Genomic DNA, 72089 nt, shown 5'->3' with positions numbered 1-72089 from the left:
GCTGTATATTCCCAGGCCTCTTTGGTGACTATTTTAACATTTTTCTGTCAGAGCTCTCAGCCCCCCCCCCCTTACTTTACCCTCCCATGACTTTTTTTTCCTGGCAATCTCTCTATCTCTCTCTTTTGCTTTCTTCCATCAAGCAGCAATGAGTGAGGATCAGCACACAATGCCCCTCTGCACAAAATCAGCTGTATCCAAGAAACAAGAGAGCTTGGGAAAAGAATGTAATGTATCCCATGGCATCATTCATGCAAGCATCTCTTCTGGCTGACTTTATTCCTGGCATCTGCCTTTCATTGTGATTGAAGTATTTACTGTTTGAATTCATGATGCAAATTAAGAAAATTAGTTTTGGAGTGCATCTACCCTATACAATTACAGTACTTTCATACTACATGAACTCAAGTATAAATCTATATGACTGAATTCCAGAGTCACAATTGTCCATGCCATCATATTTCCAATTTCTGTGTGGTTCCAAAAGCTGGATAGTGAAGAAAACTGATAGGAAGAAAATCCATTCATCTGAAAAGTAGTGCTGGAGAAGAGTTCAGGAAAATCCAGTTGACCTTCAAGTTACTCCAATCCTCAGCAACCATAGCTTGCCTGAACAGACTAGGGTAAATTTGGGAGAACTGTCTATACAATTCTCCCTTTCAAATATACTATGGTCCAATAAATTGCAGTATGCATGGCCACAAAGCTGTGGCCACTCCAGGGTTGCTGTTTTTCTCCGCCACCCATACATGTGAATGTCCCCATTTCTGAAGTCTTCTCCCCAGCCTCACACCAGTATTGCTATGAAGTGCATTCCACAGACGAGTGTACTCAAATATCCAGCTTTTCCACTCAAAACCAGGATTTCATCTTCTTAAGTCTGTATTGTGAAAGTGGGCTCATTCACAATTCACAATTATAGCAGTATTATTCCAATTTAACTACCATGGTTCCATCCCCTGGACTCCTAGGATTTGTAGCATGGGCATGGGGATTCATCATGCAATGATGTGTCTCATTGGAAAAGATGATAATGCTGGGAAGTAGAAGGCAGCAGGATAGGAAAAAGACCACACTACAGAGGGATTGATTCAATAAAGAAAGCTACAGCCCTGAGCTTGCAAGACCTGAACAGACCTGTTGGTGGCCAGGGCTCTAGGAGGTATATCATTCATAGCCTCCATGGATCTAAGGTGACTTGATGGCAAATAGTAACAATAATTTCTATATATATAAATGAGCATAAGCAAGCCGCATCTTCTTTGGTGCTCTTTTTTGATGATGCATAGCCACCTTATGTAAAGAACTGCAGTTTTGCTTATAAACAGTGGGATAGGATGAAAGGTTTAAGCTTGCACATCTTTCCACCACACCTCTGATCAACTGTGCAGCCTCTATTTCCAGCTGCCAGACTTTGCAGCTTCTCGTTCTCTCTCTCTCTCTCCCCAGAGCTGATGTGTACAAATGCAACACAGGATTTCCAGGTCACCATGCATAATTTATATTATTAACAATCACTTGTTGTATTTTATTTTAAACCAAAGGCATGTCTGCTAGGAGAACAGCAGTTAGAGATTGATTGAGGAAGAGGAAACAGGAAAATGTTATTTTCCAAACACCTGCTCAAATGTCAGAGATAAACCTATCCCTGTCCAGCGAAAACATCAGATGTGCCCTGTTAGGTGCTCCGCAGAGAGCCCATCATTTCTCTCCATGATCTCTACATGGGCAACAGATAGAAAGGGAGAGGGCCTTCAAATTTCTTACAAGTTCAACTCTTCCCTCTAATATAACCAATCTTGTGACCTGCCTGTCTTGTTCTCCTCTTGTTGGATAAGGCTGTGTTGCTAGGAACTCAAGTTGTTGTTTTTTTGCACTCTTTTTGCTCCAACGGCCTTCATCGTCCTGTTCTGTGTCTGCATGACAACCTGTCTAAGCAGGAAATGAGCTAGGTCACAACCTAGCACAGCTTTCCCCATTTACCAAGACACCACTGACTGCTGGAGTCTTAAAATTGAGCCATTTCTCTCCAGATGGAGAAGCATTGACCTCATTGCATTGCTCATGGTATGCCCATCCATTTAAATACAGATCTTGAGAGAGTTACTTGTTTTCTACTACAACTCCCAGAATCCCCTGTCCAGCATGACCATTGGAAATTGAACTTCCCAGAATCCTCTGGCCAACACATTCACTGAGAATTGTAGATCCCCAAAATCCCATGGCTAGCATGGAAAATGGGATTTATTGTTATACCTTTGGACTATAACACCCATAGACTCCTGGCCAACATGGCCACTGAGATTTTGTTGCAGGTTGTTTCTCAGATGACGTTTGTGGTTAACCCAAACAGAAAGTGGAAAAAACCCACATCAGACAACATTACCATGAAAGAGAAATAACATGAAAATAACCCAAACGCAAAGTCATCAAAACCAGCACCTATTTACTTTTGCTAAATTCCGAAAGTACAAAGGAGCTTTTCGTTTGGATTATTTTCATTTTTTCTCTCTTTCACGCCAACGCATCTGACAAGCAACACCTGGATTTTAAAATCCCGTTTCTGCACAGGATTTCACCAATTCGCCCTCTGTGTGATAAACTTTATAGAGTTTTGTTAGGCAAGGAGGACTCAGAAGAGGGTTTGCCAGTTCCTTCCTCTGAAATATAGCCTACAGCACCCTGTGTTTGTTGGTCTTCAGTGGTGGTCTCCCATCGAAGGACTAACCTGTGCTGAGCCTGCTTAGGTACCAGATCAGATAGGATCTGGTACTTTTAGGACAGTGGTTCTCAATAAGGCTGGGCCCTCAGGTGGGGTGCAAAACTTGTGCAAGGGCCACACAAGACTTGGAGGCTCTGACCCCCTCTTCCTCGTCTTCTTCCCAAACCTTTTCTGTCCTGGAGGGGAAGGGAAAGGCAAGGAGGGTGCTCTTACCTCACCCATCCCATCACTGCCCCGGTTTAGCTGCAGCCTCAACCAGAGTGCCCAGTTAGTCCAGTGTGCCCTAAGCTCATGGCAGCTGAAGAAGAGTCAACTTCTGCAATAGCTCCTGGCAGCAGCAGAGGCCAGTGTTACCTGTTGAGACCTCAGTGACTCTGCTCCTGCATGAATGGCATTTTGGACCAGCTGGCTGAGGAGGAGAGGGTCAAGTGCACAGCTTCCTGGGAGCTGCTGGAGCAGAATGTGTGCCTCAGCTCACTGATGCCCTACATTGCCACCTCTATGAACTTTTTCTTTCTTGCTTTCTCCCCCACAAGTTCTTAGCCAGAATTCAAAGATACAGCCGTGTTAGTCTGTAGAATCAGTATGTAGTGAGATCTTGTAGCACTTTTGAGACTAACTAAAAGAAAGGCGTTAGCAGCATGAGCTTTCATAGTCTTAACTCTACTTCCTCTACAAGATCTCTCTACATACATTTGCTTAGCCTGTTAATTCTTACACTCTTGAGTTTGCAGCAACTGAAGTAAGCCACAGACAAAGGGGGAAAGTGGGAGGAGGAGAGAGAAACTGGGACCTTTTAAAAGCAGCTATAGAACTGGGACAGCCAAGGATTAATGGGGACTCTCCCATCCACATAAGAACAATTGGAGTGTATGAAACACTCCAAAATGTGCACGTGCATGCTATGCTCATATGTACATCTAAGAAGATGCAAGCGCACACACACCCTCGTGTACCATGGCACAGCATGCACAATCCACTTGAGCAAACATAAACTAAATATGGGCCCGTTCCAGACAGGCGTAAAGTACGTTCTGAGGACAGACTAGGGTTAGGAAAGGGCGTGCTTTACGTATGTCCCTAACCCTAGTACGAACTGGGTACGTACAAAATGGCTGCGCCTGTTCCACACGGGCGCCGCCATTTTGACATAGTGGATGAATAGCTTCCGCACATCGCGCGGTGGAAGTGACACTGCAAGTGCACCATTGGGCACTTACGGCGCCACTTCTGGGGCACAGAAAGAAGTGCCATTTGCAGGCTTCTTTTTGCTCCACAAGGGAGCCGTGCGGTACGGAAGCTGCGGCTCCCTTGCAGAGCAACCAGCGGCGCCAGCAGACCGCCGCTTTCAGGCGGTCTGTAGCGCGCCATTGTTACTTTTTAAAGTCATGGTTTTCTACTGCAGCTCACAGAATCCTTTAGCCAGTATGTCATTGAGGATGCTGGGTTGAGGATTCTACCCCTGTCCCCACTGCCTAGAGGAATCTAAAGTTACAGTCCAAAAAAGAAACTCCTCCGGGGTCTGATCCCTTCACCCACAGCAATACCAATGTAGTTTCTTTCTTCCGAACTTATATAAATGAATATTACTGGTATGAGCTCATTTTTAAAAGTAATCTAAAATTACAATGAGTTTGTCCTCCACCCACCACCCTCCAAACATGTCAGGACCTTTTTGGCAATGCATCAAAGACTGGCATCCTCTGTACCCTCACAAACGGGGGGGGGGGGGGGGGGCATGCATCCCAGGAAAGATGTTTAGCAGACCAAATGATGGTAATTTATAGGTTGCAAATGATAAGCATGGGATGATGAGGGGGGAAATGGGAAGCGAGGGAGGGAGTCTAGAGGGGACACTGGATTATAAAACAGAATAGAAGTTGTGAAGTTGAAGGCTTTCATGGCCAGCATCGATAGTTTTTTTTGAGTTTTTCGGGCTATGTGGCCATGTTCTAGAAGAGTTTCTTCCTGACATTTCGCCAGCATCTGTGGCTGGCATCTTCAGAGAATAGAAGTTGGTCTTGCAGAGCCCAGAACATCCAGGACCTTAAATCAGGAAATGGAAAAATTCAGTACCACAGAAGGAAGAGATTCCTCTTTTACTTAAGGATTTGTTTATTTATTTATTTATTTATTTATTTTAAGGAATGACAAACCTCTTCATTATGTTGCAAAAAGGGTCCAGCCATGGATTTACAGTATATTAAAGGGCAGAGGAAGCTGCAGGGTCAGTCAGTGCAGTGATTCAAATGAAATGTCCTCCAACACTTCAAAGATGAAAACTGGGACCCATCCCACCATCCTCTGCAGCAACAGCCTCCTCTAACTCTTGACAGCTAAAGAGATTTTGGATAGAGCACAAAGAGCTAGAGAATAGCCCTTTGCATCTTATCCATGAAGAGATATGCACATGCATAAGACACGCTTACATGGATGCATGTTACTAATTGGATGTTGCCCTATGTGTACAACTCATGTGCTCTACCTCTGAGCTGGTGGCCTTCTGAAACAGGCCTGAGCAATATCCCTTCTGCCCCTTCCACTCCCCACAAAGGGATGAATGGAAAACACAACCGTTGTGAAGTTTCTCCTGTTGCACTATTAACATGGAAGATTCTGTTCCATTCGCATTACTGTAACCTGGCAGTCCTGAATCTAAGATGTTTATCACACTATACTCTTAAAGTGCTACTATTCCACTTTGACTCCTCTAGCTGCCTCCTGTTGCATTCTGGGATTGGCAGTTTTAAGGAGTCGGCCTGAGAATTCTAAATACCCCTCCTTAAAACTGCCAATCCCAGAATGCAACAGGAGGCAGCTAGAGGAGTCAAAGTGGAATAGTAGCACTTTAAGAGTATAGTGTGATAAACATCATAGAATCATAGAATCATAGAGTTGGAAGAGACCGTAAGGGCCATCCAGTCCAACGCCCTGCCATGCAGGAAATCCAAATCAAAGCATCCCTGACAGATGGCCATCCAGCCTCTGTTTAAAGACCTCCAAGGAAGGAGACTCTATCACCCTCCGAGGGAGTGCATTCCACTGTCGAACAGCCCTTACTGTCAGGAAGTTCCTCCTAATGTTCAGGTGGAATCTCTTTTCCTGTAGCTTGCATCCATTGTTCCGGGTTCTGTTCTCTGGAGCAGCAGAAAACAAGCTTGCTCCCTCTTCAACATGACATCCTTTCAAATATTTAAACAGGGCTATCATATCACCTCTTAACCTTCTTTTCTCCAGGCTAAACATACCCAGCTCCCTGAGTCGTTCCTCATAGGGCATGGTTTCCAGACCCTTCACCATTTTTGTCGCCCTCCTTTGGACACGCTCCAGTTTCTCAATGTCCTTTTTGAATTGTGGTGCCCAGAACTGGACACAATATTCCAGGTGGGGCCTGACCAAAGCAGAATACAGTGGCACTATTACTTCTCTTGATCTAGACACTATACTTTTATTGATGCAGCCTAAAATTGCATTGGCCTTTTTAGCTGCCGCATCACACTGTTCACTCATGTTCAACTTGTGGTCTACTTGGACTCCTAGATCTCTTTCACACGTGGTTTCATTCAGCCAGGTGTCCCCCATCCTATATCTGTGCATTTTATTTTTCCGCCCTAAGTGCAATACCTTACATTTCTCCGTGTTGAATTTCATTTTGCTAGCTTTGGTCCAGCTTTCTAGTCTATTCAGGTCATTTTGGATCTTGATCCTGTCCTCTGGGGTATTGGCTACTCCTCCTAATTTGGTGTCATTTGCAAATTTGATAAGTATGCTCCCAATTCTGTCATCCAGGTCATTGATAAAGATGTTGAATAGCACTGGGCCCAGGACAGAGCCCTGTGGGACCCCACTGGTCACTTTTCTCCAGGATGAAAAGGAGCCATTGTTGAGCACCCTTTGGGTTCAGCCGGTCAACCAGTTACAAATCCATGTAACAGTTACCTTGTCTAGCCCACATTTTACAAGCTTCTTTGCAAGAATGTCATGGGATACCTTGTCAAAGGCCTTACTGAAATCAAGATCTCTTAACAACAAGACCCACATCCTCCAGGATCTGTTGGAGGACTCAAAATGTGACCTGGCTTGCATTACCGAGACCTGGCTGGGGCCTGAAGGGGACGCTGTGTGGGCTCAGGCCCTGCCTGCTGGGTACTCGGTGAAGGACCAGTGCAGGTTAGGTGGGCGGGGGGGGGAGTGGCCTTGGTACATAGGAACACCGTGTCCCTCTCCAGGAACCACATCCGACAGACCTCCTATATCGAGTGTATTTACCTGACCCTAAAGGCTAGGGACAGTCTAGGGATTCTGTTAGTGTATCGGCCACCCCGTGCATTAGCGGACTCCCTTAACGAGCTGACACAGCTGGTCGCTGAGCTGATGTTGGAGACACCCAGGCTTCTTGTCCTGGGTGACTTCAACATCTCCCTCACGGCCAGCTATATTCCATCCGGTGCGGCTCAGGAATTCATGGAGACCATGGTGGCCATGGGCCTGTCCCAGCTGATACAGGGTCCTACGCATTGTGCGGGTAATACCCTCGATTTGGTTTTCTGTTCGGAAGCGGAGAATCCGTGGGTGGAAATAGTTAATGTTTCCCCCCTGTCATGGACGGATCATTTCCTGGTAGAGGTGAAACTCAAGGCCTCTACCCAGATCCCCCACGGGGGTGGTGGACCTGTTAGGATGGTCCACCCTCGAAGGCTGATGGAACCTGAGAGGTTCCAAGAAGCCTTAGAGGGGCTCACGGTTGGAAATGACGGCGACTCTGTTGATGCCCTCACCGGTATTTGGAATACCGGACTTTCTAGGGCTATACACAGGATCGCTCCCAAGCGCCCTCTCAGGCCCGCTTCCAAACGTAAGCCCTGGTACACGGAAGATCTCCGGGCAAGGAAGCGGGTTCTGCGACGGCTAGAGTACCGTTGGCGCAAACACCTTCGCTTACACGACAAGACTCTCCTAGACCAACTGTTAAAGGACTATGGAGAGGCAATACGAGCAACAAAGAATTCGTTCTATGGTGCTCGTATTGCGTCCGCTGAGTAGCGTCCGGCAGAGTTGTTCAGGGTGGTCAGGGAGCTAACTCAGCTCCCTCCCACCCTGAACCAGATCCTTGATCCTTCTAAGGCCTGCTGTGACCTGTTTAACGACTTTTTTGCGGATAAAACTTCTCGTATAAGCGAAAGTCTGAGCGCCGACATTATAGCAGAACCTGGGGTAGAAGTGTCTAGAGCCTCCGTGGACTATGTTAAACTGGATCAGTTTGAGTTGGTAAGTACCGAGGATGTGGACAAGATCCTTGGAAGTGTTCGGAAAACGACCTGCTCTCTCGATCCCTGTCCCTCGTGGTTAGCGGCCCAGGGGGGACCGGTGGTAACATCATTGTTGCGCCGGATAATTAATTCATCTTTGAGGGATGGGCTATTTCCATCGGATCTTAAATTGGCCATTGTAAAACCGATCCTTAAAAAGCCCTCCCTCGACCCCCTGGTATACAATAATTATCGGCCTGTTTCCCTGCTACCATTTTTGGGGAAGGTGATCGAGAGGGCGGTTGCTATCCAGCTTCAGGCGGTCTTGGATGAAACGGATTATCTGGACCCATTTCAAACTGGCTTCTGGGCGGGTTACGGGACCATGGTATCCTTCTGGGACGCCTGGCAGAGGTGGGGATCGGGGGCACTGCGCTCCAGTGGTTCCGTTCCTACCTCTCCGGGAGGTCCCAGATGGTGCAGCTGGGAGACGTGTGCTCTGATGAGAGGCCCCTTAAAACCGGGGTCCCTCAAGGGGCCATTCTGTCTCCCATGCTATTTAACATTTACATGAAACCGCTGGGAGAGATCATCCGGAGACATGGGGCGCGGGTTTATCAGTACGCTGATGATACCCAAATCATTTTCTCTATGTCTCCGACTGATGCAGTGACCGAGGATGGCGTCTCTCCTCTCGTGGCCTGTCTAGAGTCAGTAATGGGCTGGATGAGGGAAAACCGACTCAAGCTGAATCCAGAGAAAACGGAGGTACTAGTGATAGGTTCTCCTGGTCCAGGAATGGCGGTGGTTCCACCTGTCCTGAACGGGGTCACGCTCCCTGTGAAGGACTCCGTGCGCAGTCTGGGGGTGCTCCTTGACTCGTCGCTTCACCTGACTGCTCAGGTGAATGCGACGGTCAAGAGCACCTGTTATCAGCTTCGGCTGATTCGCCAGCTGCGCCCATACCTGGCCCAGAGGGACCTAGAAACTGTTGTACATGCTCTGGTAACTTCGAGACTGGATTTCTGCAATGCACTCTACATGGGGCAACCCTTATACCAAACTCGGAAGCTGCAAATGGTGCAAAACATGGCAGCCCGGCTGGTCACTGGTGTTTCCAGGACCAGCCATATAACACCGGTTTTGAAAGATCTCCATTGGCTGCCCATTCGCTTCCGAGCTCAATATAAGGTGTTGGTAATTACCTATAAAGCCCTAAATGGCTTGGGCCCAGGATACCTAAAGGACCGCCTCTCCTCGTACATTCCGCCTCGCACGCTCAGAACGACTGGGCAGCAGCTACTGAAGGTGCCTGGGGCTAGGTTAGCCTCCACTTCTCGGAGGACGTTCTCCATAGCTGCCCCAGCCCTTTGGAATGCGCTGCCCATAGAGCTCCGCTCGTCCACTACCCTGGCCCAATTTAGGAAGGACCTTAAAACCTTCCTTTTCCAACAGGCATTCCCCGAATAAATATCCTGTGGGCCTCCCTCCTCTTTCGTGGCCAAGAGGTTGGGCTATGGGGCTTTTTACTGTTGGTTTGTTTTTTATATTTGTACTTTTTTATTCAGTGTGCATTTTAATTGTTTACTTGTTGTATTTTATGTGTTGTAAGCCGCCCTGATCGAAGGAAGGGCGGCATATAAATAAAAATTTTATTATTATTATTATTAAGATATACTATATCCACAGCATTCCCTTCATCTACCAAGCTGGTAATTTTATCAAAGAAAGAGATTAGATTTGTCTGGCATGACTTGTTTCTCTGAAACCCATGTTGAGTTTTTGTGATTATGGAATTGCTATCTAGATGTTCACAGACTCTTTGTTTAATGATCTGCTCCAGAATCTTTCCTAGAACTGATGTCAGACTAACTGGACGATAATTGTTGGGATCCTCTTTTTTCCCCTTTTTGAAGATGGGGACAACGTTTGCCCTCCTCCAGTCTGCTGGGATCTCTCCTGTTTTCCAGGAGTTTTCAAAGATTATTGCCAATGGCTCCAATATTACATTTGCTAGTTCTTTTAATATCCTTGGATGGAGTTCATCTGGTCCTGGAGACTTAAATTTGTTTAGATTAACAAGGTATTCTTCTACTATCTCTTTACTTATTCTGTGCTGAAATTCCCCTATTCTGTCCTCTGCTCCATTATCCTCAGGTTGAGCACCCTTTGCCTTTTCTGAGAAGACTGAGGCAAAGAAGGTGTTGAGTAATTCTGCCTTTTCTCTATCTCCTGTTAGCATTTTGCCATCTTCTCCACGCAGTGGCCCTACCGTTTCCTTCTTCTTCCTCTTGCTGCGGACATATCCAAAAAAGCCCTTTTTATTGTTCTTAACCTCTCTAGCAAGCCTGAGTTCATTCTGCGCTTTAGCTTTTCTGACTTTACCCCTATACATGCCTGCTATTTCTTTGAATTCCTTTTTTGTGATTTCCCCTTTTTTCCATTTCTTATACATATTCCGTTTCAAATTCAGCTCAGTTGAAAGTTCCTTAGTCATCCATCCTGGTTTCTTGAGACACCTCCCGTTTTTCTTTCTCACTGGAACTGTTTGAAATTGTGCCTTCAGTATCTCCCTTTTGAGAAAGTCCCATCCGTCCTGAACTCCTTTATCTTTTAGTATTTCTGACCATGGAATCGTCCTCAATACTTCTCTAAGTTTACTGAAATCCGCTCTCCTAAAGTCTAGGATGCGTGTCTGACTCTGCCTGGCTTCTCCTTTCCACTGTATTACAAACTCCAGGAGAACATGGTCACTTCCACCTAATGATCCCACCACTTGCACCTCATTAACCAAGTCATCCTTGTTGGTTAGGATCAGATCTAAAATAGCTGACCCCCTTGTTGCCTCTTCCACCTTTTGGACAATGAAATAGTCTTCCAGGCAAGTGAGGAATTTGCTAGACCTTGAGGATTTTGCTGAGTTTGACTTCCAGCAAATATCAGGATAGTTGAAGTCACCCATCACTACTACATCTCTCTTTTCTGACTGTGTGGTCATTTGTTCTAGAAAGGCATCATCCAATTCCTCAGTCTGACTTGGGGGTCTGTAGTAGACTCCCACCGTAACATCCTTGTTGTTTCCCTCCCCTTTAATTTTTATCCACATGCTCTCCACCTGGCTTCCAGGATTGATGTCCTGGATCTCTTCACTGGTGTAAATATCTATTACATATAGTGCTATTCCTCCTCCTTTCCTGTTTGGCCTATTTCTCTTAAAAAGGTTATACCCCTCTATTTCCACATTCCAATCATGAGACTCGTCCCACCAGGTTTCAGTGATGCCTATTATATCATATTTGCTTTGTTGTACTAGGAGTTCGAGTTCATCCTGCTTATTTCCCATGCTCTGTGCATTAGTGTAGAGACATCGCAGACCATGGTTCCCTTTTACTTGCTGCCTGTGCAAGTTTTTTTGCCTCCCACTGTTGGGTCCTTGCACTGTTTGCCTTGTTTCCTCTGTGTCAGTTTGACTATTTTCGCCATCCCTTTCGCCTTCCTTAATATTGTCTCCCTTCCCCTCGGAACTCAGTTTAAACCCCCCTGATCAAGTTCTTGAGACTGTTGGCAAAAACATTTCTTCCAACTTGCGTGAGATGCAACCCGTCTGTTGCAAGAAGTCCCTCCTCATGGAACCGCAGCCCATGATCGAAGAATCCAAATCCTTCTTGGCGGCACCATCTGCGGAGCCAGTTGTTCACATCCGCTATTTTCCTCTCCCTTCCTGGACCATGCCCTTCAACTGGCAGAAGAGACGAGATGACAACCTGTACATCCATTCCTTTCAGCTTCCTACCAAGCGCCTCGTAATCCCTTTTGATGTCCTGAAGGCTGTGTCTTGCAGTATCATTAGTTCCCACGTGGACCAAAAGGAAGGGGTATTGGTCAGTAGGCTTGACCAGTCTTGTCAGTCTCTCTGTCACATCATGGATCTTTGCGCCTGGAAGACAACACACCTCTCGAGACATCTTGTCAGGCCTACAAATCACTGCTTCTCTACCCCTCAGCAAGGAGTCCCCCACTACGACAACACACCTCCTCCAAGGCTTAGCAGCGACTGTTCCCTCGGGTGGGACTCTCAGGCTTCCCTGCTCTGTCCCTGAAGTCTGTCCATGCTGCTCTTCTTCATCCTCATTGATAATCAATGAAAAACTATTGCAAAATATGAAGTTGAAGGCTTTCACAGCTGGCATCCATAGTTTTTTGTGGGTTTGGGGGCTATGTGGCAATGTTCTAGAAGAATTTATTCCTGACGTTTCGCCTGCATCTGTGGCTGGCATCTTCAGAGGGATGCCAGTCACACATACAGGCAAAGATGCCAGCCTCTGAAGATGCCAACCACAGATGCAGGTGAAACATCAGGGATAAATTCTTCCAGAACATGGCCACATAGCCCCCAAAACCCATAAAAAAAAAAAAACACAAATACAAATGGCCAGTTATTAGCCATACTTTACTTCAATACTGTCCAAGTGAAGTGAAGAATTTTGCTCTCTCACTGAGCTATGCTGAACCCCACAACTCTGGTTGTTGTTGTTGCTATATGTCTTCAGTTCAACTCCAACTTATGGTGACCCAATCATAGTGTTTTCTTGGCAAGATTTGTTCAGAGAGGATTTGCCATAGGCTTCCTCATGTGACTCCCCAATGGGTTTTCATGGCTGAACAGGAATTTTAACCCTGGTCCCAGAGTTCTGTCCAGCCCTCAAAAACCTGTGTCATGCTGGCTCTAACATCTCTGATATGTATTACATTCAATGGTTTCTCACCTGTTTTTACTATTGATCAGTTTTATATACTAAGGATAAGTTTACTTCATCAGCAACTGAGGCAAGTAGGTAAAAGCATAGCAAATGTCGTGATTAAAATAGCATTGTACTATCTGTAGAACTGAAACACATGGCTAAAAACATTAAGAATGTATGATTAAATTAGGGAACCAGATGTTATAGTGGTTTGAGCATTAGACTATGACTCTGGAGACCAGGGTTCAAATACCCACTTAGCCATGGAAACCCATTGGGTGACCTTGGGCAAGACACACACTCTCTCAGCCTCAAAGGATGGCAAAGGAAATCTCCTCCCTGAACAAATCTTGCCAAGAGAACCCTGTGATAGATTAGCCAAGGGGTCACCATAAATTGGAAACAATGTAAAAGCACACAACATGATTAAACACTGTAGTTTTAAACTGTCAGGAGAATTAAAACCATTCCAAAGACCGATTTTAAAGCAAAGGATAAAAGTAGTACCACACATTTTTCTCTTTTTTAAAAAAAACCAAATACATCTTTTATCTTAAAACAATCATTTCCTCAAAGCTTGCTGGAATAAAAAGGTCTTTATCTGCTCATGGAAATAACAAAGGGGGATGTAACCTAGCCTGCTTTGGAAGAGTGTTCTAGAGTCTGGGAGCAATAATGGAGAAAGCACTTTAAAAGTGCCCATGTCATGCACCCCACCCCTGAAGATCTCAAGAATCATGTGGCAAGATAAGGTCTTTCAGATAGTCAAGCCATAAGAGGAAACTACTCCAGTCCCTTGGACAGCGGTTGATAGATCTGTACTTGAGGGTGTGTCTAAATAATATGTCTGTCTTGTGTGTCTTCAAGTCATTTCTGACTTATGGCAATCCTAAGGCATACCATACCTATCATGGGGTTTTCTTGGCAAGATGTGTTCAGAGGAGGTTTGTCATTGCCTTCTCCTGAAGCTGAGAGAGTGGGATTTGCCGAAGGTCACCCAGTGGGTTTTCATGGCTGAGCTGAGAATCGAACCCTGGTCTCCAGAGTCATAGTCTAACACTCAAGCCACTATGAAATCCCTGAATTTCATAGCATTGCACAATGGTAGTTAAAGCGGTGTCAAACCATGTAGCCTTGGACAGCTCTAAAGGGGAATTCGATAAATTCATGGAGCTATCAGTGGCTACTAGTCAAGTTGGCTGTGTATATGCAACTATAAATATTGGTTGTCGGGAAATGTAAGATGGAGGATGTAGTTACAATCATGTCCTTTTATCTGATCCAATATGGCTTCTCTCATGTTCTGGGCTTCAGCTCCCAGAATCCCCCAGCCAACACCTTCCATGTTTGTTGAAGGGATTCTGGGACTAGTTGTCCAACAGTATAGCTTTTCCAAGCTCCGATTCTAATCTTAAATAAGCCAAGATGGAAAGAAATTGAAAGAGCAGATGTCGTGCTAGACAATGACACTGAATCATCTCTCCCTCTCTCAATTTCTTGTTGCCTTATGTTATTTTAACTTTGGACGCAGCAATGCTCTTGTAAACAGCCACATTCCCACTGGCTGGCAGTTATGGGAAACTTTCTATCTTGGGCCTAGTAGGAATGTGTCCCTCTTTTCTTCTGCCTTCTGGCTGAGGCTGGGAAGAAGTTGGCAAATCCACACAGCAGCGCCCAGCCCTCTCACAGACTGAGGAGGCAGCGGATTCTTCCAAGCAAGGTGAAAGGTGGCCTGCCAAGGGAGAAGCCAAAAGTTGGACAGTGGCCATTTTCTAGTTGGAAAAAAGGACCAGAGGCATCTATTGCAAGTTATTTTGTCTTGCCTTTTTAAATGCTGTTCAAGTCAAGAATGCCTTATGACACCAGATGCAGTCTTTGATGACCCCTGGCTTGGATAGGTTGGGAAAGAATCATAAAATTGTAGAATCAAAGAGTTGGAGGGGGCCCCTTGGGCCATCAGATCCATCCCCTCATCAATGCGGGATGCTAAAGCATCCCTGGCTGATCGCTGTTCAGCCTCATTTTGAAGACATCCAGTGAAGCAGAGCCCACCACCTCTCTAGGAAATATGTTGTATTTAAGCCATAAAGACGAAATGCACAGGTATGGGATTGAGGATAAATGGCTCTGCACTATTACATGCAAAAAAGACTTTAAGATTGTTGTTGGTCATACTCTTGGGATTATTGTTGATAATATTAGGAACTACAGTTCCTAAAATTCCCTAGCATTGAGCCAGGGCAGTTAAAGTGGTCTCAAAGTGGTTTATTTCTGCAATGTGTTTTGGACCTTAGTCCCCCATGCTTTTAAACATCTACATGAAACCGCTGGGAGAGATCATCCGGAGACATGTACGCTGATGACACCCAAATAATTTTCTCTATGTCTCCGACTGACTCAGTGACCAGGGATGGCATCTCTCCTCTCGTGGCCTGTCTGGAGTCGGTAATGGGCTGGATGAGGGTAAACAGACTCAGCCTGAATCCAGAGAAAACGGAGGTGCTCGTGATAGGTTCTCCGGGCCCGGGGATGGCGGTGTTTCCACCTGTCCTGAACGGAATCACGCTTCCCGTGAAGGACTCTGTTCACAGTCTGGGGGTGCTCCTTGACTCGTCACTCCACCTTACACCACAGGTGGATGCGACGGTCAGGAGCACATGTTATCAGCTTCGGTTGATACGCCAGCTGCGTCCCTACCTGGGCCGGGAGGACCTTGAAACGGTAGTACATGCCCTGGTAACCTCTCGTTTTGATTTCTGCAATGTGCTCTACGTGGGGCAACCCTTGTACCTTACCCGGAAGCTGCAATTGGTGCAAAATATGGCGGCAAGACTGATCACTGGTACTTCCAGGACCAGTCATATAACACCGGTCCTTAAAGACCTCCATTGGCTGCCTATTCGCTTCCGGGCGCAATACAAGGTGTTGGTTATTACCTATAAAGCCCTAAATGGCTTGGGCCCAGGGTACTTGGAGGACCGCCTCTCTCCATACAATCCGCCTCGTACACTCAGGTCAGCTGGGAAGCAATTGTTAAGGGTTCCAGAGGCTAGGTATGCCATCACTACTCAGAGGGCCTTTTCTATCTCTGCCCCCAAGCTCTGGAACTCGCTTCCCGGCGAGCTCCGCTCGGCCGCCTCGCTGGACCAGTTCAAGAAGGGGCTGAAGACACACTTGTTCCAGCAGGCACACCTCTGACCCCTGAAGTACTCCCCCCTCCCCTCTCAGCAGCATTGGAAGCTGGCTTGAGATTTTTTGGGTGACGATGTAATTGTGTTTTATCTTGTTGTCGATTTTAACTGTATGTGGATGTTTTTAACTATGTTGTTAAACCGCCTTGATCCTTGGAAAGGCGGTATATAAATAAAATTTTATTATTATTATATATTATTACAAAAGCGTGTGCTACCGGTCTCATCCAGATGGTCATCTAGTGCCAATTCAATCAGCTTCATTTAGTGTCACTTTGGCCTATTTCATTTATTTATTTATTTAATATGAAATATGGGTGATTTCATTCATTCATTTATATATTTGTTTATTTATGATGGAATGTATACTCTACCTTTCTCCTGGCATGGGATCCAAGGCAGTGTCTTCCCATTTCCACATCCATACAGTCTTTTTTGTTTGTTTTAATGCATTATCTATTCTTTCTTATTAATTATTGTGCTGAATGAAATCACATTCACCCACATCCCACACAAGAATATCTTCCAGCATCTTAAGCTAGACCTGCCTATTGATCCTGGCAGCTGCTGCATCTCATGCCAGGTTCTGCCCAAAGTGGAGCAGATGCCAACCTTTGAATGTTTGGGACATAATCCAGCCCCCTTTACACACTTTTTCGCCTTGTACATTTCAAGGGGAGCATGAAGTTTGTGCTCAGCTCACTCCCAGTGAAACGGCTGGACCTTAAAATAATCAATACTGGCTGGATCATGCCCTTCATGCTACCAGTTTTCCGAGCAGAACCATTTCTGTCCTCTTGATGTATATGGCTTTAAAACCCATTTGGTGTGTTGTTGTTGTTGTTTAACAAATAAGTTTTGCTGCTGAACATTTTTTTCAGACCTTACTCCCAGCAGGAGACTGGCAGGTTTCCCATCTTGGTAAAGGTCTAGAAGTTCCATAGAACTCTTGCTGGGCAGTGCAATTTATTCCCATGCCTCAGGGCAAAAGCAGCCCTGTGATCATTCTGATCATTTCTACAGTTCTCGAAATGTTCACTAAGTCTCACGTACATTAATTTGGTCATTCTTAATTTGTAGGATAGGCCAGCTCAGAAGTTAAATATATGAGATATTTGTTACTTGATGCTTCCATAAACTCTTTAACAAGCTGAAACTCTTGCACCTCCTCAACCAAGGAGTAAGATTTTTTAAATCATTTGCAAATGGAGTGAAGAGACGAGACCTTTGAAATGACAATTTGATGGGCAGGATTGCATATTTTGCATAAGCAGAGCAATCGTTCATACTTGGTATAACCAGAGGATCTTACCAGAGGCTTACATTGGCTATTTCCTATTGCTTTGTTATGGTGATAGCCTGAAAATGCTGTCTTAGTTTTGTTTCACGCATCTAAAGAAAGCATTTTCAACTTAAAGCTGTGTGGTGCCCCTTCAAAGGAATCCCTGTAATGCAAATTAAATCAGTACTCACACACATAGTTCATGTAAATGTTTGGCTTGTTGCCTTTTGATTTTCTGGGAAGTTTGTCAACAATTACCCTCTCTCCCCTGAGAGGGAGAAACCAAGAACCTTTAAAAACTTGGTCTTTAGAAAAGACAGATTAAAACTCACCTAATAATAATTTCCCCGTGGTCCATTCCCCCCAAGCCATGTACACACACCAGTGATCCCAAATACTATCTTCATTTGAGTCCTTCCCAAAATGGCTACCAGGAGTGTCATCATGTCATTTCCTGATGTCATTTTGAGAAGGACTCTGTAAAAATAGAGGTCCAGTCACCCCTCCATTTTCATGGACTTGAGATCTGCATTTTTGGTTATTTGCAGAGGGGTGACTTCTATTAAAGCTAATGACACAATGCCTGTGGCACACGCGCACGACTATGCATGAGAGTGCATGGCCACTCAAGGCTATGGGGCTTGAATAGCTGCGGATTTCCAAATTCACTGGGTAGGGGTCCGGAACAGATCCCCTGTGAATTCTGAGGGAGGACTGTATTTGAGGTTGCTGGGGAGGGTCTAGGGGGATGTTTGCTTTGGTTTCTTTTAATGGTTTTATATTTTTAATATAGTATTTTTAAGGATTTTACATTTTTGACTGTTACAGTAATGTGGTGTTTTAACTGTCTTTTAAAATGTTACTGTTTCATTGTTGTTGTTGTTGTTGTTGTTGTTTGTAACCAGCATTTCTTCACCATTTTGGATCCAGTTTGGAAGAAAGATAGCCAAATAAATAAATAAATAAATATTGTGTGGGGCATGAAGCATTTTTGCATGTTTTGGTGGCTCGTTGTGTGGTTTTCAGCCCCGCCAAAAAAAGCCTGAACATTTCACCAACATTTTAAAAAAATAAAATTAGGGTCCTCTGAAGGATTGAAAGGAGGCTTCATGGGTCACAAAAGCAAAACCATAGTACCCCACAGACTTCATTTTGCCAATCCTTGTTTTACTTTGTGCTTGAATTGTGTAAAACTACACTCACATGGTTGCATCGGCATTGTCTTCTTCCACCCTTCTGTTGAATAACAACGTTATGTATGGGCCAGAACCATGTGTTTGCTTACTCGCCTAGTGTGAAATGGGGAATGCACAATGGCTGTTTCTAGAAACCCAGCAAATTAGGTGGTGCACTGATGAATAGTAACATACTCTTCAATAATGTGCACCTGCATGGCTGCAATCCTGTTGATTAGTCCAGTGGCCTCACTAGCGGATGCAAGCGTGTGGACCACAGCAGGTAACATTTCAAAAGAGGGGTGACAGCCAGTCAGGCTCACCTCTTCCTGCGAGATGAAAAGGTGCAAGCGCACCCCTCCTTGCTTCACTGTTGTGGCAGCCTCCTCCTGAGAAGGGAGCCACTGCTGTGGCAAAGGAAAAGGGTAACAAAGACCTTTTGGCCAGCATCACCACCTTCAGCAGCCCTCCCCAGGTGACACCAAGTGCGGGGACCCACTGGGTTAGTCTCAAGCAGTGTAGAACCATACAGTCAATTGTTGAATGATGAATTACCACATAAGTACACCATGTGCATTATATAAATTGATGATGATGATGATGATGATGACAGGAGGAAGATGAAGAGGAGAAAGTCATCCAATTGGCTCAATGGTTCTATTCAACTTGTGACAAATAAAACAATTCCTGCCCAATACAGGAAGAGGCGGGATACAAATTATTATTATTATTATTATTATTATTATTTGAAATGGTTGTAGTTGTGGTGCTCTGCTTATGCATACATGAACTGAACACATCCATTGCACAATAGCCAGAAAAGAACAGCTGTATGTATAAAAGAAGAGACACGTGTGTTGTATGAAACACAACAGGATCCAGCCTTTATTGTATAGATGGGACTATGTGAAGCTGGCTGTGACGTCAGACCTTATGCGCTTACAGGGAAGACTTGTAACTTTTTCACACCACACAGTCACAGCACTTTGATTGCACTTTAAATGCCAAGGCTGCTTCCAACAGTCCTTGGATTTGTGGTTTGATGAGACTTTACAGCTCTCCAGAAGAGAATTCTAAATATCTCACCAAGCTACAAACCCCTGGATTCTCTAGGATGGAGTTATGCCAGTTAAAGTGTCATCAGAGTGCTATAACTGGGAATCATGACAAAGACCTCAAAGAAAACTCTAAATTATTACACCTAACAACTCCCAGGAGAAGCATTTCACCATTTTTCCTCCCAGAAAAGAGCACAATCTGCAGAATCTGAGGTGCTCAAAACAGGGAAGAGCAGCTCTGAGAGTTTCAGGCAGATCCAAAGATGTACTATCCTTCCTAAAGGATCATCACTTATGTTTATAATTTCCATGTGGTACAGTTCCATCATCTTTTTTTAGGTGCAGACTTCAGTAGGGCATACTCTCAAACATGGGTGCATAGCACCATAGACATGGAAGAGTTTGCATGTACATTCTTAAAAAAATTCCCACTCTTCCATTCAAAGTTCTAGGTGAGAACCATCCTCCCCCTTCTCCTTAGCCAAAGTCTCTTTGTTAAGCCTCACCACTTTCTTGGTTGTTCTTTCTCCATCACATAACGAAGAGGAGTTGGCGGCTGCCATTCTTTTACAAATAATCAACTTTAAAATAGCCATTGTATCTTCTATATATAGCAAAAGGCCAGAGTAGATTCAGGTCATCATCATTATTTCTTCAGTCGTAGCAACAAAAGATGGAGCCTGCCAGAGGAAGTCATTCTTAGACCCCCATTTGAAGGAAATTATAGGACCATTGGACATTGTTCTACAATTTACAGATGAGATCGTGGATAAACCTCTAAAGAAGGGGTGGGAATCATGGGAGCCATGGGATGTGTGTGGCCTTCAAAGGTCCCTGATGTTTTTGGGCTGCCCAACCCCCTCAAAACCCAGATTTAAAAAAAAACAGCTAAAAGATGGTTTGCTGTTGTTGTGTGCCTTCAAGTCATTTTCTATTTATCAAGGGGTTTTCTTGGCAAGATTTGTTTGCTTTTGCCTTCCTCTGAGGCTGAGAGGATGTGACTTACCCAAGGTCACTCTGTGGGTTTGCATGGCTGAGCCAGGATTTGAATCCTGGTCTCCAGAGTTGTAATCCAATGCTTAAACCACTGCATCATACTATGTTTCAATAAAAAGGTTATTGCTTTGGCCAATAAGCTGGCTTACCTCTTCTGGCTTCAGTTCCGGATCCGGGATGCCCCAAAATGTTATCATAAATAAATAGCCACCATGGGATGCTGCTGCCTGAATGCATTCTGGGTCGAAGCCTCGCTCAACCAGCCAATTTTTTAAGCCGGAAGCTCCCTGACTTCAAAAAAGTGCGAGCTGAGCAAGGCTTCAACCCAGGATGCATCTGGGCAGCAGCATCCCCTGTAGATCGGTGGCGATTAAGTTATGATAACATCCAGAGACCTCCCAGATCCAGAAGAAGCTGGAGGAGATAAGTCAGCTTATGGGCCAAAGCGATAAGCCCCTAAGTACCCACCAAAACAGCAAAAAATAAAAACAACCTTCTTAATGTAAATGAAAGTGACTTCTAGTTACCTGACACATTACATCCTATCACCTAACACATCACTTCTGTTTACAACCAACGCCATCAGTTCTATCCACTTGGGTTTGTGATGTATGAAAAATGACCTTAACCATCACCATGTGCCTGCACCTGTTCTGAAGACTTCTGAAAAGCATTATTGATGGGAATCTCACCTCCCATTATCGTGAAACTGCTGTACATAATGCCTTTTCATGGATAGAAAGGCTACAATGTTTTCACCAGTCCATTCAGTGTATTTTTTCATAATAGACACTGTGGTGTTGTGTTTAAAGGAAAGAAGAGCAGCTGAGAAACAGGACACATTTCACTCTCTCAACCAATTTGGGGACACACTATTGGATGTGGGTTCATTGAAGTGGCATTGCATCATTTCTGGATGCTATTTTGGTCACAGCTGGGGCCTTTTTAGCTGTGGCATCCGAGTTACTGAATGCTCGTCCCTTGCAGGCCCAATTGGTGCCAACACTGCTGTCAGCTCAGGGGCAAGGGAGAATATAATACACACAGCCTAAATGTACTTACGTTTACATAGTTTCATGCAGTTAAAATGACATTTGGTAAAATTTGATGTTTTCAAAGAAAATTTTAAAAGAATAGCCTCACCCTACTTGTGCCATCTCTTCATTGTTTTAAAGGAACACAGGCAAACACCACAGTCCATTCCTATCAAAAGGCAGATGTTTGAAGAGTAGTGGTGGCACTGTCCTTAGGGTACCTGGTGTGGTTCTCACCCCTGCACACACACACACACACACACACACACACACACACCGTGACACCACTGGGCTATTCCACTCTTGAATGGCATTTATCATGAGGACTCTCAGCTTAATGTTTAGTTGGACTCCCATGTCTTGAAATCTGAATCCATGGCTTGGGGGCTCAGGAATGTTTTAGCATGAACAGAGGGTCAGAGTAGATGACCCTCGTGGTCCCTTTCAGTTTTGTGATGCTACGATTCTGTGATTCAGCTAATCTGAAGCCAAGCCATATATGGCTAAGGAGCAGGAGTGGCGTGATCATTTCACTACAACACTTCATTGATTGTAATGAGGAGGAAGCAAATAGTTTTCTATTCTTAGAAAAATATGCTAGAGCCACTGAAAGTTTCATTGCAGGAGCTGATGGTACCCAGAACATGGGAGCGAGGGAAAAAAGTGCTTAAGAATAATCAAACGTCACTGCGGAGAAAAGAATTAAGCAGACTTTGAAATACAAAGCTGCTGTAATAACACTTTTGGCTAAGGGCAATAAACTTGAATGTTTAAATTGGGAAAACACCATCACCGAAATTTAAAGCCTTTAGAAAAGGTTTACATTGTAAAGTGGGTGGGGACTGTTTTTTCCCTATGTGAGAAATTATCCTGGCAGTCTTCATATCAGCATCTAAAGCCGTGTTTAGTGAGTTTTACTACAAGCAAATCCCTAGATGAAAGCTGGAGTTGAGAAGACGTTAACACTGCAAGCCCGGGTCAACTGCATTGCAGTCCGGGAGGAAGAGGCTTATAATGTGATGAGAGAATTAAAAAAATATTTATGGAGCATTTTAAAGGCACAGCATTAACCCACCATCAGACTGAAGTCCCATTTTTACTGGTGTTTCCTGGGTGTGATTCTGTCCTTGGCCAAACTGCTGGATGCTTTAAGAAGGTTTGGCCTCCCATTGCAAAAAGATAGGCCCTCTGGATTATAAAATTGGCTGTAACAAATTAAAGTAAATTAAAGTAAATTAAATGTTTGCTGTCCTTTCATGACATTCAAATCAACAACTTTAAATGGCTAGCTCACTCTGCCTAATGTCAATCCAGACCATGAAGGTATCTAATCCCAGAGTAAAGCTGTTTAATCTTATGGCTATCATGATATCATGTGGCAGGAAGTTCCACAAGCCTGGTACACATTGTATGACAAGATGCTTTCTTTTATACAGCATGAATCTATTATCATGTAATTTCCATTCAATAACCCTGTGTTCTGTCATCATATGAAAGTGAGGAGGTAGGGAATTGGTAGTATTTCGTTTATTCTCTTCCTTCTCAGTCATATATTTTTTCTAGTCTAAAAAAGGCCTCAAATGCTTTTCACGTAAAGAGAGCGCTGCAATCTCTTGATCATTTTGGCAGCCCTGTTCTACAACTTTTCCAGAGCTACAACATGCCTGTTTTACTTGCTGATATTGTCCATACCACTACTATAAAATGATCTGAAAAGCCACAGGGCTATTGCCTTATCCACACCAAGAAAGGGCTTTAGGTTATACAATTGCAATGCCTCATTTTGCAGAATTTTAGAGGAGAGGTCCTCTAAGCGGTCCTTGTTGCTATTAATTGCTTTTAAGTTAGCTTGAATGTATTGTAACCCTCTGAATGTAAGCCCTCCAACAGCCTTGCTAAGGTCTTGCAAACTCAGGGCTGTGGCTTCTCTGACAGACTCAATCCAGTGTTTGCTTTGAAGCAATGATGGCTTGTCAGTTCCATGACAGTGGATGCTGAACCTGTGTTGGGTTTTAGCCTGAACCTAAAGTAGAATTTCAAGGTGCTCAACCTGTCTGGGGGACAGGGCTTGATATCTCAGATATTGTTGTTTTGGGTATTTGCTATCAATTCAACTCCAACTTATGGTGACCCTATGAATGAGAGACCTCCAGTTGCCCTGCTCAAGTCTTGCAAGCTCAGGGCTGTGGCGTCCTTCATTGAATCAATCCATCTGTTATGTGGCCTCCCTCTTTTCCTACTGCCTTCCACTTTTCTAAGCAATATTATTTTTCCAGTGAGCCATGCCTTGTCATGATCTGACCAAAGTATGATAGCCATAGTTTGGTCATTCTGGCCTCGAGGGAGAGGTCAGGCTTGGTTGCTCTCAGACCCATTTATTGACAATCCTTGGTATCCATAGAACTCTCCTCCAGCATCATATTTCAAATGATTTTTCACCATTTGTAGCCCTCCCATTTTCTCCACTACTGCTACCATTCTTGACAAGGGGAAAATCTATTGCAGCATGGAGCAAGGAGATGGAACTGCTGCACAATTATTATTATTATTATTATTAACCTTTATTTATAAAGTGCTGTAAATTTACACAGCGCTGTACATACAATCTTTTTAATTGGACGGTTCCCTGCCCTGAGGCTTACAATGCCTTTGGGTTGTTATTTTTTGCAGAAACCCTCCACCTGGCAGCCCACCAAAGCAGAGCAGTGTCCAGAGTACAAGGATGTACAAAATACTTGCAATTTTTCTCTTCCTCAATGAGAACAGGTGTCCTGACACATCAAGACATCATCGTGAAAAAATGTGCAGCTTCTGAAAGATATTTGTTTCGTTTTGAGACTTACAAATGAAAAATTCATTTGGTTATCCTCTCTCTCTCTCTCTCTATATATATATATATATATATATATATATATATATATATTGTATAGAAAAGACTGTATTTTTGCATTATATATATGGTTTTCTGCATAGAATACACTTTTTCTATGCAAAAATGCTGGCTGGAGGTAAGTCACTTGGGCTACTGTTACACTGCAGCATTAATGTGATTTGATACTGCTTTAATTGTCATGGTTCCATCCTGTGGAATCCTTGGATTTATAGTTGTCTGTGGTACCAGAGCTCTCTGACAGAGACAGCTACATATCTTACAAAACTACAAATCCCAGAATTCCATAGCATTGAGCCATGGAAGTTACAGTGGTGTCAAATTGAATTAAGTCTACAGTGTTGATGCAGCCTACCTCCCCCCAAAAAACCATCTGGTATCCTATGGGGAGGTTAGGACATCCTAATGAAATTTATGATCATGTAAATTAGAACAGTGAAACTTTACAATGTTCATATTTCTAGGCCGGGAGGTGTAAGTACACCATCAGGAACACTAGACAAGTGGAGTCAGAAGTGTTGTCTTCTGTACTCCTGTTGTTATGGGTGCCATGGGGGGGGAGGTCAGTGCCCCAGTGCACAATGGGAGCTCCAGCTGCACAATGGGACCCTGTGTGAGGTAACCCAATGTGCATCATCACAATTTATTGGAAGGGTCTTCTCAGAGTGGCAACTATGTCGTAAAGTTGTCCATTGTTAAAAGAAATGGACACGTTGACTTGCTTACGAAGACATGGATCGACCGCCTGCTTCTCTAAAGAATGGGAACCGCTAATAAAATATTTAAATCACAGATGGGGTGAGGAATATATGATGAGGTTTATGGATTGATACACATAATTATTTTGATTAAGATTTTGTTTGGTTAATCTGATAACTTTATTCCTTTATAGAGGAATAACATGGTTAGACATTCAAGCATATAGTAATAAGATATTTGATTGTGTATATTTTTGGTTTGGTTCCAAAAACTCTTAGAAAACATGTCAAGAAACGAATAGGACTGTTAAGAATTTTTGGTTACTTAAATATTTAAGTTGTCATCTGTATGAAAATTACTTTAATATTATGGAAATAAAATTAAGAGGAGGAATACGACAATTAGAAGAGTTGTATATAGGTAGAGATTCGTGAATATAAGCAGACTTGAAAGTCATGATTTAATTAGCGCAATCTGCTGTACTTGAAGGTAGGAAGTTTTTCTTGATACAATGGTACATTTGAAGTACAATAATCTGGAGATTTTAATGATAACAAAAATAATAAAGATATGTTTTTCAAAAATAAAGTTGTGCATTGTAGTCTAGGGGCAAGGTTTTTGCAGAAATGGATTTTTCACCAAAAAGTTGCATGATGTAAAAAAAAAACCCACTATCAAAAATGTGTAAAAATACCTTTTAGATCCCACTCTGGTGGCAAAAACATTTTCATATTATTCACTCTTTCATGTAAAAAAAACAACTGAAGATTTGCATCCCCCTCCCAAAGGGAATGTATCCAGCAAGCCCCCAGCAAACCTCTTTTGCTTTTCCAATGCAAGATAGAGAGATGTGTAACAGAGAAATAAAACACATGCACAGGGCATTACACACACTATTTACTGGCAAGACGCCCCCACACACGCTCCAACATCTCCCAGTCACAAAGACAGTTTCTAAAGCCGGCATATTTATACCTCCCTTCCTGCCTTTTGCCAAAGTTCTTTTGGATGCTCGAAAAAGCACTCTGACGTCAATGTCAAAGTAAACCAAAGAAGTCTGGCTGCTGGAGCATCGGAGTTAGCACTCGGCTGGAGTAAGAGAACTGCCGGCTGACTCTGGGATCTGCAAGCAAAAGCTGGGCTTTCTCAACTGAGCACAAGAGTCAGGTAAGGATGAGGCTGTTCTTTGGACAGAGCAAAAGAGTACAGAAGATTGTTTGTGTGAGCAAAGGAAGGCTTCTCCTCTCTTTCTTTTAAAGGTCAGGTAAGGCCAGTGTGGCATGGTGGTTTGGATACTGGACTATGACTCTGGAAACCAGGTTTGATTCCCAGTTTAGCTATGAAACCTACTGGGTGACCTTCGGCAAGTCGCATACTCTCAGCCTCAGGGGAAGGCAATGGCAAACCTTTTCTGAACAAATCGTGCCAAGAAAATCCCATGATAGCTTTGTCTTAGGGTTGCTGTAAGTTGGAAATGAGGCATACAGTACAACAACAACAAAATAGTCTAAAGGCACCTGATCCCATCTGATCTTGGATGCAAAGCAGGGTCAGCCCTAGTTAGTACTTGGATCGGAGACCACCAGCAAATACTAGGTGCTGTAGGTTATATTTCAGAGGGAGGAACTGGCAAAACCACCTCTGAGTATCCCTTGCCTAAGAAGACCCAATGAAGTGCATGGGGTTGCCATAAGTCAATAGGTGACTTGAAGGCATGTACACACATACACAAAGTGACTGTAGAAAGGTATTTCTATCATTGGTGTGCAGACAACAACCAAGCTGGTGTGAATCCATTAAATGTTTTGTGTGTGTGTGTGTGTGTGTGTGTGTGTGTGTGTAGACGGACATAGTTTTAGTAGAGTGGTGAGATTTACAGAAGACCAAGAGAGCTGTTGGAGATCAATCATATCATAATGAGAAATGCCCTAAGATCTGGTGGAATGGTGACTTAGCTATCTTAAGAGCATGCTTCTCATGGGGTGCTTAAAATTGTGAGATAGATAACAAAGCTAAAATTAGCTGCTATTATTATTATTATTATTATTATTATTATTATTATTATTATCATTATTATCATTGGCAAAAAATGTTTAGAAACATTGGGCAATTTTTTGATGAGCGAAATTTGACCAACACTATTATAGGGTTAAACCTTTTGTCAAAGGAGGGTTAATAATGTAATAATCAATGTCAGGTGGGGAAACAGCCACAAGAGTATTTGTCTGTGATCAGTTCGAATCTTCTTTTTGGAATGCAGAAAGGGAGATTGGGGAAAGTTGCTGCTGGTAATTTCTCTGAGATCAACAACACGGCAAGAAATGCAACCCTAGATATGTGTGAGGAGCTGAGTGCACTATAGTTTTTGATGTCATCTAGTCTTAAGGGAGGTTGTCCTAAACATTTGGTTAACTCCAGAAACAGTCTACATCATTGTCATAGGCTGTGGTGGCCATGTGCTTTTTGTTAAGCTAATAGAAGTTCACAGACAGAGACAGAAGGAAACAGGGGGGAAGGAGAGGATTTTAAACTGATTAATCAACATTCTTGTTTGCATGCTGGGGAATTAGAAGGCAGATAAAATCATTCATAAATAAATAAATGGCACCCTGCCCCATGTATTGAAAGAACATGCAAATAAGTCATACACTGCTAACATATCTGGCAGATACACCATTCTCCCCTTTGCCATCCACATGCTGTATGAATGTCTGACTTTTCCACAAAAGGGGAATGCAAGTGCACCCCACCCCTTCTGATGTGCCTGGTATGCATTATCTGTGAGGATTGGGCATAGAACTTGCAGCATAGAGAAAGGGTACCCCATAAAGGCCTCCAACTCCCCCCCTCACAAAAAAAATTATGGCACATGGAGAGGTCCATGTGAATTCCCCCATGGTTGTGCCTTAGCTCTGTCCACATTTAGATTCCAAGGAGCACCATTCAATGCATGTTGATGAATTGTTAACTGAGGCTGTATCTGCACTGCAGAAATAATGCAGTTTGACACCGCTTTAACTGCCATGGCTCAAGGTTACGGAATTCTGAGATTTGAAGCTTTGTGACATGTTTAGACTTCTATGTCAGAGAGCTCTGGTGCTGCAACAAACAGCAAATCCTAGGATTCCATAGGGTGGAACCATGGCAGTTAAAGCAGTATCAAACTGCATTATTTCTGCAGTACAGATGGAGCCTGAGATTGTGTTGTAAGGTGATAGAGATTGCATTTCAGTTACCAGTTCCCGGTAGCAAAATGAGCCCCAGGGAGCCCCCATTGCACAGCCCAGGTTCCTAACCATTGGTTCCACCTGCAAATGAATACACTGAATGTGGCCACAGAGGTTTTCTTGGACAAGGTGAAAAAACATGATGGCAGCATGATTCCATTCCATTCCATGTAGAAAAAGCTGACAGACCACAGCTCTCTTCTCCAGCACTTTCCCACCAATTCCAAACTCTACTACCTGTGATGTCTGCCTCCCTCTGGCCAGTGGTAGGAATGACACTATATTGACACTTGTGACCTAGTTGAGAGGAGAAAAATCGATAAATAGATCCCATGTGCTCAGTCATTTGTATCGACATCTCAACTCACATGAAAAATTACCCAGATCATAGGTGTGCAGGGATAGTTCCATTCCTCCACCATGTAAAGGGATATGTACTATATACAAAGCAGCTCTTCAGGTACTGCCAGAGCTTAAGAAAGTTACTTTTAGGGCTCTGGTTCCCAGAATTCCCTAGTGGCCATGCTGGTTGGTTGGTTCTGGACATTGTTCCTGCTCCTAGGCACTATCTGACCCCTGCCATAATTTCGGAAAACAGTAAAATGCATGCTAAATAAAAACTGCTTATGAAAGAGATCTGGCATATACAGAAGAATGTAAAAATGAAACAGTTGGAAGCTTTAATAGATGCCAGTATTTTTTAAAAAAATATTTTACACTTCCCACTTCCCTGAAAAGTGAGATATTTCAGGCAATACGCCAATTAACAAAGTTTCTGACAAAGAATCTCTTTTTTACAAAATCTTCGTATGCTTGCTCAGCCGCCTCTTTTCTCCTGGTCATCTATCTATCTGGAAATTATTTAGCAGCATCAACACTGATAGGATGATGAAGGAGGGCTGGACAAACACCTTCAGTGTCAGGTTGCAGCAGTGCGTCTGCAATAATCAATATAATAAAACTTGAACTGGGTAAGAATGGGATTCTGCTCTAGTCCATCCGACTGTAGCAATGCACACCTACCTACAACAAGCAACGTAAAAGGCATCTGCCTCCAGAATCCCTGAGCATGCATGAATAGCAATACAGAAAGAAATGGAGAGACCATCCTGCCTCTCCATGTACTTCTCAGCATGATTTTTAAAAGTGCATAAACCTGTATATCAAAAAAAAAAAAAAAAAAAGAAAAGAAAAGAAAAGAAAAGAAAAGAAAAGAAATTATTTAAAAAGTGAATGCTGGCAAAAGAAAAGGTCATCCCTGGATGCATTTTGGAAGAGGCCTTCAAGTGGTCTCAAGAAGATTCCAAATGTTTTTGTTTACTTATGTACAGTTTACCCAATATGCTTGGTCCATTTCTCCTTGTTGCGCTGTGCTTTCAAGTCATTTCTGACTTCTGCTGACCCAAGACATGAGCTTATCATGGGATTTTTGTTGGGGTGGTGAAACAGAACATACCCTGATAATTTTCTTGGCATGATTTCTTCAGAAGAGGTTTGTTTTTGCCTTCCTCTGAGGCTGAGAGAGCATGACTTGCCAAAGGCCACACAGTCAGTTTCCGTGGCCAAGTAGGGATTCGAACCCTATGCTGGCAATCTTGATTCATTTTGTTTTGAGTGAAAAATTTCTTGAACCATGTGGAATTGCTCATCTTTTTTGAAGTGTAGGAATCTATCCATATTATCTCCATGTTATTTCTACCTCTGGTACCAACATTTCTAAATAAATAATAAATAAAACTTTTATTTATACCCCACTTTTTGTTAAAACTTCTGTTAGAGAAGTAAAACACAGGATCATGTCTACTTTGTTAACTGAGCTATATCTGCACTACACAGCACTGGAAACTTATGATTTTTGTTACTCATATTTATTTTACAAAATCCAATTGGAAATTTGCAGATTGCTAAAAACAAGAGGATACACAAGGTGGATCTGCTCCACTTAGGAATATATTTGGCACTGCAGGGATGGAGGGTTTGCAGCTGGGTGACTTTTTTAAACCACCAAATGGAAGAGAAATCAACAAGAAACTGGCTTGACCCAAGAGGTGCATTGCATAATGCGCTGCAGTACAAATGAAATGATTGTCGGAAACAATATGTAACTACCAGGAATTTGAAGAAATCCTGCTTTTTTCCCCTTTGAGGCTCAGTAATATAAATTTTCTAACATCAAAACTGATTAAACATTTCACATACACTGTTTATCTTATCTTTGGGAAAACTGGGGGAATCATACCACATCTGTACTGCAGAAATAATGGAATGTGACACCGCTTTAACTGCCATGGCTCAGTGCTATGGAATCCTGGGATCTGTAATTTGTTATGGCACCAGAATTATTTGAGAGTCAAGGATAAATATCTCACAAAACTACAGATCCCAGGATTCCATAGCATTGAGCTATGGTAGAAAAGGTGGTGTCAAATTGCATTATTTCTGCAGTGCAGATGGAGCCAGAGATAGAGAGAGAGAGAGAGAGAGAGAGAGAAGTCCCCACACAATTAAAGCACTTCATTCCACTTTAAACAGGGTGCAATCTAAATGTGAGCAGAGCATGGTTCACACTACATTTGCCTCGATCGCATTTTCATGTTGTAAAATATTGCACTTTCTTTTCACATTTACTAATGAATTGATTCAAAATGGACCCCCTTTAGCTGGCCAACAAACTTAAAGGGCAAATTTTAATCTATTCTGATCCGCATCACATTCACACTTGCACTGAACTGATTTACTGGAAAAACGATAATCAAAAAGAAGCATGTTAAATAGGTCTAGTGCAGCCCTCCCTTGCCAAACCGCTTCAGCGATTCGGCTCAAGTGCGAACAAGGGTCATTTAAACCATTTCAAATCTTTTAGAAAACCAGTTTATAATGTAGTGGGAATGAGGCCTGCTTTAACTGCCATAGCTGCTTTAACTGCCATAGCTGCTTCCTATGGAACCCTGGGGTTTATAGTTTGCTGGGGCACTAGAGCTTTCTGGTTGAGAATTCTCAGTGCTGCTCCCTAAAGTGCCAGTCCCAGGATTCCATAGGATATTGGCATGGCAGTTAAAGTGGATTCATAATGCCACAGTGGTTTAGTGTGAAAGGACCCAAAGAGAGAGGAAGGAAAGAAGGAAGGTGTAAAAATGGGATGGATAGATATATAAATAGGTGGATGTGGAAGGGAATAGTTGTGGCCCCAACCACTTTTTTCCTCTATTCCATCCACGTTGGGCAACTATGTACCAGGTTTGGAAACTTCAGCTTATTCAAAACATGGCAGCTAAATTAGTTATTGGTACATCTAGGAGTGAGCGCATCGCACCAATAGTAAAATCCTTCCACTGGCTGTCAGTTAGGCGGGATATAAACCGCCATATAGTACGTATAGGATACGTACTAGGGTTAGGAAGGGGCGGTGCTTCCGCACCCCCCTAACCCTAGTACGTATCCTATACGTACAAGATGGCGGCGCCCCTTCCACATGGGCGCCGCCATGTTTACGTATCGGACGCTGAGCGTCCGGACGTGTCTCAGCCTTTATGATGCAGTGAGTGCGCCCCGGCGCCTCGCTACGTCACAAACGCGACTGAAAAAGAAGCTCCATTTTGGAGCTTCTTTTTCAGTCCGCACGGGAGCCGCGCCGTCTGAAGGCTCCGGCTCCCCCATGGACCTACCGGCGGCGGCGGCAGACCGCCGCAAAGCGGTGGTTTGTACCCCGCCCAAGTTTCCAGATAAAGTACAAAGTGGGGATTATTGCCTTTAAAGCCCTACATGGTTGGGTCCAGGTTATCTCAAGGATCACCTTCTCCTACATAATCCTCCTCATACACTCTGGTCCTATTGGAGGCATCTACTTCTGACATCCAAAACTAGGCTGACTGTTACCCAGAAGACATTTTCTTTGGCCACCCAAACACTGTGGAATGATCTGCTGGAAGAGATTTGTCAACTCGAGATACTGTCTGAGTTTAAATTAGCAGTAAAGACCAGCCCTTTCCAGCAGCCCTATCTAGATTATTTTTAAATAATTTTATGATTTTCAAGTATTTGTTGATAGATTTTAATAAGTATTGGTTTCATAGGGCTTTATAAATATTTTGGTGTGGCATAGTGGTTCAAGCATTGGACTACAATGCTGGTAACCAGGGTTCAAATCCCAGCTTGGCCATGAAACCGACTTGGTAACCTTGGGCAAGTCACACCCTGTCAGCCTCAGAGAATGGCAATGGCAAACCCCATCTGAAGAAACTTGACAATAAAACCCCATGATAAGTTTGCCTTAGGGACACCATAAGTTGCAAATGACTTGAAGGCACACAACAAAGAACAAAGTATGTATAAAACATGTATATGGTTTTATATGTGTTGTGATATTTGTTGTTGTTCTCTGTCTCAATCCACAGGGAGAGGCACATAAGAAATAAATAAATTGTTGTTGTTGTTAATTACCTGTCTCTGTCCTGCAACAGCTTTCCCCAGAAAGAAATCTGCCTAAAGAGGAAAAACATTTTCCCTCTACTGATCTAGGCTACAAATACAAAAACTCCTTCAAAGAAAACATTACTGTTCCTATCAGTTCTTAGGAGTGAGTGGGGTACTGGATTTAGGTCATCCCAAGCATCACCTTCATTCCCAAATTGTTGACATTTACAGCTTTTCTAAAAGGGTGGCATATGTATCAGGGTCTGTTTCTTTAATCTACTTAATCATTTTTTAAAATGCATATTCTGCTTATTTTCTTTTCTTTGAGCCATTGTCATGGATGGCAACATGTCTTTGCATTGCTTCAGTGTACATTTAACTTAGCTGTCACTTGAAGTGTTTGAAAATCATGAAATAAATAGTTTAGAAAGAAATCAATCTCCTGGACAGTTTTTCCAAGATGATCTGGAAGATTTCTGGGAAGACTTGCGTGTTTTACTACATGAAAGTTGTAGCGGGCTGGAAAAGGTTTGCTATCTCTACAGTCATGAAATATAAATTGGCCAGTCTAGACTAATTCACACAAACACCCTTTCACGACATTTCCCTGAAGCCGACAGTGATGCAATTCAACATGCCAATGTGTCTTGACTAAGAAGTGTATTAGTAGGGTTGCCAAGTCAGCATGATCCCAGGACCTGACACCTTGGAAAGACCCCTTGGGATATCAGCATGACACATTATCAAGCATTGACCACATTTGAACTGCCTCTGGCATTCAAATAAAAGTACAGTGCTCTGCTGGGGTTTGGTTCCATGATCCATCATGGATACAAAATCCATGGATGCTCAAGCCCTGTTACAAATAAAAGGGCAAAATCAAGGTTTTCTTTTTAGAATTTATTTTTAAACAAATATTTTCAAGCTGTGAATGGTTGGATTCATGGATACAGAATCCTTCTGACCTTGGCTATGGAGTGCCAACTGTGCCAACATACCTTCACGGATGGTCAAACTGCATTACATGCAATGGGGTAGTAAAATGGTGTCCCTTATATAAAATCAAACTTTGCTTTTTGGAATTTTTATTTTTAAATTTTTTCAATGAATGGATGGTTGAATATGTGGATACAGAATCCATGAGTACAGAGGGCTAACTGTACCAACATATCTTCTTTCATCTTTCTCATTCTATAAGGAAGAAAAGCCATGATAAATAGTTCTGGGGAGGGATCTGTAGTTCACTAGTAGAGCACACACCTTGTATGGGGAAGGTCTTAGATGCAGTTTTTGGCATCTCCTATTAGGAGTACCCTCAGGCAGAAGATCAGGTGGGGACAAAATATGGCTCTTCCAATGTTGCAGGTCTGTAACTTCCAGCAGCCCTAACTCTTTTAGCCAATGGTGAGGAATGCTGGAAGTTTCAGTCCAACAACTTCTGAGTGGTCCATATTTTGCCCATCTTGTAGTAGATGGAGTGGGGGGAGCACTAACTGAGAACCACAGTCAATCAGAATGGAAAATCCTTTGTCCTCCCTGTTATGTATTATGTATTTCATTTGCAGGTTAAAAACAAAAGTATGAAAAGATGCTTTTGGGGAGGATTCTAGGAGTTATGCTCTTTAAAAGTCACTTTTCCAAACTCTGATAAAGTTATGTCATGAAGCATTGCAGAAATTTAAATATTACACTGGTCTGAGTTTGTTTCAAACTTGGATGGATGCTAGTTGAGTGTCTTCCATATTCTGTTGCCATTCTTCATTGTTGCTTTGACCAGTTCTTTCTAGCAATAGAGAAGTGAGTAATGCATTTTATAAATAAATAACATAGCCATGCAAGAAGCATGAGAGTATTCCCAAAATACACACACATACATTGACTGACGTTATGATATGTTTCTTTCCTGTGACTAAGTGCAGGTTCACTTAAAAGCATGAGCATGGTGACTTAACACATTCCATAGCTGAGTCGGCTGCTGAATGTAGTGTTAAAAGAAATTGAATTATTTTCCCGCGGGATAAGCTTCTGATGTGGGATTGTGACACATTCACACCCATGAGTCATCCCTTGATGCTGCGGTCATCATGAGGAAATGAAGCAGCAGCTAAGGTGTTAATAGCAGTGCCTGGAACTAACTAATTGAAATCAGTTATGCTAGCAATTAAGTTAGAGGTTATCTAACAAATTGTTATTGTTGTGTGTCTTCAAGTTATTTCTGACTTATGGCAACTTTAAGGAGCTTATTGCATGCACATTTAACTTACTTGCATCCTAATGGGATGCAGCCAGGATGCGGGATGCACCATCAATTCTGCTGGCCGAGTACAACCCGGCTGCATCCTGGGTCCCAGGCATGCTTCAGAGGTTGCTTTTCAAAGCCAGGAGTTTTCCTACTTGAAAAAGCAGCCTCTAAAGCACTCCTGGGGCCCGAATGCAGCCGGGCTGGTGGAATCAGCGGTGAATTACATGTGATAATTCCTGCCTGCATCCCGCACCCCAACTTAAATTTCCATGCAATAACCTCCTTTTACCATGGTATGTTTCTACAGAGGGGGTTTGCTATTGCTGTCCTCAGAGCCAAGGAGAGTGTGACCTACCCCTGGTCATCCAGTGAATTTTCATGACCAAGATGGGATTTGAACCCTGGACTCCAGAGTCATATTCCAGCAATCAAACCACTACACCATGCTCTAACAAAAAGGACAGTTTAATTAAACTTACTTTTAAACTTCTTTGATTATATCCTGCCTTAGCACTAAAGCCTCAAGGCAATTAAGGGCCTGAACAGACCGGCCAAAATAAAGCTGCTTTGGGTCACTTTGGAGGTATGCTGTTTAAATGATGCACGTGTCCTAAGAGGATGGAAGCTGTGTCAAAGCACACTAAGGACTGGAGCACAGCTTTGGTGCAGCTTCTGGACTCGTAAGATGTGTGTGTCATTTAAACAGCATACCTTCAAAGTGACTCGAAGCAGCTGTTCGGACCCTAAGTATAAATGTTATGTGGGGGTCCCCAAATTTTTTTTAAAAGCACCCTCAAAGCCCCATTTTGAAAACCAGCCTCACAACAATCAAGAAAAAGAGATCCAAGTTTGGGAGCTACCACAAAGGAGTCCCTTTCAGCAGCTGCCAGCCTAATAAGTCTCAGATGGCAAAGAGATGCTGAAACAGGACTCAAAAGGAGATCTAAACAAGCAAGCAGGATATGAAGTTGGAGGCTTTCATGGCTGGCATCCATAGTTTTTTGTGGGTTTTTCAGGCTATGTGGCCATGTTCTATAAGAGTTTATTCCTGATGTTTTGCCAGCATCTCTGGCAGGCATCTTCAGAGAAAGCAAGCAGGAGTAGAACCATAGCTTGGAAGATGGACTACAGAGCCCAGAATCCCTCAGCCAGCAATAGTAATCCAGGTTAGATACTGCTGAGGCATGACTGTAGCTAATTTATCTCCCTCTCAGAGTCTGTTAAAGTTTGTTGTGATGCTACCAGGATACTCAGACGCAAAGCTGAATGAAGAACCACACCTGGGAGAACTTTGCAAAGGGTTCAAATCCTTGCTCAGTCATGGAAATGCACTGGGGGACCTTGGGCGAGTCACATTCTTTCAGCCTCAGAGGAAGTCAACAGCAAATCTCCTGTGAACAATCTGTTGATGAAAACCCTCTGATATCTTCTCCTTAGAATCATAGAATCATAGAGTTGGAAGAGACCGCAAGGGCCATCCAGTCTAACCCCCTGCCATGCAGGAAATCACAATCAAAGCATCCCTGTAAATCAGAAATGACTTGAAGACTCGCAACAACAACAGCTCTGCCTTTTCTGGAAGGTGCCTGAATCCAGCAATGTCTAGAGGATCATCTGATCCCCAGCCCTTGGTATATAGGAAATAAGAACAGGTTCGCATCTGTTTCTCAGGAAACTGCTCAGTGCTTGGATGTTAGATCTGATAGAGTTTAATTTAATTCCATGCCCTCTTGAAAATATTCCCACACTCCTCTTCCAAGCTTCTCACCTCAAAACAAATTGCAGAACAGGAAAAATGAAATCTCATCACTCAGAGAAAGTAGTGGAGGCTGAGCACTCCACTAAGCACATTCCAGAGGTCTTGGCAAGTCCCTCTTTCCCTGCCAAATTCCTCTGGGAATGAAATTTCTGCAAAATGTGGGTGGTAAAGGTTTTAAAGGCCAATTTTCCTAGTTTTTGGTGGGTATTTCGGGCTATGTGGCCATGTTCTAGAAGAGTTTCTTCCTGACCTTTCGCCAGCATCTGTGGCTGGCATCTTCAGAGAATGCTTGCCTGGAAAAAGTTGGGTGTATGTGTGTTTGTGTGTATACACACACACACTGTGTGAGCCTGGGAATGCAGAAGTGATTTGCATGTGTATTGTTCTGGGAGGGTAATGCAAAAGAGGATTAGTGTCTGCTAATCGGTGATCATTATCTGCTGGGAAAGCCCCTGACTCTGAGTGGTTTCCCATTTTCATTTGCTGAGTCCTCATTTTGCTATTTCTCAGGACTGGTAGCCAAATTTTGTTCAGTTTAAGAGTTTCTTTTTTCCGGTTGAAATTATCCAGATGTTTGTGGATTTCAATGGCTTTCCTGTGCATCCTGACATGGTAGTGGTCCGCATGGTCCAGAATTTCAGTGTTTTCAAACAGTATTTTATGCCCAGGGTGGTTTGTGGCATGATTTACCCTAGAGTTTGGAGACATTCGGTTTTTAGACTAAGGGCCTATACAAACTGGGAGAAAGGGACAGACATGGGCTGCCCCTTTCTCCCCCAGATTGTGGCTCTTTTCTCTGCTATTGCTGAGGTGCCATAAGCACCCTGGAGCAGCACTGTGACATCGCTCATGCACCACACCATTTGGATGCAGTGCCCGAGCCATGTCACCGTCACACATGCCGTGTAAGCGACGCACCAAGATGGCACCCGTGGCACACCAATATGGCACCTGCAGCACGCAGTAGTACTCAGGAATATGCGGACGCTCCACTCTCCCATGCCCTACTTTCGGCCGCAGGCCAGCGCAAAGCACTGGTCTATACTGGGCCTAAGTTCTCGAAACCCCTAGTGGTCCTGCTGGTTGAAGATACTGGGAGCTGTAGTCCAAATTTTTCTCATCCTTACCATATGATTTGCCACAAATTTTTAGGGGCAGAAAAATGGACCTTAATAATCTCATAATATAGATGTTGAACAGGTGAAGCCCTGACATTCAGTGATAAGGTTTGCTTCATTTATTGATTTGTGCCCCTAACAGGGCTGTAGAATCATAGTACAGAACAATACAGGAATGAAGGCTTTGTTGCCAAAGTAACTTTTGGAGGAAATGCACAAATCATGACAGATGCTTCTCCCACCCAGGCACTCAGGTTAACAATAAACATAACAATAAACATAGTTCACTCCCCAGTCCAATTTTAAAGAATGTATTGACACTGTAGAAATAAAGCAGCTTGTTGTTGCTGCTGCTGCTGTTATTGTGTGCCTTCAAGTCATTTCTGACAATATGGCAACCCTAAGGCAAACTATCACAGAATTTTCTTGGGAGGTATCTTCAGAAGGAGCCCTGGTGGTGCAGTGGTTAAATGCCTGTACTGCAGCCATTCACTCAAAACCACAAGGTTGCGAGTTCAAGACCAGCAAAAGGGCCCAAGCTCGACTCAGGCTTGCACCCTTCCGAGGAGGTGGCTAAAATGAGTACCCAGACTGTTGGGGGGCAAATTAGCTTACTTGCTAATTAGCTTACTTGCTGTTCACCGCTATGATCTTTGGAATAGTGGTATATAAATAAAACAAATTATTATTATTAGAGGGGGTTTGCCATTGTCATCCTCTGAGGTTGTGAGAGTGTGACCTGCCCAAGACCACCAAGTGGGTTTCCATGGATGAGTGGGACTTTGAACCCTGGTCTCCAGACTCATAGTCCAATACTAAAACTACTACACCATGCTGGCTCATGACACCACTGTGACTGTCATGACTCTGTCCTACAGATTCCTGGGAGTTGTAGGCTGGGGAGGCACCAGAGCTCTCTTGCAGAATAACTCACCAAACTACAAATCCCAGGATTCTGAAGGATAGAGTCGTGGCAGTTAAAGTGGTGTCAAACTGCTTTATTGTTGCAGTGTGGATATACAATCATAGCAACACTTTGAGGCAGGCCAGGCCAAGATGTAACAGCTAATCTATGACCATTCATCAAACTTCATGGTTGATTCAAGATTCAAATCCAGGTCTCTCCTGTTTAACTCTGACATGTAGACTCTGTATCTGGAGCCTTAGGATACCCCCAGCATATTGCTTAATAACAACTGAGTTTGTATTTTTTTTTATTTTATTTTATTATTTTTTTTTTTGTAAGCAGAGGAAATGTATTTTAAGTAACGTCACTCATTTCTTTGGAAAAGCCATTACTGCTGGCGACTGACTGGGTTCCAGCTGCCATTTGTTTCTGCCCTCTGATGGCTCCTTGGTGGTTCCCATGTGGCTTAGGGAGCCATGGGCAGATCATGTGTTGTCTTCCCTCTGGCATCCATCAAAGAGGCAGTGTGATACCCTGGGAAACCTGCCTGTCTTTGGCAAAGTCTCAACAACCAGCCAGAAACTTTGCAGCTGTTTGTCACTCATTTCCTTTTTTCGAAAGCAGGACTTGAAATCATATACTCTTCCAGATGTTATTGGACTCCAGCTCCCAGCAATCCTCATCCTTGCCTGTGCTGGCTACAGCTACTGGAAAACGTAGTCCGACAACATCTTAAAGGTTTCGTGATTCCTTTATTGTCAACATCAGTTTATGGCAACTTTATGAATGAGAGACTTTCAAGGCCTCCAGTCATCAGTTGACCTGTTCAGGTCTTGCTAGTTTAGGGCTATGGTTTTATTTGGGCTCATTCACACTACCAAAAAAATCGGTTCTGAAACCGATTCAATCACGTGAAGTTCATACTCGCCCCGAATCTCACACAAGCGAATCCGAGGCTTGCACACCCGTTCCGTGGTAAATGGCCCCTAGCGCGGTGTTCTTGAAATCGGTGCAAATACCGTTTCTTTTTAAAAACCCCGGGTCCTGGGAATGAGAACTTGGCCTCGATCACGATCGAGGCAAATTGAGGGAGGGATTTAGGTCAGAGGGTGGGCAAAGGGCAAGGCATTTCCTCCCCTCATCGGAGGGGAGGGGGAAGAGGAAAGAGCCCTGGGAAGAAGGGCTGCTGCTGGGCAAGGAGCAGGCAGGGCTCCTGGCGCCGGGAGGAAGGGGATGCTCTCCTCCTCCTCCTCCTCCTCTTCCTCCTCCTCCTGCTGTCCTGCTGGCCCCTGCTCCCTCCGGGGCCGTTCAAGGCCGCCTCTCTTGCTGGGGGACTTGGCCAACCCCAGGAGGGCACATTCCATGCCCACGGAGGCAGCCACTTCCAGCCTGGAGCCTGGCACCCAGAGAGGGGCTCCCCTGAGAGCCAGCCTGGCAGCCAGGGGATGGCGGGAGGAGGAGGAGGAGGAGGAGGGTCGCTGGCCAGGCAGCAGCAGGCCTCCAGCAGCTGAAGCAGGGAGAGAGATTCCTCTGTGTGTGTGTGTGTGTGTGTGTGTGTGTGTGTGTGTGTGTGTGTGTCAGAGGGAAAAGGGGGGGTGCTCTACTTCCCGCTCCCGCAGCCTCCCCATTGCTCTTCTCCCTCACGATCCCAAGGCTGGAAGGGATCCCCAAGGGACATCCAGTCCAACCCCCAATCAAAGCAACAACCCCCCCCCCTTTTCAAGCAGCCTCTTTTGACAATCTATGCGCATTTTTTGGGGGGTGACATGCCTGGGATGTAGGGAAATGGATGTAGGAGAAGCACCCTCTTTTGACAATTTATGCACATTTTTGGGGGGTGACATGCCTGGGATGTAGGGAAATGGATGCAGGAGAAGCACCCTCTTTTGACAATTTATGCGCATTTTGGGGGGGGGGTGTGACATGCCTGGGATGTAGGGAAATGGATGCAGGAGAAGCACCCTCTTTTGACAATTTATGCGCATTTTTGGGGGGGTGACATGCCTGGGATGTAGGGTAATGGATGCAGGAGAAGCACCCTCTTTTGACAATTTATGCGCATTTTTGGGGGGGGGGGTGACATGCCTGGGATGTAGGGAAATTCCCAATTGATCCCATGAGGTCACTCTCTCTCAGCCTCAGTGGAAGGCAATGGCAAAGTGTAAGCAGGAGAAAAGAGTTCAGCAGAGGAGGAAGCTACAATAATGTTGCAAAAGACCTCACAATCAATGTTACATTTTTAAACAATTTGTTTGGTGAGGAAAAGGAAAGCTAAAATGTTGCTTTTAAAAGCAAAAAAAAAAAAAAAATGCATGGCAATCCCATCCTTTGCCTGGGACAGGAGCAGATCTGACCCAAAAGCCCACAGGTTTATAAAAATAAGAGAGAGAGAGAGAGAGAGGCATCTCTCTCCCTGCTTCAGCCGCTGAAACCCCTGTGCCTGGCTCTTTAAAAAAGGAGGACACTTTCCCCGATGCCCTGCAAACGTCACCATGATGATAGCTTGATTGGCAGCGGCCACCTCGCCAGCAGACTTGAATGCATTCGATTTCTGAATTTGCAGGTCAAAATGCATTCGATTTCAAATTTGTAGTGGGCACTTGGTAACGGAGCGATTCGGAGGAGGGGCATCCGGATCAGCCCAGTTCCTTCCAGATCTTTTGGCCAGTATGAATGGGGCCAAAGTTCAATCAATCCTTCTGCACCATGGTCTCCCTGTTTTTCTACTGTCTTCCACTTCCATTATTGTCTTTTCCAATAAGTCATGTCATCTCATGATACGTTCAAAGTATGACAATCTCAGTTTAGTCATCTCCACTTCTAGTGAGAGGTTTGATTTGTTCAAAGACTCTGTTGCCCAAAAAGCTGGGGTCAAGACAAGAATCTTCGCAGTTTGAGACTTCTTTGATGCAAAATTCACACATGGTTGTTGTGCGCAGAAAGCAGCATTTTTTCTGTGCAGAAAATAATATTTCGTGCAGGGTTTTTTTTTTTGTGTGCATGCAGAAAATGCTGGTTCCTGTGCAATTCTGCCAGTTTTGCACAGAATAAGTCTTGAACTGCAAATAATCTTTCAAAACTATGCCATTTTCAAAAGACTTTCTCACAAGAAAGGAATTGCTAAGCCTATTCGCTGCTTCCTCTGAGAACAAAATTAGCAAAGAATAATATCCCTAAAGTAAAGTCACATCTGAGAACATCACTCTACAGATAAGAAAGCAATAGTAAAACAAAGAAGGAATGCATCAACAACTCCTAATTACCTTCCTTTACTGCCACCTGTAGATACATACCTGTTTGTGCAAGTGTGGTTACACACTTCTCCATTTCCAATCGCCACCAATCCTTTGGTCCCTCAGAAACCAAAATAGTAGAATGCATTGGAAAGAAGTGATTGACTGCAGCAATATATAGCATTCCTAGTGGTCACTTTGTGTACCGCTGCATCATTTGTCAGCTTTTTGGTGCCTGATAGGCTTGTTTCCTGCTACAATGAGACATAGATACTGCAAACTGGGCTGTTGTGGTGAGCTTCCCCATAGAAACCCATACAGACTCTTCTGCATCTTAATTGGTGTCATGAAGGTCACCTACTCTGGAGCAGTTAAGGACCAAGTCTGTTTACTCAACCAATTCCAACCCATGGAAATCCATTTATCAAACTGCAGCTACTGGAACTAATTCTGTGATAACATCCCCAAGGCCCTGTTGTTGTCTGTCCAAGCACATAAGGAAAATGTCAAAGTTGCCTCATCAGATTAGACCAAAGACTTAGCTATTGCAGAAGGCTTTTCCCCCCCAGTTGGGAACTCTGCGAGACTGAGACTGCATCTACACTGCAGCATTAATACAGTTTGACACAGCTTTGACTGCTATGGACTTCTGAGTCTTGTGAGATAGTTAGTCTTCTCTGTCAGAGAGCTCTGGTTCCACAGCTTGTTCCATCCTCAATAAGAAATCCATTGAAACATTTAAACAGGGCTATTATATAACCCCTGAACCTTCTTATCCCCAGGCTAAACATACCCAGCTCCCTGGGCCACTCCTCAAATCCCAGAATTCCATAGAATGGAGCCATAACAGTTAAGTGGGTGTCAAACTCCATCAATTCTGCAGTGTATCTGCAGGCTCTCCCCATCTCCCATGCAAAACAGAAACCATGCATGCTTCTAAAGTTGTTGGACTGCAAGTCCCAGCAGCCCTAACAAATTATAGCCTATGCTCAGGGTTGCTGGGAGTTACAATCCAATGACATCTCGAAGACTAAATGCTTTCCAGCCCTGCTGTTGTTATATGTTGATGTCAAGTGAGAAGCTGGGCAAGCGCTAGTTAGAGGCTGTAAAGATGGTGTCCATTTTCCATATATTTTACAATATTTTGATTCTAAATATGGCTTGGGAAAGGCCATACCTCCCTATGCAAGCCTATCCAAGTTTTAAGATCCTCAGGGAAGGGCTTTCTCTTAGACTCACCATCATCATAGATACATTTGGTGAGGACATATGAGAAGACCTTCTCAGTGGTGGCTCCTATGCTGAGATCCATAGGGATCTAGGTTGGATCTCAGACTGGGAAAAACTGTTGTTCTTGCAGTGTGCCTTCAAGTTGTTTCTGAGTTATGGCAAGCCTATCACAGGGCTTTCATGGCAAGATTTATCCAGAGGTGGCCATAGCCTTCCTCTGACACTGAGACTTGCCCAAACGGGTTTCCGAGGCTGAGCAAGGATTCAAAATCCCAAAGTCCTAGTCCAAAACAAACCACTACACTACACTAGCTTTCTGAGAGAAAAGCAGGATGAAATTAAATTGAATTAAATTAAATTAGTAAAATGTTCATTGGTGTTAAATTATTATTTTTTAACTGTAAGCCATCAAGACATTTTCTTGGAAAGGAAAGGGACAAGTGGAGAGCTAGATGGAGAGATGGATAGAAAGGGACTCTCTCCAGGGCTTAAAAATTCAGCAACTTCCCTGTCACTTCATAAATTTCGAACAGACAGGCAGGCAGGGAGCCAACTGCTCACAAATAGATTTGGATTGGAACATGGATGGAGGACGAGGAGTTTGGATTTGTTTTTCTTGTTTGGTTCTTTTGGTTCCCAGTGACTCTTCCCCATTAGGCCACCCTTTTTGCTATATTTGGAGGGGGGGAGGTTGATTTTTCCCCCCCTAATGCTGTCTGCCTTGGGTTCCATTCCCAAGAACTTCCAAGTATCTTGAATGAAGAGGCTCAACTCCACCAGTAAATCTCCTACCCTGTCATCACTAATTTTCACACCCAACCCTATCAGAGTTTACTGGCAGGTAAGTCTTTATTTTCCCTTAGGCATGCTTTTAAGGCCTGAGAGTTGGGAAGAGAAAGGAGCGTCTTTCCCCCATAAAGTGAAAAATGGGGGAGGAGAAAAAGAGGAATCAGCACCTTTAAGACTGAGATATTTTAGTACGAGAGCATTCATGAGTAGCAATCTACTTCTTCAGATACACTCATGAAGTGAATAACAAATCACAGATATATTAGCAGTTACACAGTTGTGGAGAGAGAGATGGGAGTGTGATAGGATACCAAAAGTTGCAATTTATGAAATTGGCCATAAACCTTCAAACAGTTTTGTAAGGTGATAAGCTGCTTTGTCGGACTGTTTCTCAGACAGTTCTGAAGTGTGAAAACAATAAATCTGCTTACTGAGAATAATTTTCCTTGACTTCAGAAGCTTTGCTGGGGAGAAGTGTTTTGCGCACACTTGGTTGTGAGGACATATGCATTAATAGATGTAGTGTGCCAAGAAACTCTCGTCTCTGTTCACACCTCTGATAATGGATTGAAATTTGTGAATATCTCTAATTCAGCTATTTCTCTGATTCAAGAGCAGCAAGTGGTGGATTCTTCTTCTTTGGGGGTCTTTAAACTGAGGTTAATGAGCATTTTACAGGAGTGCTTTTATTCTGTATCCCAGCATGGCAGGGGCTTGGATTCGATGGCCTTTACAACCCCTTCCAACTCAAAGATTCTATGATTCTATGATATATTCACAATCCATTAGTGGAGGCATGGAAAGGGAGAATCGTTCTGTTGAGATGACGCTTTTCTGAACCACCACCCTGTGCTGGTTGGGAGATGTAGTCCAAAAAGTAACTTTCCCAAGCTTTGGATGTACTATTGCAATAGCAGCAATAGCAGCTTCATTTATATACCACTTCATACCACTCTAAGCAGTCTCTATACAGTTTACAATTGTACTGTAATAAATTAACCTAACTGGCAGCTGACAGTCTTAAGGGATTTCAAGGCACATAAGACTTGATGAGTGAAGAGCTTCCACTCGGAGGGAAGTGGATCTAAGCAGATCACCCTTTCCCCCCGCCTCTGTTTTTAGGTGAAACAGTCACATCCACGGAGGGCATTTTTTGGGTGGAGGCAGACAGCGCCAGACAATTCCCCCTCTAAGAAAAGGATGTTGTAAGATCCAAGCCAAAAAAAGGGAGAAGCAGTGATTTCCTCCTCTTCCTCCTGTCAACAATCAATTTTAAGTAATATCTCTTGCTTTCAACAACTGTAACTTTCACTGAAGAGAGCACAGAGCTTCAGCTTTCTCATGGCACACAGACATGGTTGAAATATTATGGACCCTGGAAGCAGCATATTTGTGAAACCCTCTTGATTTTTCCCCCAAGTGCTTTCTTCCAGTCTCCGAATGCCCTTAAAGTAAAGACATATTGTTTTGACATGTTTGGTTAGAAATTTCAAGAAGACTATCAGAAAGCTACATCAGCAGATGGAGAATACTATAAACAAGAGATGGGAAACTGCAATAAGGCTGGGAGGGGGAGACTTTCTGAGAAAGTGCTTTTTTGTTTGCTTCTGTTTTAATTTGCATTTCCAATAAATGTAAAAACTTAGGCTGAGATCCTATATAAAGGAAATGGAGTGTAATTTCAGCTGCTCTGAAAGCCTTTAGGGCTGAAGGGCGGGGTATAAATATCGTAAATAAATAAATAAATAAATAATTTCAGTTATGTGAGGAATGTGCCTTAGTGAATTGCAATACTGCACAAGTGAATGTGCAGATCAAGGTGAAACACACAGCTGCAATGTGCAACACACCTCTGCATGCAAGACTCATAATGGACAAACCACATGAGCAAGTGTCCATGTGCAATGGCACCACATGTGAAATTCAGATGAATCTGGACTTCTGCATTGGGCAAAAATGTCCATCCTCTTCTGTAGGGAAAATTAACAGGATTATCACACTGGCAAAAAACAAACAAACCAGGAGCATAGTGGTATGCTCCCATCAATATTGTGTGATAATGTGAAGATTATTACATGATGTTGTACGATGTCACGATTGTCCCGTGATTATCCTGTGAATAAAGAGGAATTCTAGCACCACTTTTTATTCATGGGAAAATCCCATGAATAAAAAACAATGCTAGAATTCCTCTTTATTCACAGGATAATTGTGGGATATTCACAATGTCACGCGATGTCGTGTGATAATATTTGCATTATCGCGTGATATTGATGAAAGCATCCCGCTATGCTCCCATCCTTTTTGCTAGTGTGATAATCATCCCCTTTTCTCCCTCTCACTTACATACCCCTATGAATTGGATTTTAATTGTATATTGTAATTAATGTAATGTGGTTTTAATTTTATGTTGTTTTAATAATTTTACTATGTACACCGCTTTGATCACTGCGGAAAAGCGGTATAGAAATAAATTTTATTTATTATTTATTATAATCTCCATACCTAAGTCAGTAACAAGAAAGCCAGCCAACACAGAATACAATATATTTATATGTGCCACTATGCTTTAAATTTATTATAGAGTCACTATTAAGTCCCTTACAACAATTAAAATAATTCTAAATTGATTCAAAAATAAATAAAAGATAATAACAATAAATGCCAAATAGTCAGAACTGCTGCTTAGGGCTTTATCACACTAGGCAAGTAAAGTGCAGTTGTTCTTGTTGTTGTGTGTCTTCAAGCAGTTTCCAACTTATGATGACTTTAAGATGAATGTATCATGGGTTTTTCTTGGCACATTTCTTCAGAGAGTTTGCCATTGCCATCCTCTGAGGCTGAGAGAGTGTGACTTGTTCAAGGTCACCCAGTGGATTTACATGGCCAAGACAGCCAATGACAGCAAAATTAAGGCAAGAAAGCAAAACAACAACAAAAAAACCCTCTGATATTGTTTGCAAACTGAAGGTGGCCTTATTCATCCTTACCTGGGGGTGAAGGTAAGGTAAGCAAATAGGAATAGGATCCCATGTTGTTAGATCAAGAGGAGGAGGATAAAATAGGTATAAAAATTTAGCAGGGGGGGGTAGAAATAGGAGGACAAGACTGCAGTGATGGCAATGGCATGGCAACTGGAGGAGAAGGGAAATCCTTCTCCAATTTCCCATCTTCACTCCATCCAGACAGGGCAAGAACAATGACCCAGGAGGACCTGTTGGCATGGCAGCCCTCCAGAAGGAGGCAAAATGCCCGGAATCCACATGCCGCCATTAGCCATCTCTGCTGTATAGACTTGGCTGCTTCTGAAATATCTGGTTCTGGATCTGTGGAAGAGGCAAGAATGAGTGGGGTGATGCCTATGCCAAAATGCCACACATTTGGTTGTGAGGACATATGCATTTTCCTAATCACTGCTGCCCGACCCATAGAGCTTGTCTCTAAAGACCTAGAAGTAGGGACTTACAAATCAGTTCTATAGAGATGTGCTAGGTAGAGCAGGACATTTTTGGCTATCTAGTGGCATCAGATGTTTGTGGTGACCTCAAATGGTATCTTCCCCCAAGCTTTTCTGACACTGGATTTCACAATCTGACACTGAATTTTGCTGCAAACCATAGCAGCACCAGAATACACTACTGAATTTTGACAGTGGCTTGCTTTTGTTTTGGTTGATCTTGAGGGGCTTGTCGGTAGTGTTGGTATGTGCCTTCAAGTTGACTCTGAATTACAATGACCCTATCTTAGGGTTTTCTTGCACGAATTGTTCAGAAGAGGTTTGCCATTGCTTTCCTCTAAGTCTGACTTGCACAAGGTCACCCAGGAGGTTTCCTTGACTGGGTGGGGATCCAAACCCTGGACTCCTGGAGTCCAAATCCAGCACTCAAACCACTATACCATGTTGGTGTTTACCTTTACATAGTCTGCTGCTTTCTTACTTGCATTTAATATTGGGAATTCTTTAGCTAATAGATACTGTACACTTCATAGAAACATAGAATCATAGAGTTGGAAGAAAACCCAAGGGTCATCCAGTCCCAACCCCCTGCCATGCAGGAACACACAATCAAAGCACCCTTGACAGATGGCCATCCAGCCTCTGTTTAAAGACTTCCAAAGAAGGAGACCCCATTGCACTCTGAGGCATCATATTCCAATGTTGACTGGCTCTTGCCATCAGGAAATTCTTCCTAGTGTTGAGGTGGAATCTATTTTCATTGGGTTCAAAGCCTACATTTTCCCACCCTTGCTCTGTTGTTGTTGTTGTTATTAACTGCATTCGAGTTGGCATCAACTCATGGGGACCATGTGGATGAGACACCTCCAAGCCCCCCTTTCTTCAACTGTCCTGCTCAGGTCCTGTAGGCTTATGGCCATGCCCCTCTTGACTGAGTCTATCCATCTGGTTTGCAGTCTTCCCCTCTTTCTACTGCCCTACACCTTTCCTAACATTATTGGCTTTTCTAGTGCGTCATCTCTTCTCATGATGTGGCCAAAGTATGACAGCTGCAATTTTATCATCTTGGCTTCCAAAGAGAGCTCAGGCTTGATCTGTTCTTGGACCCATTTGTTTGCCTTTTGGGCCATGGTATCCTTAACACTCTTTTCCAGCACCATATTTCAAATGAATTGATTTTCTTTCTATCAGATTTCTTCACTGTCCAGTTCTCACATCCATACATGGTAATAGGGAATCTGATGGCTTGTATGATCCTAACTTTGGTGTTCAGTTTGATATCTTTGCATTTTAAGATCTTGTCTGGTTCTTTCATACCTGCCCTTTGCCAGTCGTAATCTTCTGATTTCTTAACTGCAATCCCCATTCAGATCAATGTTTGATCCAAGGTATGGGAAATCTTTCTTGCAATTTCTGCTAAAAAGTCCCAAACATTCTTTGCTTTCTTCTGAGGGGACTTCCTCCAGCCCCACATCCCTTTGGTTGTCCTTTTCTGCATCGTTTGCACGAGTGCTCTGTTTGGGACACTAAATCTTTCCCGATGTCATTTCACCCTTATTAGGTAGTTAACACTTCTATATAAATATTACAGCTGTCTGGGGATTAGCATGACTTGAGGATGTTTACAGCATGTGTGTCCACCACCCATGTATTTGGAATCAGCACCTTTCATTTCATGCAAGGTGACCATGAAGTTTTTTTGGCAAGATTTGTTCATAGGGGTTTTGTCATTGCTAACCTCTGAGGCTGAGAGAGTCAGCCAGTGGGTTTCTCTGGCCAAGTGGAGATTTGAACCCTGGTCTCCAGGTTCGAAGACCAGCACTCAAACTGCTACACCATACTGGTTCTCAGTGTGATACAGCAGTCAAACAGTCAATGTGGTTCCAGGTTGCATTAGTAGGAGTATAGTGGCCAAACTGAGGGAGGTACTAGGGCTACTACAATTAGTGTAGTGGTGTAGTGGTTTGCTTGTTGGACTACGACTCTGAAGATCAGGGTTCGATTCTTGAGCATAAAACCCACTGGATGACTTTGGCCAAGTCACACTCTCAGCCTCTGAGGATGGCACTGGCAAACCCCTCCTGAAGAAATTTGCCAAGGAAACTCTATTATAAGTTTGCCTTAGGGTCACCATAAGTCAAAAATGACTTGGAGGCACACAGCAACAACAGTACAGTTACTCTATTCTGCTTTGATTAGAACTCACCTGGAACACTGTGTTCAGTTTGATATTGATATGCTGGGACATGTTTAAAGGAGGTTGACCAAAATGGTAAAAGGTCTGCAAACCAAGCCTTATGAGAAATCGCTTGAGGAGCTGGGTATATTTAGCTTGGAACAGAGAAGATGGAGATGTTATATGGTAGCCATTTTTAAATATCTTAACAGTTATCATGCAGAAGATGGAGCAAGCTTGGTTTCTGCTGCCCCAGAGACTAAGAGGTTTATCACATTGATAAAAAACTTGACTGATCCCCAATGGGATACATTCGGGTTGCGGTATGCTATTTACATGTAATTCACCGCTGATTGTGCCAGGCAATTCCAGCCCACCTGCATCCTGAGTCCCAGGCATGCTTTGGAAGTTTCTTTTCAAAGTTGGGAACTTTCCAACTCTGAAAAGCGGCCTCCGAAGCATGGCTAGGACTCAGGATGCAGCTGCCTGGTGGCAGCAGTGGCAAATTATGTGTGATAATTCCCAGTAGCATCCTGCAACCTAACTGTACTCCGTGGGGAGCAGTCGGGTTTTTTTTTTTTGGGGGGGGGGGGGTGTCAATGCAATAATCTCCTAAAACATAAACTGGTGGATTCAAATTACTGGAAAAGAGATTCCACCTAAACATGAAGAAAACCTTTTTACTGTAAGAGCTGTTCAGCAATGGAATGGACTGTAGTGGACTCTCCATCTATCGAGCCCTTTAAACAGAGGGAAACTTTCAGGACTCCTTTAGTTGTGTATCCCTGCATGGCCAGGGAATAGACTTGGGAGCCCTTGATGTCCAACTTTCTGACTCAGAGGGTGTATCCAGACTGCAGAAATCAAGCAGTCTGACACCACTTTAACTGCCCTGACTCTATCATATAGAATCCTAGGATTTGTAATTTGATGAGGCACTAGAGCTCTCTGACAGATCAGGCTGAATACCTCACCTAACTACAAACCCCAGGATTCCACAGGAAGGAGCCATGACCATTAAAGTGGTGTCAAACTCCTTTATTTCTGCAGTGGGGAAGAGCTGTAAAATTCTATGATTTCAATGGGATTTGCCTACAACTAGCTTTGCCCATCAAGGTTCTGAAGGGTTTATGAGTATAGACCAAGAACAGTTGTACACCATAACCATCTCAGCCACTCACCAATAAAATGTTTTTACTAGGTTTTGAGTGTGTGCGTAGATAAATATAGAGAGGAGTGAAGAACCAATTCTACCCAGCCTTGTCATAGTGTTTCTCTTAAAACAGCTCTTCAAATCATGTTATTGCAAGGAAATATTTTTAGCCACTGTGACAGCAGGGGATAAAATTATCTTGAAAATCTAAATCTCAAGATATCAGAAATGAAAAAAGAGAACACGGCAGCAGGAGAGGTGCCATAATTGGTTGATATAGCACCAGGGTAGGCAAGAGGTAGTTTCCGATTCATTATCTCTAGACAAAATTTGCAGTTGATTAATAAGGGTATCTGCTTACCAATGGTATAAGAATAGAGGAAAACACATATTTTCCTTCCTAAATTAGGCTGCTAAAATCAAGAAAGCTCAGACAAAGAAAACATTTGGGATCTGACTGTGAAAGGATGTGTCTGTGAACAATCATCCATGGATATGTGTCTGTGTGTGTGTGTGTGTGTGTGTGTGCCTTCAGGTCACCTGTTGATTTATGGTGACCCATTAATTTCATATAGTTTTCTTAGGCAAGGAATACTCAGAGGTGGTTTTGCTAGTTCCCTCCTCTGAAATATATCCATCCAAGTAATAACCAGGGTTCTCCCTTCTTAGCATCCAAGATCATACAGGTTTTGATTCCTTTAGGGTATTTGGTACTGAAAGTAAATCCCTAGCTGAACTTGGAAAAGTTTATTCGGGGGGGCTTGAGACATCAATGTGGCCATTGGGCAAGGAATGCTGGGAATTGCTGCCCCTGAAAAAATAACTGGTCCAAGTTCTGATTCCAAGGCTGAGCAAAGAGCATTGCTCTGGAGTTCATATCTGCCTTCCTGAACCACTGGTTCCAGCTGGCAAATTTCAGATGTGTTTCATCTTCTTTTGAAAAACAAGACCTGAATTATAGAGCTCATTCCCATTACACCTTGTTTGAAAAGTAACCTGTTGCTATTATTTAATGAACTGCCCCCCCCCACCCCAAATGGTTCACACTGATCCACACTACACAATTATAGTAGTTTGACAGTTCTTTCACTTCTGTGGCTCCATTTTATGCAATCGTGGAGTTTATAATCTGGTGCGATATATTGAGACTTCTCTGCGAGAGACCTTTGGTCTCAACTGTTGGTTCTCCAGATGTTTTAGACTTCCTCCCAGAATGCCTGACTACTAGCCATGCTGACGAGCTGATGTCCAACATATCTGGAGGACCAAAATAAGAGAACCCCTGGACCAGTCAACTCCCATAGTCAACTATGGTTCTCAACCTTATTGAATATCACACTACACAATTATAGCATTATTATAACATTATTATTCCACTTTAACTGCTATGGCTGCCTCCTGTGGATTAGGGAAGGGCATTTAGACATCTCAACCAGAGAACATCTAGGCCTCAGTAAAGTACAAATCCCAGAATTCTACAGGAAGCAGCTATAGCAGTTAAAATGGAATAATAGCATTTTAACAGCATAGTGTGAAATGTAATTCAGGGGAGTGGGTTAGAACAGTGCTACTCAAAACATATATACCAGTGGCAGTCCATGAACCATCAGCTGCAAGTCCCTGGAAAGTGTCTAGAAGAACAAAACTAGCAACACTGATGGGAATCAGTCCCTGGCATATCAGAGAAAAGAAACTGCAAGTCCTTCACATCAGATAGCTTGAGAAGTTCCACAAAAGAGCAAGGAATTCTAAGCCTTCTCACCAAACTATAAATTACCAGCTTCCAAATGAGGGAGCCATAGTAGTCAAAGTGATATCAGACTACTATGGAGTTGCCATGTGAATAGTGTTGAATCAGGGGGAGACCTTGGGGTGTTTCAGAACAGATGGAATAAACCTTGAAACAAATCCTGTCAAAATATCTGTAGAATGCCTTTTAGAAAGGAATTAGAAACTATTTTGAAAGTAATTAGAAAGTGTTGTGCCCCCTTTAAATGAAAATGTAAACAGTCATATGTAACTATAACTAGTTTGGTAGTTCCAAGCTCTGCTCTTGTCTGCTCACCCCAACCATGGCAGATACTTGTATGCAGGAGGTTCATTATCTGGCATCCTTCTGCCAGTCACTGCTGTGTTAAAAATATTAACAAGTGTCAACACAAGCCTCACCTCCCAGATTGGCCTTGCCACTGGGCGGTATAGAAATAATAATAATAATAATAATAATAATAATAATAATTATTATTATTATTATTATTAAGCCTCTTCTCTTAATACAAAAATTATTACATCTCATGATTTTGCCCTTTTCACTTTTCTTTTATATGGAACCTTATGGGATGAAACAGTACATGAAGGTAGCAGGGATTCTGTTATTGTTTTACTTTCTGCATTCCGCACTTCAAACAAGCAGTAACTGCCTGCCTACAAAGTCCAAGTGTCATAATTTAACTCAGTGTTACTGAATAAAATTCCTGGATGATTATGTACATTGCCAAACAGGGTGGCTGACTGAGCAACATACAGAGGCAAGTGGAAAACTGCTGAGATAGTGGTGAGGTCAAGGGCATATATCTGAGTAATTCAAGATCAGGGATGTTTGATGACACTCTTGAAATATCTAAGGGCCTGTCATAGAGAGAAGGGTGCAGATTCATTCTCTCTTGCCCCAGAGAGTAGAACCAGGTCAAATGGTTTAAAATCACAGGAGATTTTGATTAAACATTAGAAGGAACTTCTTGACAGCAAATGTGGCTTGGCAATCGAATCAGATACATCTGCAACACTGCAGTTTGACAGCACTTTAACTGCCATGGCCCCATTCTATGGAATCCTGGGATCCTGGACTTAGGGAGCTGGGTATGTTTAGCCTTGAGAAGAGGCGGTTAAGAGGCGATGTGATAGCGGTGCTTAAATATTTGAAGGGATGTCATATTGCAGATAAAGCAAGCTTGTTTTCTACTTCTCCAGAGAAAGGATCCAGAACAATAATTGCAAGCTACAGGAAAAGAGATTCCACCTCAACATTAGGAGGAACTTCCTGACAGTAAGGGTTGTTCAACAGTGGAACACACATCCTCAGAGGGTGATGGAGTCTCCCTCTTTGGAAGTCTTTAAACAGAGGCTGGATGGCCATCTGTTGGGTATGCTTTGATTGAGAGTTCCTGCATGGCAGGGGTTGGACTGGATGGTGTTGTGGTCTCTTCCAACTCTATGATTCTATGATACTTCTATAAAGATAATCGTCCTGCTTGGAAGGGTAAGGAGGGACGGAGAGAGAGAAAAGGACACTGACCCCACATGACAGCTGATAAAGCAAGTGCCCCAGGAACAATGTTTGTTAGAATTTTTAATTCTTGATATTTGTTAGAAAACGCAGGAAAGGCGGAGAGATTGTTTAATCTCACCAGCAGAGCAAACACAGCGGAATATAGGCGAGCAGGAAAAACTAGGTCCACTTATCTCCCAGCCCTCATGTCCCCAAATTAAAACAAAGTCTCTTAGATTGAAAATAATACGTTTACTTACAAAATCATGTTTATGAAGAAATACGCAGGTCTAGCTTCATGTTGCAAAGAAGATGAGGCAGAAAGGTAGACTACATGCTTCTTAAGAAAGTTTGTTTTAGCATGCAAGGGAAGGCATGCTTCTCCAGACAAGACAAAGAGATATAAAGGTGATTCTCTCAGGGACAAAAGGTGAGGTGCCATCTTAGTAAACAGGAAAAGAGGAGGGGCTGTTAGCAAGCAATAAAACTACAATAGACATGCAGTTATATTCCTCAGCATGTGAAGATGCTATATATCCAAACTGTCCGGGATTGCTGCCAGCAATCTCTGACTTATGCTGATAACCAAGCCTGCAGCCAACACGTGCAGGCAAAACAAACCTTGTGGAGAAGCAGTCAAAGAGCAAGCCGAGGAAACAAGCCGATGTCGGGGTTGCAGAAAGTCAAGCATGCCGAAAGACGAGCCGAAGTCAGGAAGCCAGAAAGCAGCGTGGTCAAAACAGTCCGAGGTCACAATAGCCAAGAGATAACAAAGGTCCGGTCCGAGGTCAAGATAACAAAGTAGCAAGGTAACAAGATGTCAGGAGCTAGAGCGACAGCAATCACACCAAGGGCTCATGCAATAAACTCTAGCAACAAACTCAAGCCTCTCTCCCACTTAAATCAGGGAAACTCTCCCTCGAGCCACCTGAGGCTGGTTTGCTAATTGTCTTTCTGCAGTCCTCCTGGATCTGCGCCTGGAAGCACTCTCGGCCCTTCTCTCTTGATAAGAAGGCACCTGCAGGCACGCCTCATCTCCAGAGTCACTGGCTGTGGCACCATAGGAGGCCTTTCCTCAGCACTAGGACCTGGTTGGACCTCCTGCTCTGGGGCTGGGGAAGCACAGCTGGGACCTGGCAAAGCAGAACTAACACCTGGCGTAGCCTCAGTCAGCTCTTGCTCTGGAGGAGGCTCATCCTCCTCCTCATCCTCCAAAAGCTCATCTTGGCTGGCCATGACACAAACAATGTTTCCCATCTGGGGACTAGTACTATTGAGAGCTCATTGATGGGTTTCCCCTATCAATAAAAAGGGATGCACTAATCGTGGTTGGGGGACACAGCAGCTATTGACTGGAGGTGGTAGCATGTGATTAGTATCACCAAAGATGCTTTTCTCCAGATCTAACTGCATTTTAAAAGCTGCATGTAGTAATATCCTATATAAGGTTGTGAAAGCTGGACAGTGAAGAAAGCCGGCAGGGGGTGAGAAATCAAAGCATTTGAAAAGTCGTGCTGGGGGAGAATTCTATGGATATCATGGATTGCCAAAAGGACAAATGAATGCATCCTAGAGAATACCAGTGAGAGAATACGTTCACTGTAAGTCAAGATGACTAAACTTGAGGCTGTCATGGTTATCATGAGATGGCATGACTGACTGGAAAAGATGATAATGCTCAGCAATGTGAAAGGCAATAGGAAAAGAAAAAGACCTCATGACTGGTGGATTGATTCAATCAGGGAAGTCATGGCCCTAAGTTCCCAAGGCCTGAGCATGGCAGTTGATGACTAGGGACTCTCAAAGGTCTCATAGGGTCACCATAAGATGAAGCCAATTTGATGGCTAATAACAAAAATAACAGCATTCAAGACACCAAACCCAACCTTCAAACAGGAAAGCTCCTTTAAAGTACAGGCACAAACCTAGAACAGGCCTTCGATACCATCGACCATGGTATCCTTCTGGAACGCCTGGGGGAGTTGAGTATCGGAGGCTCTGCTCTGCTGTGGTTCCGTTCCTACCTCTCGGGTAGGTTCCAGATGGTGGAGCTGGGGGACTGTCGCTCCAATAAGAGGGCCCTTACATCTGGAGTCCCTCAGGGAGCGATTTTGTCCCCTGTGCTATTTAACATTTACATGAAGCCGCTGGGAGAGATCATCCGGAGACACGGGGCGCGGTGTTATCAATATGCCAATGACACCCAAATAGTCTTCTCTGTGTCTCCGACTGATGCAGTGACTAGGGATGGCATCTCTCCTCTAAATGCCTGCTTGGAGTCAGTAATGGGCTGGATGAGGGAAAACAGACTCAGCTTGAATCCAGAGAAAACGGAAGTACTGGTGATAGGCTCCCCTGGACCGGGTAAGGAAATTTTCCCACCTGTCCTGAATGGGGTCACGCTCCCCATGAAGGACTCTGTTCGCAGTCTGGGGGTGCTTCTGGACTCGTCATTCCACCTAACATCTCAGGTGGATGCGGCGGTCAGGAGCACTTGTTATCAGCTTCAGCTGATACGCCAGCTGCGTCCCTTCCTGGGCCGGGGGGACCTTGAAACCGTGGTACATGCTCTGGTAACCTCTCGGTTGGATTTCTGTAATGCGCTTTACATGGGGCAACCCTTGTACCAAACTCGGAAGCTTCAATTAGTGCAGAATATGGCTGCTAGGCTGGTTACTGGATGTTCCAGGGCCAGCCATATAACACCAGTATTGAAAGATCTCCATTGCCTGCCTATTCACTTCCGGGCCGAATTCAAGGTGTTGGTTATTACCTATAAAGCCCTAAATGGCTTGGGCCCAGGGTACTTGGAGGACCGCCTCTCCCCATACAGTCTGCCCCGCACTCTCAGGTCGGGTGGGAAACATCTTTTGAGAGTTCCAGATGCTCGATTTAGTTCATCTCGGAGGGCATTTTCAGTTTCGGCCCCTCAGCTCTGGAACTCTCTCCCCCATGAGCTCCGTACAGTCACCACCCTTGATGGTTTTAAGAAGAACCTGAAGACCTTTTTATTTCGCCAGGCTTTTCCCCCATGAGCCTGTTGTCATCTTTTCTCCCCTGGCAATGTAATTGGCAGATTCCATCTATCCAGCCATTTGTATGGGGTTGTTTTGTAGGGTTTTAATTGTTTTTAACTGTTAATTGTTGTATTTTTATGATATGATGTATGTTTTACTTGCTGTTGTACACCGCTGTGATCCCTGGAATAGCAGTATAGAAATAAATTAAATTATTATTATTATTATTATTATTATTATTTAGGAAGAACTTCCTGCTGGTAAGAGCTGTTCAACAGTGGAATATGCTGCCTTGGAGTCTGGTGGAATCTTTGGGAGGTTTTCAGACAGGCTGGATAGCCATCTGTTGGGGTGCTTTGACTGTGTATTCCTGCATGGCAGGGGGTTGGAATTGATGGCTTGAGGTCTCTTCAGCATCACACTGAGATGAAAATCACAAGCCATCACTGCTTCAATGCAAGCTTTCTTAGACGATGAGGCCATCAGCATTTGTGAGTCATGGCGGCTATTTATCACCCTCAGTACCAGAGGCCGTATGTATCCATTGCAAGAGAATGCAAAATAGAGGACACTGTTGGACTCATGGGTTGGAAAGATAGTGGCATGTTGGTAGTACATGTAGCCCTTATGTTTGAGTATGTTTCTTTTTGTTCATTGCAGAGGTTGTTCCAACATTCCTCCCTCTGTACCAACCAAAGTCCACCCAACATACATACACACAGCCATTCAATTTGATCAAGAGGGTTTTAAACTGAGTTTCATGGGGGAGGGAGACAATATTAAGGAAGGCAAAAGGGCTGGCGAAAATAGTCAAACTGACATAGAGGAAACAAGACAAATAGTGCAAGGACCCAAAAGTGGGAGGGAAAAAAACTTGCACAGGCAGCAAGCTAATACTCCAAGGACAGGATCAAAATTCAAAATGACCTGAATAGACTAGAAAGCTGGGCCAAAGCTAACAAAATGAAATTCAACACGGAGAAATATAAGATACTGCACTTAGGGCAGAAAAATAAAATGCACAGATATAGGATGGCTGAATGAGACTACATGTGAAAGGGATCTAGGAGTCCAAGTAGACCAAAGGTTGAACATGAGTCAACAGTGTGATGCAGCAGCTAAAAAGGCAAATCCAATTTTAGGCTGTATCAATAAAGGTATGGTGTCTAGATCAAGAGAAGTAATAGTCCCACTCTATTCTGTTCTGGTCAGGCCCCACCTGGAATATTGTGTCCAGTTCTGGTCACCACAATTTAAAAAGGATGTTGAGAAACTGGAGCCATGTGTCCAAAGGAGGGTGACTAAAATGGTGAAGGGTCTGGAAACCAGGTCCTATGAGGAATGACTTAGGGAGCTGGGGATGTTTAGCCTGGAGAAAAGAAGGTTAAGAGGTGATATGATAGCCCTGTTCAAATGTTTGAAGGGATGTCATATTGAGGAGGGAGCAAGCTGGTTTTCTGCTGCTCCAGAGAACAGGACCCGGAACATTGGATGCAAGCTACAGAAAAAGAGATTCCACCTCAACTTTAGAAAGAACGTCCTGACAGTAAGGGCTGTTCGACAGTGGAACAAACTCCCTCAGAGGTGGTGGAATTTCCTTCTTTGGAGGTCTTTAAGCAGAGGCTGGATGGCCCATCTGTAGGGGATGCTTTGATTGAGATTTCCTGCATGGCAGGGGGTTGGACTGGATGGCCCTTGTGGTCTCTTCCAACTCTATGATTCTCTGATTTCATTCCTGGTGAGAATGGTAGGGAATCAGAGAAGCATCTGTTCTGTGACCAGATGCAAAAATAATACATCATCTACAAAGGTCTGCTTGGGTCCTCTAGAGATCTCAGTGGATGTTGTAATGTTTTTGCATCTGGTTTCAGGGTCATAGCCAGGCAAGCCTCTGCTCCACCAGCACTATAACCAGGCACAGAACAGGGAGTGGAGGAGTACAACAAATGTCAGGAAGTTGATGAATGGCCAGCTGTAGTGTAGCTCCTCATGACAAACTGTTACGCTGCTTTGGACCATGCTGCATTGTGGCCATATTCTGTGTGTGGAATTCTCATAGCCAACTATCAACAGAATGCTGGAGCAGATAGGCCCTTGGGATGTCACAACATGGGCCTTCTTTAGACTAAGCTTGCCAAAAGCGAGCTCAAAAAAGAAAGCAAGAGCCACTTATAGTGAAGAGCCCCTATTACTAGGATAGACATGCTTGAGAGCTGGGTATGCCACTGGCTAATTTTGGAGGGCCACAGCATCTCATACTTTTTGGTGACTGGAAGTGACATTGTGTCCCTTCCTGCAGGGATGTAGCCAAGGGGGGGGGGGTTCTTGGGGTCCGGACCCCCCCCCCTTCCATTAGAAAAATGAATGGTGTGTGCTGCTGCGCCACAGTGCCCAAGCCCCATTATAATGGTGGCACTTAGTCTGGACCCCCCCCCTTCCTAAAATCCTAGCTACGTCCCTGCTTCCTGTTTCATCCTAAGGGCTGTTTAGTGAGGAGGGGGCTCTTGCGGTTTCAGAGTAATGGAATCCCCTTCCTGAAAAGCACAATTAAATGGACTGAAGCCATTCTTAAAGTTTTTTTGGTTTTTAAAAAGTGGGGGCTTAGCTGAAAAATGGGGGTGGTGTGGACTTGGTGGGACCCCAAGGAGCATGCTGGCCTCCATGTGGACCACGTGTGGCCTGTTGGCCATAGGATTCCCATTCCTGTCCTACTAGATTCAATCAAAAGCCTCTCTAGTCTAGTTTTCTGTTCACACAAATGCCTGTAAGAAGCCCACTAGCCTCCCAGCAAGTCAGGTATACGGATTCTGATTTTAGAGGTAGGATAAATCCATCATAACCAGCAGACATTGATAGCCTGGCATAATTGCTTCACTCTCTGTAAAGACTCTCCTCCAGTCTTCACAAAGGCCTTTGGGCCCAAGCGTGGCACTTGTTGTACCAGTTCGGCAGGCACAGCTGAGCCTTCCCAGTTTCCATGAAAGTAAAATACCATATTTGGCCAATCTGAGCCAGAGCTTAGCAGGATCCTGCCAAGAAACAGAGTGAACCATTAAAGAAAAAGGGAAAGAAAAGAAACAAGGTTTAACCCTTCCTTTATAAATAAAATGATAAATCACGCAGAGAACATTTAAACATAGAGCTTTAGCAGAATTAAACCATCCTTCCCTCCCTCTCCCTCCCTCCTCTCTTTCTGTGATCCCCAGACAACAGCAGAGAAGAAGGAATAATAAAAATCATCCAGGCTGTTGTGAAACACGATGAAGAGATGCAGAAAGCCGAAACATCAGTGCAGACTGTTTTTTTGGAATTACAACCCTGTTCAATAACACTCTTTTCACTTTTTCCGGGACAATATGACTTTAATCTCATTGTATCTCCCTCCCCTCTTTCTCTGAAGCTCTTTTTTCTTGCAGGTCTCTGAATTCCCTGCCATTGGCCATGATGACCAGGGGTTCTGAGAGCTGTAGTCCAAAATATAACTTTCCTGAGCCCTACCTACTTTCATGCAACTGGTGACAGATTTCCAACATCTTAATCAGATATCTTGGGTTGTTACCTGAAATCCTTTGAACTGCATGTGCCAGTGGTTGAACCTCCTACCTTATACAGGCAAAGCATTTGATTCACTACAAAGCTAAGGACCTTGTCATAAAGGAAAAAGAGAAGCATGATTCAGGGATGCACATGCCACAGGAGATAAAAATCAGCAATTTCATTTACATGGTGATAAACCCCATATACCAAAGGGCAGTGGTGTTATTATTTCATCATACATCTGGTATTAATCAGAGGAGTGAAACCGAAGCTGCTCTCAGTTAAAAAGGAATCCATTTTAGGCTGCAGCTCTAAAAAGAATTGCCAGGGAAAGAAGTCTCATTGAACTCCAAGCAAATTAATCTTCAACAGACATAAATCAGGAACTGCACTGTTGGAGTCATCAAATTCTGCTGTGTTTGCTTTGGTTCCACTCTTGATGGGCAAGAGCCTTGTTGCTGCCTTAGACATAGCTAATTTAAATGTATTTTTAACTTTTGGATCATCAAAGGGTTTGTTGTTGTTGCTGTTGTAACTTGTTTTAACCTCCTTGTAAGACACCTTGGGTCCCTTATTGGGAGAAAAGCTGGATATAAATCATATAGATAAGTCAAATCAATGTATCAAGTTCCCTACAAAATCAGTTGGGCATTTTTGTCAAATGAATTTCACCCAAGGTTGCAGATGTGAAGATGTGCGTGCTGTTCAATTGCACATGGATATGCACATACATTTGATTGTACATTCAATTGTGTGTTTAGTGTCTTGGTTCAGTTGTATAATGTTGCTTTTCAATAGTAAGGTTACATAGTACAATTAATTCTTAACCCAGTTCCTTATGAGGAACTACTTAGGGGAAGCCCAGTATGTTTAGCTTTGAGAAGAAACAACAGAGGTAGCATGATAGGGAGGTCATGTAGAAGATGGAGCCTGCTTGTTTTCTGCTGCTCCAAAGACTAAAACATGAACTGATGGATTCAAATTACAAGAAAAGAGATTCCACTTAAATCTTAGGAACTACTGCTTTACTTTGAAAGTGGATTAAAAGTGGAAAAGATTACCTTAGAGGGTGGTGGCCTTTCCATTGTTGGATAGTTTTAAACAGAGATTAAATGGGCATCTTTCACAAGTGCTTTATTTGTCTATTTCCAAATGACAAGGGGTTGGAGACTATATGGCCTTTGTGGTCCTTTCAGCTCTAAAATTCTGTTATTCTGTAATTCCAACTCCTGCTTGCAGAGATTTATACACAATCCTAATGCAAGATCTTGGCTATATTCTTTTTCTTTTTTCTTTCTTTTTCTTATACTGCAGCTTTGAGGATTTTTAAAAAGATAATTTACTATAAATGGTAATATGTCTTTTAAAAAAGGACACTCTACAATTGTTCCAAAACTATGAAACCACTTCATTTTTGGTATAGATGTGAAGGAGATCTTCAGAGTGTGCATTTGTGGGGTGTCCTCCCTTTTTTTCAACAGTTAATTAATTTTAGTTAATTAAAATATAGCTATAGCCTGCACTTCCTTCCTTCCATCAATTTGGTTTCAGCCCCCCCCCCCCCCCCCGGCGTGGATACCAAATTCCATGGTTACTCAAGTCCCATTAAATTCAGTGGCATAGTAAAATTGTGTCCCTGATATAAAATGGCAAAATCAAGGGGGGGTTGGGGGGGTGAAATGTATATATTTAAAAAATATTTTTAAGCCTTGGATGCATGAATCTGTCAATAAAATCTGTGGATATGGAGGTCTGGCTGTAATTTAAGCCAGGTGGCTTTTGAAATTAGCCCTTCAGTCATGAGCGCTTTGACTCTGTGAAGTGAAATACAGTAGTAACTCTGAATGTGTGCAAAGTGCCATTTTTCTCATGACTGAGTAGGTAGATATATTTGGAAATGAGGGCAACAAGGGACAGGTGTTGAGAACCATTCCCATTGTCAATGTTTAAAAATAAAAAATAAAAAATGAAGTACAAGGCACATCACTAATGTGTGTTGTGAAATGTGTCACTCTGTAATGTGAATCACTAAACCTGGATTGTTGCTTTTGTCTCATAGATGACTATAAAATTGCTGACCATGGAGCCCTCCTCAAATTCCACCACATCACCCAATTACACTGATCTGTTGTTCAACAAATTTGTCCACCTGGATAGAGAGCTGTCAGATACATTTTATACTCTGTGGGTAGCACTGGTGGTGGTCAATGCCATCATTTTCCTGGTGGGTGTGGTGTTGAACTCTTTGGCCCTCTATGTCTTCTGCTTCCGCACCAAGACAAAGACCACCTCAGTTATCTACACTATCAACCTGATCATCACTGACTTGCTGGTGGGCTTCTCCTTGCCCATCCGGATCATCATGCACTATAGTGCCAGAGACTGTAAGAACTGTGCCCTCATCCATATCTTTACCTACTTTGTCAACATGTATTGCAGCATTCTCTTCCTTACGTGTATCTGCATTGACCGGTACCTGGCTATTGTCCAAGTGGAAGCTTCACGTCGGTGGAGGAACCCCAACTATGCCAAGAGCATCTGTGTATTCATCTGGGTCTTTGCCACGGTGGTCACTTTCTCCATCCTTGTCATGGCCATGAAGTTTTCCTACTGCTGCATTGCCCAGATCTTGCCCCTGATGGTCTGTGAGTACTTCTTCCCCCTCATCATCATCACCTTCTTCACCACTAGGATCATGTGTGCCCTCTCTAAGCCAACCCTCATGCACCAGAGTCGGGAAAGGCGGATGAGGGCCGTGCAACTCCTCATCACAGTGCTCATCATCTTCATGATCTGCTTCACTCCTTTCCATGTGCGCCAACTGGCTATCTCCATCAACCCAGACATGCCCTACAATGTCAGCTTGATTGTCTACCATGTGACCGTCACCTTAAGCAGCCTCAACAGTTGCATGGACCCAATTGTCTACTGCTTTGTCACCAATAACTTCCAATCCACCATGAAAAATATCTTCAGGAATTCAGAACCTGAACAAACCAGTGGAGACATAATCAGCATCAACAAGAACTCAGGTTCAAATGCCATTATAGCCTTCACAACTGCAATAGGGAACCCATTGGTCCTGCCTTCACCAAACAATACAGCAAGCTCCTAGAAGAAGGAAGATCCCAGTGTACATTTCATATAAATGTACACTGTTGTTAAGCTATGTGCTACTATCCTCTTTTTAAAGAGTATTTTAGAATATCATGTCAATCTTCAGAGCTCTTTGGGTTCCTCCATGACACCACCCATAAATATATGGCAACTGGATTTGTCAATTGGGAAATTATGTCATGAAGTTTCCTCTCATGAGCAAATTCCAGGACTGTGTCTTGGGATGCATTCTGAATCTCCAGGAATGATAGAGGAATGAATAGACACAGCTACATTGTTTGACAGTTCTATTGCCTTCTCCATGATCTCTTGGAGGACAGGAAGCAAAGACGGGGCTTGTTCAGATATTGACACTACTACGGACTGCTCAGATCTTCAAAGGCCTACACTACAGACTATTACAAGCAGGACAGAAGGAAATGTAACAGAAACCTGTATTATCCATGGCAAATAATACAGGAGAATAATAACTGTGGGGAACTGGGGATGGTGATTTTGGAAGACATCATGCCTAACCCAAATAAAATGCTAAAGCCATGAGGGTAATAAACAACAGAACTAAAAGCATGACTGGCTTCACTTTAGAAATCCTGTGATTGAAATTCATTTCTCAAGAATGCTATGGTTTGTTATCTAGACTAACCCAGGACAACCTGGGACAAACTTTATTTTACATGCACTCAAAGCCAGCAAAGCTCCGTTGCAACCGTTGTGCACTATAATGCCATGGAAAGAGTTATTTTCAAGTGATGGGGGTTGGTGTTCCCTCCTCACCTAATTTTTCTCTTGGAGAATTCATGGTTTCATGGGGGGGGGGGGACAAGAATCAGCCAAGGAGGGGGAAATTGCAGCGGAGAAGTAGAAACTGGGGGTTATTAAGTATAAACACTGCAACTGCAAATATAGAGAGGTAAAGACAGAGAGATTGTTTTTTTAGTACAGGTCCAAGCTGCTGGGTTTTTCTGGCCTGTGATTGTGTGTCAGGTATACATTGGCCATGAACACACAGTACCAGTGAATCTATTGATTACTCTGGATAACATGAATCTTTTCTTTCCCTGTAACAGAGGTCTTCCATTACTAAGAGGCAGTATTGACTGGCACTTTGTGCCAGCCTAACTGTGTACTAGGGCTGAACTAAGGTGGAGCATTCACATGCTCCAAGCCCTAGTTCTGCCACCCCGCCACCATATTGGTGTGTGCCCGTCCACACAGTGCATGCCATGATGACATCTGTGGCATGCAGCGCCCGAATGGTGCTGGCTGGAAGGGACGTCATCATGGTGTGCAAACGTGCCTATGATGGCCCTTCCAGGAAGCTGCTCAGAGCAGCTTCTTTTAGGGAGCGGATCAGTGCTGCAGCGTGTGACTGCTGCAGCACCAACCTGGGGCAGGAAGGGGTGGCTTCCAGCCACCCATCTATACTGCCCCTAACTGAAGCCTAATGCTTCTTCATATTGTATCCAGTGGTGTGGTGGAACTTGAGCTCCCAGGGTTTAAGACTTGCTGATTAACCGGGGCTATGCCATCAACTTCCATTCCCCTTGGATTCCCCTTTCCCACCTAGCCACTAAACATGCCTACAAGGGTGGCTGGACCAAGAGAAGCACCTGCCCAAAGATTTTAGTGCACAATCTCATATCGGAAGATATGGCTTGGGACAAAGTCATACGAAAAGTTACAAACTTCACAGTACTTAGAAGGGAAATTGATTTCTTTAGCAATAACATACTGTTGTCAGCCATCTTTGTTTTAATCCAAGGTATTCTGGTGTAGCTTGGTTTTGAATAGGCAAGACTCATTGACTTTGCAAAAGATCTGCTCCTGATAGAAAATTGCTAGTTTTTTTTTTAATTTAGATTGACAGATCTGCATGCATTTTTGGACTCTCCATGGAGGATGTCACAAAAGGAGCTGTCATGAGGAAGCCCTACTGTTCCAAATGTATTACGGCTCTAGTGACTGTATCTGAGTATAATGCCATCCTCAGTATGTAGTTGCCAAGAAGAGCAGCAACATGGCCTGTCACAATGGACAATATTGATTGTTTCTAGACAAGCAAGGATGACTGTACTTTTAAAAAAGCTCCTTCTAACACAGAGAAAATGACCCTGATAGTTTCTCACCACCACACTCAGAGCATCATTTTGAAAGGAAATAGGACTTTTCATTTCCATCTATGCAAAAAGGGTTTGCAGTTGCTACAAACAGAAGACAGAAGCTCAGCCAAACCAAGAGATCAGAATATTGTGGCCAGAATCCACAATATTAGTGCACTATGCTAACAATTGGGTATATTGTCCAGGGTCACAACATGAATAAATAATATTCAGTATAGATGTGCTTTGTGAATAAAATAAGTGTGTGTGATGGGGGCCCATTCACACTACGCAATTATTTTACTGCCAAGAATTGCATACTACATGATTAGCCATGCTTTCCAATATTTCAGAGATGAAAACTGGGAGGTGTGTAGCCAAGCAACATCAGAGTGTGGTCAAGAGGGCAAAAGGTTAAGATCAGAATAGTACCAAATGGTTTCAATTCTGTTGACAGTTTTAATACTGTTTTGATCATAACCTTTTGCCATTTTGACCACATTTATTTAAAAACATTCATTTAAAAATAGGGAATGAAGGAATCTGGACCTCTGTAGAACACATCCGAGTCTCCTTACCAAGTGTCCTAAACCACACTTGGCAAGTAACTCCCAGCAGAATAGCTAAGAGTTCACTCCATCGGACACCATGACCAACGGGAAGAGCTTTGCTGTGGTGCCACAACAAGCTACAGTTCAATGAATTCCATAGCACTGAGCCATGGTGCTTTCCTGTGGTGCCACAACAAGCTACAGTTCCCAGAATTCCATAGCATCGACCCATGGCAGTTAGAGTCGTGTCAAACTGGATTATTTCTACAGTGAGGATGCAACCTGAGGTTGCTCTTCCTGATGACATCACTGAGAGTCATTGAAAAACACTAGGAAGAGGAAGAGAGGCAATGTAAGTGTTGATAAACCCCGTGCATTTTTTTTGCAAGTACTATTAAAACCTGTTTCAAATTTCCTTGAAAAGGGAGTCATTTCAGTTCAGCCTTGAACTATTTTTATTTTTAAAACTGTGTCATCTTTTCCATCCTGTGTATTTGGTTCCAATGTGATTTGTGTGACAATCAATACATTCACTGAAAAATTGGAATAAGTGCAATAATAATGAATCCTCCAAAGAAAACAGGATGAAAACAGAGTCTGTATATAGTAGTCATAAACAAGAATATTCAAAGGAACCATTTCATTTTGCCAATTCAAACTACTGTTTATTTTAAAAAAATTAATTGCCAAGAATTTCCGGTGCCTTTCTGAATGGAGACATTTTCGTTCAACCACATTTGACAAGACACTGGAGCAGCAGTGGTTGGTGGTTTCCACATCAGTGGTGCAATGGATCCATTCCTGGTTTTAGCCCAAATTTTAAGAGTAGTGCTGCTGATGATGAAGCATCTATGTACAGTGTGCCCGCGTCATATGGGGGCACACTTTAAGCGACTTTCAGCATACGCTGAAAGCCGTTCGGGGAGGAAGGGGCGGCACGTCCCATAGGGATGAATGTGGCCGCCACGCCACCACACCGCCTCATACATGAGCCCCATTTATTTAAATGGGGCTCAAGCATACGTGTTATGTGTTTTGTGCGGGGGAGTCTGGAACGGATCCCCCGCGTAAACAAAGGGTGCATTGTACAACTGTGTGTAGGTTGCAGTGCCACCCTGTGTCAAACTCTGCTTCTGCAGACTTGAACAAAATGTCCAGCTGGTTCCATAGGGGAATTTATACATGAATACGTCAATAATAATAATAATAATAATAATAATAATAATATTTATTCCTCACCTCTCCATTAATATCGTGGTGGCTAACAACATTAAAATACAATAAAATACAATGTCCCAGAAACACACCCACCCACCATAAGCAATAAATCATAATTATAAACAATAACAATAAAACAATACCATTAAAATTATTAAAACGGACAAAACAGGGTAGTCAATGGGGCGACTGAGATGCAATAATAATAGAATAAACATAAAAACAGGATGTCATACATTTTAATGGGCTATCCCTCTTGTAAGTTTTAGAATGGTTTAGTCCTAATTTGGCAATTAAGGCCCCTGGTAAGGAAATTTTTACAACTAGTTCACTGCATAGCTACTGTATGCCACTCTCTCTACTGTGTAGATTTACACAGTCTCTGGGGCCTGTCATGATAAGTACCTGAAAATTTACCAGTACACCACTCTTCAAGGGTTCTGTCCACTAACTTTTCTTCTGATCCTAGTTAAAGTGGTGAGAACCATCAGAAAGTATGGCATCCTGGTCTTGGGGGATATATGCTTCATGGTGCACATCTGCTGGTCCTAAGCTTCCAATAGGATCTTGCCCAAAATCTGCAAATGTGTATTTTGTCAAAGACAGAGTGGTAAGGATAAATCAAATTTGAGATAACTTTAGTATTGAATCCCTGAAGGGAAACTTCTCCTCCTGTTCTTCCATGTGCATGAAAATATCCAAGCTGCCAAGCACTGGGAAGTGGAGAAGGCTGCATGTCCATCATCTGTCAGAGTGTTCAACAGAAGGAACACAGTGGTAAATATTTGCCATCAGTGTTTGTATTATGCTCCATTAATAGCAGAAACTTAAACAACTGTAGTCTTCGCAGACCTCCTGCTTTCCTCATTGTCCTGACACTATTAGACCAACTTGGCTTCAGGCCAATGGAAAAAGGAATATATTGGGGGTTTAAATATGAAAGCCACCAAAAATGGAGAGAATTTCATCCTTTGCAAGCTGGATTCCAAGCCCTAGGCTTGCCCCTTTAGTTCTTAACAAGGGTTCTGTGCCTTTGACAGCAGTATATCAGATATAAAATAAAATAATAAATAAATAAAACTTTTATTTATATCCCGCTTTTCTGTTACAAGACAATCAAAGCGGCTCACAACATATTAAAATCCACATTTACCAAATTATGTCCCAAATCCCCCCCCCCTTAAAACAGGATTAAACATGTACAATTAAAATATCTATTAAAAACAATAATTTCAAGAACTGTTGCTTTCCCCATCCCAGCTAGGAGAAACTGCACCTGTCGAACATAAGGCACAGAAACTCTAAATAGGGATATCTCTAAAAGAAGATCTGAGAGAAGATGTGGGTCCTTGCTGACCCACATTGCCCAATGATGTGAGAGGTGGTGAGCCTGTGGATGTAGGTCAAAGTCTGAAGTTGTGCAGGTGGCCAGGTGATCATGTTGGTTGTGGGTGGCAGTAACTATGTGTCCCCAGTATCATCACCAAATCTCATGAGGGGAACCAGTGAACATCTCAAGCCACCCCACAATGTCTACTGAGGCCTGAACTCACTGGTAGTCTCATGCCACACACTATATTGCAGACTGCAAGGCTGATACCACCGGATAGGTATTGATCAGAATCCTGTTAGTTTCTTAAGCAAATATTTTGACATTTCTGTCCAACTCAAAACCACCATATTCATTTTAAGTTTGTGGAAGCAGCATTATATATGTGGTGCCCTTGCACATGGATGACTATTGCATGTAGATTTGCTTGAAAATGCATTGCTCATAAATCCACATATGACAGTTCTAGAGTTGGAGAGTATGACTTCTTTAATTGGCAACCATAAGCGCTAGCTGCCCAGTTACAGAGCTTTAAAAAGATGTTGGACAATTTCATTAAAGATGAAGCCATCAGTGGTGTCATGATGGAGGTACATTCCTCTAGCACCAAAAATAGTGTGCCTCTGTGCTTCTGTTACTGGGAAACATGAATAGGAGGATGTGTGTTGCATTCTTGTTTATGGGCTTGCCATAAGCAACTGAATGGCCGCCATGCAAACAGAATGCTGAACTAGGTGGACTTTTGGCCTCCTCCATCATGGTTTTTCTTACGCACCTATATTCTTATAATCCATTTCATAGAACCTTCTTAAAGAAGGTGGCTGGTATCCTGCTGGGGGGTTATGTCATCGTAAACCAACATATGATTGTATGAAGTTGGATTTCCCTGTGGTGAAATATTAATATTCTCAGGAGGGGAGGGGAGACAAGGATACATGTTTGGGAGCATTGTGCAAACTGAGCCAGCACAGTGGCCATGGCACTGTGGATCCCATTGCACCATGGGCCCTGTGTGCAATGGGACACTATGTGCAATACTGCAATGTGCATCATTGCAATACACTAGAAAGGTTGAATATCATGTCAGGCACAGTTACATCTGTTAGCATAGTTGCGCAGTCCATGAGGATGTCAACATCTGGCACCAGAGTCCCTACCTTTGGCAATACAGGCAGCTGCTTGCAAGCTGGAGAAACACCTCTCCCCTTCAGTGTCAGTGGAAAGATACTGCAGACAAACGTCTCACGAAGGAGGCTTTTATTTTTCAGATGTTCCACTACATACCACACTATCATACAACTCCAACACCATCCACCATCACAACAACCCACATTGTGACTTGAGGCACTTCCCTTATATAGCCAGGGCTCCACGTGGCCTTTTGGCCCTGGCTCTTCCTCCTGTGTCACAATGATCTCTGTTCCCTGTCCAGGGTGACTTTGCACATTTGCCGTCTTTTGCAGAACTTTACTGCACTTGGTGACCATAATCTCTGATATCACTTCCAATGACTCAGCACTGGTAGAAAAATGCCTTGCCATCATGGCTGACAGTGACCCTTTGTTGTCCAGTCACTATTTAATACCACATTGGGCATTTTCTCAGGACTCTATATCCCAACAACATAATCATAAATGCAAAAGGATCTTGTAGCACCTTTGAGACTAACTACAAAAAATGTTGTAGCATAAGCTTTCATAGACTTGGTCTACCTCCTCAGATGCATGGAGTGAACTGCTGCCCAGGAAAAACCTTTATAATTAAACTGTATGAATACAATATCCATGGAAATGCAAAACTTGTGGGTTTCAGCTATGGTTGTTTAGGGACAGACAGGAGAAAAGTCACAATAACCACAAGTTTTGCATTTCCATGGTTATTTATAGTCTGATTATACAGATCCTTCCTGGGCACTACTTCATTCCATGCATCTGAGGAAGTAGACCAAGTCAATGAAAGCTTATGCTACAACTTTTTTTGTATAGTTAGTTGTAGTTGTAGTTGTAGACCAAGTCTACAAAAGCTTATTCTACAACTTCTTTTGCACAGTTAGCATACTGATATGCTAAACTAACAAGGCCATGTCTCTGAATTCTACATCATAACCTTGTAAGCTATAGCCCCTAGTGCAGGATCTAGGCCAAGCTGTATAAATGTAAGCCCTTGAACTCTGAGAAAAAGTCAACCATTGCTCTGGATTTCAATTTTCTGCTGCAAATCTCCCACTCTAGCAGATTTACACTCTTTGGAGAACAAAATAGGAAATAACCAAGCCTTGCCCTAAAGATGTATGGAACACCCTGCCCTTGAATTCAGACTGATTTCATGCCAGACTTGATGACATAGCAGAGGCATGGATAATTTTTTGAAAACTTACTGCTGTGAGTTATGGCCTGTTTAACTGGCAACTGCAGTTGTTGCCTCCTATCCCGGCACAGTCTCCCCCACCTGACCCCTTTGCCTATTCTCATATACATTGAGGCGCCAGCAGCCATGCCTCACTCTGTGTTTCAAACACTGAGTGGCGTAAACAGATCAGTTCTCTCACAATTTATGCCAGTCATTGGACTTCAAAGGTATGTAAACTATATAAACATCTGTGCCATGTACATATACTATATATATCTGGGAATTGTCAGAGCTGAAGCCTTAGCATATATACAAGTCATTCAGAACAGTTTTGCTAACATATAGGCTGTTAGACTTTTGCTAATTAATAATAGAATCATAGAGTTGGGCAGAGACCCCCAAGGTCCATCCAGTCCAACCCCATTCTGCCATGAAGAAACTCTCCGTCAAAGACCTCCAAAGAAGAAGACTCCACACTCTCCGAGGAAGAGTGTTTCACTGTCAAACAGTTCTTAATGTCAGGAGGTTCCTCCTAATGTTGAGCTGGAATCTCTTTTCCTGTAGCTTCCATCCATTGCTCCATGTTCTAGTCTCTGGAGCAGCAGAAAACAAGTTTGCTCCGTCCTCAATATGACATCCCTTCAAATATTTAAACAAAGCTATCATATCACCTCTTAATCATCTCTTCTCAAGGCTAAACATGCCCAGCTCTCTAAGTCTCTCCTCATAAGGCATGGTGTCTAGGCTCTTCACCATTTTGGTCACCCTCCTTTGGACGCGCTTCAATTTCTCAGCATCCTTTTTCAACTACAGTGCCCAGAGCTGAACACAGTATTCCAGGTGAGATCTGACCAAAGCAGA

General features: G+C 43.2%; 1 protein-coding gene across 1 annotated transcript; it reads left to right on the top strand.

The window, feature by feature from the left end:
* The first annotated feature begins 26094 nt into the window (after positions 1–26094).
* On the top strand, positions 26095–64248 carry GPR20 (G protein-coupled receptor 20). Its single transcript, XM_089518971.1, has 2 exons — positions 26095–26205; positions 62624–64248. Exon 2 carries the CDS (start codon positions 62624–62626, stop codon positions 63677–63679), a length of 1056 nt encoding a protein of 351 aa, XP_089375097.1. The 5' UTR covers positions 26095–26205; the 3' UTR covers positions 63680–64248.
* Positions 64249–72089: the final 7841 nt, after the last annotated feature.

This window comes from Sceloporus occidentalis, unplaced genomic scaffold (assembly GCF_023333645.1).
Source record: "Sceloporus occidentalis isolate IW3139 unplaced genomic scaffold, rSceOcc1.0.p SCAF_3, whole genome shotgun sequence".
Classification (NCBI taxonomy): domain Eukaryota; kingdom Metazoa; phylum Chordata; class Lepidosauria; order Squamata; family Phrynosomatidae; genus Sceloporus; species Sceloporus occidentalis.
Note: the sequence above shows the minus strand (reverse complement) of the source record. Positions and strands in the feature narration are given on the sequence as shown.

Bases quoted from the DNA above. Each gene is read 5' to 3' on its own strand.
- GPR20 (XM_089518971.1), top strand. From the start codon at position 62,624: ATGACTATAAAATTGCTGACCATGGAGCCCTCCTCAAATTCCACCACA.